We start from the raw sequence: 70,107 nt of genomic DNA on the forward strand, positions 1-70,107 counted from the left end.
GGCAGGTGACAGCGTAGGGTTGCAGGTGACATCGTGGGGCTGCAGGGGACTGCGGGGATGGAGGGGCAGTGTGGGGCTGCAGGGCCAGTGTGGGGCTGCAGGTGACAGCGTGGGGCTGCAGGTCACGGCATGGGGCTGCAGGTGACAGCGTGGAGCTGCAGGGATGGAGGGACAGTGTGGGGCTGCAGGGACAGTGTGGGGCTGCAGGTGACAGCGTGGGGCTGCAGGGGACAGCGTGGAGATGGAGGGGGGCAGTGAGGGGATTACGTAGAGCTGGAGGGGATTTCATCACCCAAAGCGTTACAGATTCTGATCACATTTCGAGTGGCCGAGGCAGCAGTGCACAGCCCCCAGGCACTGACCCAGCGGCATGCAGCGCCTCCCCAGCCGCCAGCGCACAGGAGCAGGGCTGGGACCGCCAGGCAGGGCTCCCCATCACGCATCAACCCTGGGACAGCAGCAGGGACTCCCTGCAGCTCCCTGTGGGGCAGGAATCACCCCAAAGTGGCCTTTTTCCCTTCTGCCAGGCAGGAAGGCTGCTGCCACCTCCTTGGCAAATCACCCTGGTATTGCATGGGGGTCTAGGGGGACCCTCCTGGGGCTTGTCATCTTCCCAACTCATCTAGCCTCCCTGGAGCAGCCCCACATCCTGCTACAGGGGCAGCTCCTGCTCTGCCATCCCTCCTCTGGCAGGGCTCACCACGGGCAGTGTGTGCACCCCAGGGAAATCCTCCTTTAAGTCCAAATGATTTTGTTGAGAACACAAGTCTTTTGTAAGGTTCCTACATACAGGAGGTCCTCCTCAAATGAGGTGGTTTGGATTTTTCCTGGAATCCAAAATGCCTGTTTGCATTCATTAAATTGTTTTATAAACTGCATGGACAGCAACAAGCTGTGAAGGATCAAAACCAGCAATTGGCCGCTGGAAGATGCTGCATGGCAGCGTCTGGAGACAGATGCAAGGGTGCAGGTACACTGCCACAAACCGCTACTGAGAGCAAGGGCCACGTGTTTTAGCATGTTCATCAGTGCCCAGCGAGGACCAGCTATGTCTCGCTTACCTGTTTCATTTCCTCCAGCGCTCCACAGAAGTTGTGTTGAGGACTTGAATACTTGCAGCCTTCCCACTCCTCTGGGCAGCTGGACTGGCTGAAGCAATAGTAGCTCCGCAGCCATGTTTCAGCGGTCGGGTTTAGCCATCGTTTGAAACACAGCCTTGGAGCAACATGGTGGGTTGATACTGGAAAGGTGTGGCGCAAACATCGTGTCCTCCCCAAAGCGCCATGATGGCGGCAGCTCTCAGACCCACACTCTCTGGTGACGTCACTCTCAGGTGACCCCAGCCCACACGCTTTGGTTTAGACTTGGCCAACAAAATGGGTGGAAGAAATGGCCTGGACAGGGCCCATCATGCTCCTCTGTGCCTCCTCCACAGGCAGCTGCCTCCTTGGGAGCCGCTTTCCCCCGCGGGGCCATACGGCCGGCCGTGGCTTGGAGGCACCGAGGCTTCACAGCACAGCCCAGGCCCAGGCTGCCCACCCGGGCCCCTGCCCTCGCCCCGGCCCTCGCTCAGCCACCAGCAGCTCTCCGAGGCCGCTGGGTTGCAAGGCCGAGCCGTGACCAGTGGGCCCCACGGCCTCTATCCCGCCCCTCGAGCGCTCGACGCCCGCAGGCCGCCCCGACACGACGCCCGCCTCAGGGCCACAAAATGGCGGCCGGCGGCCCCGTCAGCCGGCCCCGGCCCGCCCCGGCGGCCGTAGGAACCTTCGCGCGGCGGAACGCGCGGGCGCGGGGGGCGGTTTCCGGGCCGGGCCGGCGGGAGGTTGGGCCGGGCCCGGCCCCGCCGCCATGGCCGAGGGCTCGGCGGAGCTGGAGCTGTTCCGCCGCCGCTGGCGGGAGGAGCTGGCGGGGGGCGCGAAGCGGCGGCGGCAGGAGGCGGCGGCGGCGGCACCCGAGAGGCACCGCAGCGCGGAGCCGGGCGAGCCGAGCTACCTGGCGCTGGCCCGAGGCCTGCTGGATGGCGGCGCCCCGGCCTGCCGCAGCCCGTCGCCCGCCCGCCCCGCCGAGGAGCCCGCGGAGGACGGAGGCGGCGACGGCGACGACCTGCTGGGGCAGCTCATCCGGGACCTGGTAGGGCTGCGCGGCGCCGGGGCCGCTCCCGGCCGGCACCCCCCGCCTGGGGCGGCCCCGGGGCTGGGCCCCGGTGCGGAGCGGGCCCTCGGCGGGGCGGGGAGGGGGGGCGCGTCTGGCCTTCCCGGGGCTTGTTTCTTAGCTGCTGAGTTTTTTGGGGCGGCCTAATCGTCGCCCCCACCTCCCAATTTACTTTTCTTATGAGACGGTGCCTTGTCCCTTACAAAAGGTCCTGTCGCTGGCTGAGGCAGCAGCCCTAACAGCGGCTGTCCTGCCTTGCCGCACAGCAGCTTAACACAACAGCGATTAAGTCTTTAATTGAAGGAGTTAATTCGGAAATAGCCTTAAATACAGTTCTGAACCAGATAAAAGTTATTTTGGTAAACTCTCTAAATGCAATAGAGGTTTTATTTACAGTGTAAGAAAACTAGGGGGGAAACCTGTTTTCTTGCTTCTCGCTACCCTAACTGTGACTAATTACTCTTTGCTTAAAAAAAAATTAAAAGGAACAGATTAAATTTCTGTCTGCAAGGCACAAATTAATCCATTTACAGAATTAGTGCTCCATTAGCACATGGGAGCCCGGATCTGTCTCGGAGGGAATGGTAGTGTTTGAGTTTTGGATTTGTTCCAGTCGACTTTTAGACAGGCTGGTGCTGACTTAACGTTACCGCTCCGTCCGCAGCGGTGAGCGCAGTGCTAGAGACCAGCTGCCCGAATCTTCGGGATGTAGGAAGGGAAGACCTTGATCTGCCTCTTAACGTTATGATAGCATTAAAATGGAATTGGTCTGAGCTGTTGCACTTGCAGTTTGAATATACTCTTGTGTGTTAGTTTAAAAAAAAAATAATCTGCATAGCTGTGTTTTCTTTTTTTTTCTCCCTCATTTTCCTGAGAGAGCTGTCAGTCTGGAGCATTGTGCTTGTGCTGGGCTGTAGGCAGTCTGTCCTTCTGATGGTACCTTTGGGTCCATGCAGCCAGACTAGGTTCTGCTGGTTGGATGTGAGTCAACTCCAATTTGGAAGCAGTATATTCATAGTGGTGCTGTGCCTGAGCTCATAAGCCTAGAGCTAATAAGCCTTGCCGAATGGCTCATCTTATTTGTTTGGGCAACGCGTTGCTTGAAAATGGTTATATGGCTCCTGGATCAGAGCTGGTTCACATCTGGCCAGCTTGGGGTCTGTCTGCGTGTGGCTGTGGAGATGTGCTCTCAGAGTTCCTTTTATATTTTTCTTTGGTGCCCCTTTTGGAAACAGATGCAATCTAAATCGTATGAAAGCAAACAGTCTTGCAAATCCATAGCAGGGAGTGGAGCCAGAGATCCTCATGCAAAGAGAAAGGAAAAGGAGCTGTTGGTGCAGGAAAATTGTGGACAGGGAGAGAGGGGAGGGGGAATGTTACGTGCAGGTCCTAGTTTAAGTAACTTTAGATTGAGTGTGAGGTCCTGCTGTTTATAAAAAACCATTGCATTTTATCAAAAAAGACCTAATGGGAACATTGCCCATATTTGTGCTGACTAAACACTTAGCTAGCGTAGAACACCTTTTGCATTAAAAATTTCCATGCAACCGTATTATGCAATGGTTTTCCTGTGTAAGTGGACTTCAAACCCAGCGTTGCCTATTTTTACTACTTTGTCGGTACTGCAAAAGGTCCAGGTTTAAATGAGCAAGGAGTAATTTTAGAGAGACCTACAAAGAAACAAAGGTCTTGGGGCTAGAGAAGTGCTAAGAGGCAGGGGATGATCCTGATTTGGGAGCTGCCTGACTTTCTGGTGGCAAGCGGTGGGGATAGGTTTTAACTGGGCACCTGATTTTGTGTGTGGAGATTGATGGAGGGTGATCAGGTGTTCAGGAGCAATGTGGGATGGTACCAGAAACGAGGAGAAAACACTAAAGAGTGAAACTTTAAAACGGGTGACATAGAAATGGTCAGAATGGGCTGATTTTGCGCTCTCTCTGTTATATAGTATAGACATTTGGAACGTGCAGACAGAAATGAGGGAGAGGACAAATCTCAATGCAGTAACTTAATGCAGGAAGAAGATTTAATAATTATGTAGTTAAAGCAAACAAACAGAATCTAGGAAAAATGTATGTGCTGCATTTAGCTGTTAGATTAAAATGATGGATTCTTTGGTTTTAATTTTTTTACTGAGATAACTTAATCAGCTAAAGCAGCAACTCTTTCAGCACATTTCATATTAAAAAGACGTTTGTATCTTACTAGTGAAAGACAGAAAACAACTGTAATGTCATCTCCATTCAGTTTTATATCAAAATGTTTGTTCATTTTCCATCATCTGTGTTTGAATCTTGTAAGTGAAATTAATAATGGGCATATGTCGTCTAAGTGCTTGTTTGGTCTATTTGATGCTGAAACCTTAGATAACCTTTTTTACTAGAACTCCTGTCTTGCCTTTCTCTGCTGTCTGACTGTAGATAAGCCTTACAGTTCTCCTCAATTTGCTTTTTAGCTCCATTTAGCCTTCTAATATTCTTTACCTGATATGACTTGGAGAGAGCAAAGAGTAGCTTGGGTACCTTCATGCCAGCATGGTCTGCCTGATGTTACGGGAAGGAGAGACAGAATTACTTCTGCCTTTCCTATGGAACTGCGATGGCACTGAAGATACAATGTCCTTTCTTTGTGGTACAGTAACTTTTGCTACTAACTAGCTATGCATCAAAGAAGCCTAACAAATTATTTTCTCTTTTTTCTTCCTTTCAGAATGAAATAAATGAGGTTCCTTTCTTTGATATCCAGCTGCCTTACGAACTGGCACTGAAGATATTTCAGTACCTAGGCAAGACTGAATTGGGAAGGTGTGCTCAGGTAAGCACTGCTGACAGTTTGCTTCTCTGATACCACACAAAATTGGCAGAAATATTCAATAAATAGTCGGGCACCTTGATGCAGGGAAAATGTGTGGCAGCCCTAGTAACTCAGCTGATTGTGCTTTTACTTTTGGAAATAACTTCCAGAGCTGAATATTGAAAAAATAGTAGTGAGCTGGATTTATAGCTTGCTGTTGAGTAGAGTTAAATAAAACTTCTGTGGCTTGGACAAAAGCAAAGCCTTAAAATTTAAAATAAATACTGCAAAGATCTTTTGAGTCAAGTGAATATATTTAGAAACAAGCGAGTGTCTTGCTACAATATTTAGAACTCAGAGTTCTGTGATGCTAAGGACTTGGAAACAAAGCTGCTCCTCCCACTTGTCAGTGTCAGACTTGAACCATAGAAGTTGGAGTAGTAACTTCTTGTCTGTAGTAATTTCATGTAAGGCTAAATTCTTAAATGACACTGATTTCCTTCCTCCCTCCACACTGCCTTGCAGGGGGTTTATATTTTTCTTCGGTGATACTTCAAGATAATGCTTTCGCCAGGCTGTACTCAAAGATGGTCCATAATTTATGTGTAGTTGTAAACTGCCTGTTTCTTCAAGTAGCTTTACTAACTTAAACACTTGCACCCCCCTGGCTATACTTAGGATTGTTCAGCTCACACTATTGAGCCTATCTCCTTTCTTCACACATGAAATGATGAGCCTTCTCTCTGAATGAGTCTTCAAAGCAAACTTAATTGGCGAGTGCTGATTACCATGTGAAATGTTTGTAAAAGAAAGAAATGTTAACATGTAAAAATTGAAAAGTGACAGGAAGGGTATAGCTTCGTGGTGGATGGCAAACCAGTCACAAGTATTATCCAAATGGCCCTGAATGCATTGAAATGAAATTAGGCTTTTAATGTTCAGTATGAGCAAGTCATAGTGTTATAGTGTTAAAGAGTTACAGGTGGCTATTGCTTAAATCTTTTACTTGCTAATGCCTTTTAGGAATAAGGACTATTAGAAGAAAAATAATTCCTCTTGCAGGGCTTCTGTTGCAGAAGAAAAAATTCTCTAGGTGTATTTTTTGGTGCTATCCAGCAGACTCTGAAGCTTTCAGATATGCTCAAGTTTCTGTCATTTGAGGTAGAGATACGCGATCAGTAAAGGCCACATTCCATGAAATGGAACAGGGTTGCGTTTTTTTAAGTGGAGTACTTTAAGGTTATTCTTTCTGTTTCTCTTCCTCCCCTTCCCTAGCATGATCAGTTTACCTCATGACATAGTAAAAAGATTGGCTGATGGAGGGCTGCTCCTTTTCTCTGTGCTTGGACTGCACTTGAATACTCTCTCTCTCTCTCTCATTTTGGTTTTTAACTTGAACCTGTTCTTGTGAGATGTGTTTTAACACTGAGAAAATTTTCCACATTTCTCATTTGCCTTTTCAGACAGAGTTGGTCGGTCCTATGTGCAGCTGACAAGTAGCTGAGCAAATGCCCAGTGTTTTACAAGGCTTTCTGAATTAGATTAATATCCAATGCTTTTAGTGCAGAGCTGGCTTCTTTTTAAGTGTTCAAATAAAAAGCAAAGCAATAAAAATAAATACCATTTTCATTTTTCTCCTGGTGATTTTGTTTTTGAAGGAGGGGGGGAGCCCTCTTCTGTTAAATGGAAAGCCCTGCTGCTTTACGGTGTTATTGTAGAAAGGTGGTGGGTTTTTTTATTAAGGCATCTTGGGATTTCAGTGAAATTGGGCCAGTTAGTGGAATTGGCATCATGAACTATGTGAGTGCCTTTGGAGAAAACCTGTTTTCTTAGTTCTTTATGCCAAATTGGTAACCAACTAACAGTAAAGTAGCCTGACTGCAGAGCCTCTTTGAGATTTAATCACGCCACAGACTGCTCTGGAAAACTTTAATTTCACCCTGATATTTCCCCCTCCCCCTCTTCCCCACTGCTTTTCTTTGATTTTTGGAATTAGTACTATAAAACACAAACTATCTGTTTGGCACTTGAAATACAAAAGCCATGTGCAGCATGTGAATTAACGGTGTCATTAGTTCCTGAGCTGTGGTGGGTTCGCAGTAGCTGTGTGATAGTCAGTAGCATCCAGCAGACCAGTCCCTGCTGATAACCCATGTTACTCTATCAACAGAACAGTCCAGGGTAATGGTAAAATTTTCCCTCTGCTTTATGCCAGCCCTGTGGGCATCTTGTGGTTCTGTTCTGACCATTGGAACAAAAAAAAAAAAAAAAAAAAAAAAAAAAGCTATGTTATGAGCGACTCTCTTGTGACTTCTGTGATGAGCAGCTTTGAGAACAGTCAGTCCTTCCTCCTGGTTGTGATATAGGGGGAAAAGAAAAACAATCACTCAGGACACCACGAGTATGACAAATTGAAATGCATCAGAAGTTCTTGTGTTATTTGGGGTTGATACTGCCGATACTGGCAATTAACTTCACTCGTGGCCTGAGGACCTGGCCCTTAAACTGTACCTTTGTGATAAGGTGATGTCTCATCTATGAACTTCTCCGTATACTTAGAGTAGTTCCTGCTTTCTAGTAAATACCAGAGACTGCATAAATTGCATTTTGTGGCGTGAAATACTTCTTGACAGTATGTACTGAATTTTGGCAGTGCTAAGGCAGTTTTATTTATGAACAGATCAGTGGGAAATTGCCTTGAACTGTTAGCATTTTCATCTGAGAAAAGGTTTAGAAATGTTTACCAACACAACAATTGTGTATGTATCTAGGACAAGGGAGACTGTTTCTAGGAATTTAAGAATGAATTGTCTTGCATAAGTCAACAATTTCAGATGCTTGCCTCTAGAGCTTCTGGAACTGTCACACTGTTAGGTTTTTAGTGTTTATACATTTAAAATAAGAAAATCTCATGTAGTTTTTGAGCATACTTTTGCATCAAGGTTGTATATGAGTAAGAGCAATCATCCATTCTTCTCATAGTTTAAAGAGAGAGCAGATGAATAGATGAATAAGGATGTCCTGAGCTCAGGATGAGACTTAAATAATGGATGGACCACTCAGTGAATAAGAAACTGACTGGATGGTCACAGTAAAAGAGTTGCAGTCAATGGCTCAATGACCCAAGCGGACACCAGTGATGAGTGGCATTCCTCCGGCGTCGTCATTGGGACCAGCGCTTTTTAACATCTTTGTCAGCAACATGGATGCTAGGACTGAGTGCGCCCTCAGTTTGCCAGTGACACCAAGCTGTGTGGTGCAGTTGACACGCTGGAGGGAAGGGATGCCATCCAGAAGGGTCTTGACAGGCTTGAGAGGTGGGGCCATGTGAACCTCATGAAGTTCAACAAGCCCAAGTGCAAGGTCCCGCACCTGAGTCGGGGCAATGCCAAGCACAAATACAGGCTGGGAGGGGAATGGATTGAGAGCAGCCCTGAGCAGAAGAAGGGCTTAGGGCTGTTGGTTGACGAGAAGGTCACCGTGACTCAGCACTGTGTGCTTGCAGCCCAGAAGGCCAGCTGTATCTTCAGCCACATCACCAACAGGTTGGGGGAGGGGATTCTCCCCCTCTGCTCCGCTCTGATGAGACCCCCTTGCAGCACTGCTTCTAGCTCTGGAAGAGGAGGGACACAAAGATGATCAAGGGCTGGAGCACCTCTCCTGTGAGGGCAGGCTGAGAGCTGGGGTTGTTCAGCCTGGAGAAGAGAAGGCTCCAGGGAGACCTTAGAGCATCTTCCAGTACCTAAAGAGGCCGACAGGAAAGCTGGAGAGGGGCTTTTTGCATGGGATGTAGAGATGGGACAAGGAGAAATGGATTTAAACTGAAAGAGGGCAAATTTAGATAGATATAAGGAAGAAATTCTTCCCTGTGAGGGCGGTGAGGCGCTGGCCCAGGTTGCCCAGGGCGGCTGTGGGTGCCCCATCCCTGGGGGTGCTCAGGGCCAGGCTGGACGGGGCTTGGAGCAACCTGGTCTGGTGGAAGGTGTCCCTGCCCGGGGCAGGGGGGTGGGACTAGGTGATCTTTAAGAAGGTCCCTTCCAACCTGAACTGTTCTATGGTTCTCTGATTATCGCAGATAATTGAAAAGCCTCCATCTCATTGGCTTTGGATTAAATACTGTTTGGCACTGCATGTTGTACTGAACTGAAAAGTCCATATATTTCTAACTGAGGCCCTTGGCTTCAGAGAATGAACCATGACCATGTCTAGGGAAGAAAATAAACCTAATGAAACAAAGACAATTATCAGATGGAGAGGGATGAATAAACCTTCATTGGGATTTCAGCCATCTGATTTAGATAGGATTAGAAGAAATTTAGGATTTGATTCAAGAGGTGGGGGACTTTAGGGTTGGTGGGGTTTTTTTTTTGGGGGGGGGAATTCCCTAAAGGCACAACCAATGTCAGCAAAACCCTTTGAAGTCCTTCAGAACATTGTTACTTCCTGAGCTGTTAGATACAAAACTGTTCCTGTGTGGAGCTCGGGGGAAACCCAAGTTTCTTTGCTGAGAACAGTTGAGAACTGTAGTAAAAAGATAATAGGAAAACTCAAGACAAATTTAAATTGGGAACTCTAAATCTATAAAGAAGTCTGTAAGATGTTGTTGTTGATCATTGTTGGAGTTTCTATGTAGTGTAGATTTGGAAATAATTACATTCGTAGTTTAATAAGAGCTTTGCATGTCTCAGCTACTCTCCAACAAGCAGAATGTATGGGTGCGTATAAATAAAGTCGTAATCCTCTGGCTTTTGGGGCCTCACCTGAAACTCTTAAGTCAAGCAGATCTAATAAAGCTGACTTCAAGCCAATGGCTGGTTTTAATGCGGCAGCTCACAGTGGTGCTGTAAAGTAAAATGCTTGAGACTCTTTTATTAGCGATTTCTTGCAGCTGAGGCTTGCTCAGTGGGGCTTTTACAAGGGATTGTCATGCTAGTTTTGGTGCATTAAGAAAAGGCTGCATTAGGGACCCTTTGGAAATTCATGCTTGTAAAGCAGCAGGATTCGATGTAATTTGATTTAAAAAAATCATAATAGGATAGGATCTTTATTCCCCTTGCATGTTTGTTCCTGAAAGTTGAAAAGGCAGTCTAAATTTTATGTAGTCGTCCCCCCCCCCTTTTTTTTTTTACTGTCTTTATAAAATGCTTTTAAGACCTTGAAACTAGAAAGGTCTGTACAACTTTGTTTTGGCAAACTCCAAAGGTGTGTGGTTTTCTGTGAGGATTTTTTTTTCCAAGCAAGGCAGAAGTTGGCATGGTTTGACTTTGTTTACTTTTTTTTGTATGTTAGCCTGTCCCCTCGGTGTCAGCAGAGATGTGCTGCTGTGCCGGGATGGGGGCAGAGGTGCCGTTATTGTCGGCTGGGCTTGGCCGGGGTGCTCAACTTCTGCAGAACAGCGGGGTTTTTGTGTGTCAGCAAAAAGCTGGTGTTTTTTTTTTTGTTTGTTTGAGCAATAATATATGGGTTTATATTACTTTAAAACCAAATCGAGAGCAAATTCCCCACTAAACTGTAACGGTTTGAAGCTTGAATTGGTTTTTGGTTTTTTTTTATGCTTTTGAACTTCCTGAGTGTATCCCTGTAGGGACAGGAGCATTAAGCACTGCTTTTTTTATTACAGGGTGATGTTTAACACTAGAGAAGACTTGGTGCTGTTCCTGTCATTTGTGAGGCATTGTGATTGCCCCATCCAGGTTGTTTTCTTTGTCAGATGATGGAAGGGGATTATGCATGTCTGCTAGTTTGAATTGGGGTCTCTTGGTGACTTGACTAGAATATTAGTTCTGCTGGACTTGGATATTCCTGTCTGAGAGCTCCTCTTGTATGGAGGTATCAAATCTTAAAAACATGTGCAGCTTACTCTGTCCACCACCCTTTTTTCATCTTAAACTTTTTTTTCTTTTCCCTGGGGGAAAAAGGTCATGAGGTATGTCTTACGACCCAGTTCTTGATTCCTAGTGGGATGTTGGTTTTTGAGAGCAGTAATTGATACATGTGTTCTTTCCAGCAAGGCAACACAACATAAACAAGATGAAAACCTTATGAAGCTTCTAGCCAAGGGGACATCTATGCTGTTCACTGCTCTAGAGCATGCTGTCCCACTGTTTGGCGTCTACATAATATGCAAGGAGGTTTGGGAACATGTGTGTGGGATCTTTTTGCACTTACTGTGACCCAAGGAGATCTGTAAGATGAAGTGTCGAGTTGGTGGGTGCTTTTTGGACCTTAGCTACTATCTCCGTGTGGTGTTGTGGGTGTTTTGGTTGGGCTGACTAGTCGCTCTTGGCGGGATGCTGCATTTAATACAGCGGGCTGAGGCATGCTTTTCCAAGTCATCACATGTAAAAATTTACAGATCGGATTACAAACTCGTGAGATTACTTGATTTATTTAAGGCAGTGGCTGTTGTTTTCTAACCTCCCTGTAAGCTCACTGCACGCTTTGTTGCTTCAATGGCTTGTGTTCTCCTTGGACTTTTTGCAAATCTGCACTAGCCGAAAGGATGTCATACTTTCAGTATTCTTCATGATACATAGTTTTGTGAAGCATCGCTTTGTCTTTGAAAGCTGTGGTTTTAAGAAGTCTGAAGCAAGGTGTGTATGGAAATGATAAAATACAAAGGAGATTAATCTTGTAAAATGGAGAACAAGTAATAGTTCATCCTTCATCTCCCTGTGCTGTGTCCTATCTGTGTGTAAACGTGGAATGAATGGCAAGTAAACACGGAGAGATGGCCCTGTGGGTTTGTATCAATGGGAGACCTAGATTCTTGGTGTAATCTTGGGACTGAAATGGACATCAGATGCTTATTTCTAAGTTGCTAAAAATGATGTCAGGCTGAGAAGGTTTTTTTAATCTTTTGGAAACTGTACAATTGATTGCTGCTTTCACTCGTGGCAGTTTTCATTGGTTACATCTGTTTTTTTAAATTAAGAATTACAGAGAACAAATGCTACTTAAGTTGGCTCTTACCTCTTGAATCTTTAATTCTAAGCCCACAATTGATTGTGATGAAGCTGTTCTCTCTGAAATGGACAGCAACTTGAGTCTACTTGAAAAACTTAATAATTCATTCTGATTTATGCATACTGTAATACAATAGGTTATAAATCACTAATGTCATACACCTAATCAGACATTGTCAGTAGGACTTTAGAGATACGATGGTGTGATCTGAGAGGTTTTCTTAGCTACAAATATGAAAATCATATTGTTGTGCTAAACTTACAATGCTTTCTTAATTGTTTCCTTGCTGCTTTTCCCTTCACAAAATTTTTTAATGCACTGATGTTTCAGGTTGACAGCATGGCCACTAAATGCTGGTGTTCACATTTTATGGAGTCAAAACTCAGTTATTTTCAAAAGAATCCACGAAACCAAGTATTTTGTTAAAGGTTTGGGGGTTTTATACTCTCAGTAGTATAAAGGGTGAACAAATGTATTTGTTAAGATCAGAATTTAGTTTCAGTGCAGGCCTATACTGATTTATATGTGTATATTTCAGATGTTATTGAAAACATTTTATATGAAATCTATTTTTTACTTTTATGATATATATATCTCATATTCTCTCTCATATATATATATATAAAAATTTTATTTCTAGGTCAGCAGGACATGGAAGGTACTTGCAGAAGACGAAGTGTTGTGGTACCGGTTGTGCCAACAGGAAGGATACCTATTAGATACGAGCATCTCTGATCATTCCTGTTGGAAGCTCGCCCTCAAGAACTGCCGTGCCAGAGAGCGCACTTTGAAAACCAACTGGAAGGTAAAAGAGAATTTCTTTAATGGGATCCAGATGCTGTAGAAAAATGGGAACCTGGTTCAAGCAAGTGGTAGTGAAAAGCTGGTCTTTTATACTGTAGCTTCTTTTTGCCGTTTAAAAGGGAAAAGCTGCTGAAGGATTTATGAGACATAGCCCTAGCTGTAATACCTTCCCCCCGCCCCCCAGTCACTGACTTTTGGTAGTGAGTCTTTCTGTTTGCTGTGCTACTCCATTGATTGGTGCAAGAAAGATGTTTATACTTCAACCGTCCCGTGATAATGAGAATCAGCCTTTAAGATGAAGGCTCCTTCCCCTGCTCATTACATATCCTAGCTAAGAGAGAGCTATAATTTTGTTGTTGTTGTTGTGATAGTTGTTTCTCCACCTAAAGATTATGAATGATAATAAAGAGCAATAGCTTCTTTCTCCTTCATTCCCATCTGTAAAAATTCCAGACGGCAAGCATAAAATGGTTGTGTCTTCTCTCTCAGCTGCACTACAACTTGTCAGTAGCAAAAGCAAAGCTTGGGAGTTTTCCATGAAGCACCAAATTAACATAGTATTGCAGTACCAACACTATGTCTCATCTTCCTGTGCAGAACCGCATCGGTGCTGTGAGCCAGCTGCGATATGAGCTGGGAAAAATTCTTTGTGATGTACATACTTGCGATGGAGTTGTTATTGCTGGGTGAGTATGAGGTTGCGTAATGCTCACTGTTTGAAATCTCACGTATGGCTTTGTAACAAATTCAAAAGAAGCACCTGTTTGAGGCAACAAGAACAACTATTTTTCTGACTGCAGTTCTTTTGTGGGTGAGGTAGACTGTCCTTAAAGTGACTGATAATGATGGTTATCTACAAGTCGTTTCAGCAGTGCAGATTTTTATGGTACTATTCCAAAAACGCTCTCATGTATGTGTAGTCCCTGTAAAGACTATAGTGCTTCCTGATGAACTGTACCTATTGTTTTTCTGCAGAAGCACCCAGAATGTATTAAATACAGTACATACCTGCTGAAAAATGTTTTTATTTTCCATAAAAATCTCTTAATCACAAAGATATTTTTGTGTGCTGTGGCAAGGTAACTTTAGAGGACTGTTACTTTTCTCCATTGTTATTTAAAAGTTCAGGGGAAAAAAAACCCACCCAAAAAGTAGAGAAACTCAAACTTCTCTTTTTCTAATACAAAGCTTGGTCAGGACCTTGTTTTAATGTTAGTTTTTCATTTGGTTTACACTCTTAAATACAATTTTAAGAACTGCACAAACTCTTAGAAGAGGTTACTGTGACTGACTTAACGGGTGTAAGGTGTGTTCTGCTTGAATTTTACAGGTTAAGTAATTAGTAGCCCTCCAGAAGAAGTCACACGATTGAAAATGATATCATCCTGGGGGCAGGCAGAGGACATTGTCCTTAGCGTACCAGAGTTCCATATTTTATGGTAGCACTTCAGTTAATGGTATACTTATGCATTGTGGGATTAGAGAAAACTACTTTAAAAATACTTGAAAATTCACACACTAGTTATAAGAAACATGCCTTGAAATACGTTGCATGTAGGTAATTCCCATATACATTGAAATGCTTTTGGATGCTCTCGGGCAGCTGAGAGTGGAAATCTAAACTAGCAGAAGGCAGGAGTGAAAGGAGAATTTTAATCTTTGATTGGTTTGTTTTTGTTTGGTTGGGTTTTTTTAAACTAAACCCTTCCGCTTGTTTTACTTCTGCATTTGGAATTCTCCCTTTCTGTTTTGTCTTCCGTCCTATTCATTGACTATTGCTTCTCTTCCTCTCCTTTTCAATGGGATGTTTTTGCTGCTGTAATTCGTTGTGTTACATGAAATGAAAATGCTTCTGCTGAAGCTTGTGTAGTCTGTGACCTCTAGAGGGGCAGTGCTACGCAGTGGATGACCCAAACAGTGGCCATGGCTTGAAGAACTTGTGTGTGTGGAGTACCACAGGTCTGACATTGACTCATGCCTGATGTTAAGACTTCTTGAGTCACTGGTAAGACACCACAGCTCCCAGCCCGCTCTGGGCTGCAGCTCTGCAGATAGTAACCTGACTGCTTTTGTGCCCTTCAGCTGGGACAGTGTTTCCTGGCCTTGGCTGGGAGCTGCACTACTGTATCTGTTCCACTGTCTCTAATGAAACCTCCTGTACTTTTTTGGGAGCCAGAAACCCCAGTTGTCTCCGTGCTGCTGCCAAAATCTCCAGCTCTTCTTTTTCTTCATTTTCTCCATTGTGTGTTTATATCCAAACATGCAATAGATAGGAGATAGGCAGAATAAATTACATTTCTGAAGAGTTAATAAACAATATTAATAAATAGTCCATATTTTAGCTTGGTGTATTATGGAAGTTGTGTGAAAATGCAGAAACCTGGTCTTTTCATATTGGTTCCCCAGTTCCTCCAGTATCTCTTGATTCTTTTGGTGAGTTTGCATCAGCTGGCATGCTGAAGGGAGTTGGTGCCATTAAATAATTTAGGTTCCTGAAAACAGGTGAGCAGGTAAGAGACCACAGAGGGAAAAGCTACACGTGCGTATCTGTTAGGAAAAACAATATTATGGGTATTACTTGTCAGTTATTTCCCTTCTCTGAGAAGATGAATTTTAGTAATGAAGTCTTCTTATGAAGCTATGAACGTATATTTGATAAAACAACATGGGGAAATCAGAGTTCAGCTGTTTATCTGGTTTGTAAATGAAATGTTTAGAAGATTAGAACACCAAAGTTATATTTCTTTCTTTGCTGTTTACTGCTTGCCCTTCGCTCTGCTTTGGTAGCTCAAGATCTCTGAAAACATCTCTTAAATTGCTGCACGTAGAACACTTCTTGCCCAAAAGAAGATGAGTTTGGTTTTCTGCCAGTGATGATTGAAGTCTGCAAGACAGTGGCACACTTGCACCTTCCAGTAATATCTCATGATAAATATCAAAAAAGACAGACTTAAAGATAAAACTAAAACTTCTATGGACATGAGCAAATTGTGCAGGGAAATACTTGGTTCGTTATGTGCATTTGCTAAGTATTTATGATAAGTAGATTGGGGAATTTTTGGGGTTTTGTTGGTTTGCGTTTTTTTAATCTATACACAATACTCCCCTTTCGTAGCTTATAGTATTGTACTTAATGGCATTGTGCTTTCAAATTTGTCATAAAAGTGTAATGAATCTGGTGATCAATAGCTAGCTGCTGCGTTCTTTCGGTACTGAAGAAGTAATTTAATAGCTGAGGTTAACAAAAGTCAATTTTCTTCTCAGTATAAATATCAATTATCTGTTACATTTAATGATTATATCTCCAGTTTCACAAACACTTACATGCTTGGCTTTACATGTGAATAATCATAGATTACAGCAAGACTTGCCATGTGTGTAAAGCAAAACTGATATGTGACTTTGCAAGACTTGAAGTGGGTGATGATCTTAACGCTCATTTTGTGGGTGGCATTTCTTGGGGTTTTCTAAGCAGTGGCTTGTGATATCTTTGACCTTTCTTCTATAGTCAGGTTGCTACACTGCAGGAAAATAGGGCCATTCAGTTTTTAGCAGTTTTTTTGATGATAGAATCATTTAGGTTGGAAAAGACCCTTCATCAGCTTGGTTGCCCTTTGGACACGCTCCAGCACCTCAATGTCTGTTTTGTAGTGAAGGGCCAAAAACTGAAGACAGTATTTGAGGTGCAGCCTCATCAGTGCCCAGCACAGGGGATGGAGATTCTCCTTAGCCCTCCTTTTGTTGCTAATGTATTTATAGAAGCGTGATTTTTTTTTTTTTAATTGTCTTTTGCGGCAGTAGCCAGATTAAGTTCTGGTTGGGCTTTGGCTCTTCTAATTTTCTCCCTTGATGTCTGACTTTGGGGAGCAGCTGCAGCACTCTGGCTCAGCTCAGTCGGGCCAGCCAGGCATTACGCTCTGTCTTTATAGCTGGAAACTGTGACAGTGTATAGCAGCTGCTCCCTGGTTTCAGGACATTCAACTTGGGATCTTGGAAGATCAGAGAATGGTTATAAAAATTAAAGAAAGATTTGGAGAGAGGGGTTCTCCAGCAGGAATGCTGGGGCTGTTGTGTCTTTGCAATCTTGGAGTAAGCCTGGGAACAACCTTACTTGATTTGGACTTGTGCTGTGATAGACCTGATCTTGCGTTTTTCACTATGCTGCTTCGAGTATAGTGCTGGAAAGTAGATTAATTTTCTTTAGAGTTGCTGTAAAGCTTTTTTTTTTTAATCTTTCTGAAAGGGAATTTGTACAGGTTGTGAGCAGAGTGACTTAAAACAGCAGTTACAAGCGTGATACACAGAAGCATAGTTTGCCTGAAGTGGTTCGGGGGAGGATCTCTTTGTTAACTTTGTGTAAGGAAGCAAAGACAAACTCTACAAGGTTAGCTCTCCCTGAGAGAAATGTACCTATTTCATGCACTCTCCTGTTTTCTCCGTGCTGCTGCCAAAGCTCAAGCCAGAAGATGGCAGAATATCAAGGATTGATTTAAGTGCAACCTGAGCTGCGAGTTGAAGGTGGCTGCTAGCAGCTCCTCTTTCTCAGAGCGCTTTGCATTTACGGGCTGACATCAGATAATTCAATCTGGCCTGCATGCAGAGCATCTTGTGTTTATCATTAAAATTTCATCCCAGCAGTTACGATGCTTGTTTTCTGGGTCAGACCTTGAATCCCTTTTCATTTGAGACAGCGGTGTTTGTGGTTACCTCACTCCCAATCAATGTTGTATTTGCCAGCCTTTCTACAGTTACATGTCTCAAAAGATCTTCTTAAAGGGTTGTTGTCCTCCCCCCTTCCATATTCAATTCAAATGTAGTTTTGTCTTTAAGTCAGTGTTTACTTAAAGCAATTATATAGCTGCTTGCTTGGCTTTTATAGATTACTACTGGTCATTAGGTTGACTGTACCTAATGCTGTCGTATGTTTGGTTTCAGTACAGAATGCCTGGCTTTCTTCATCTTCTGTTCATAAAATCTTATTTTATTTTATTTTTTTTAAGCAAGCACATGTTCAAACTAAAATTGCTACTTTTTTTTTTTTTTTTCCTTGGTGGTGTTGACAGCCACACTGATGGGAATTTGTAGTGAGAGGTTATGTCCTCCTGGAGATACCGATCTCGGAGCACGCATCTGGTCCTTGTTTGAACTGTGTTGTCATTACACAGTGGATCCTGTGGTGTAACATGTCTGTAGCGTGTTGTGAGACTGTTCTGTTGTCTGACTGGCTCTATGTGAATACTTATGCGTGGCTGTCCTTGAACCGTGGGAAGGCTTGCCTTGTGTTGGTGGTGGTGATCTCTTCTCACGACTTGCCCCATAAAACCAGAGTCTGCCGTGACATTTTATTGTGCATTGCGTTAACACGTAGGTTTGCAGAAAGGGCGCTGTGGCTTTACTGCTGCTGTTTGTAGCTCTGAAAGCTTCTCAAATGAAAAGAAACAGAAGAGATCCAGAGTCAGACCACCCTTCCAAAGACCCAGAAATATAAAGGTATCTGCTTTTCCTTTCTTCGGTTTTGCTTGACTGAAGGAGGTGGTAGACTGTGAGCGAAGAGCTTGTGTAAACAGAGATGTAAGGGCATGCCTCTGCTGTGCCACAGGGACGGAGCCAGCAGGTGCTCCATGGAGTCCCTGCCCCTCTTATAGACCAGGCTGGAAATCGGCCCCCGCTTCTTTTCTTTACGTTTTAACTTCAAACGCTTTCTTCCTTCCTCCAGTAAGTACTGGCGTCTTTCCTGGAGATTTTATTTTCTTGAGTTAGGGCTGGTGAGATTCATCTGCTCAGAGTGCCTTGATAAATCAACAACTTAACACTTCCTCCCCTGTCAGGGTGGAGCACACCTGGCACGCATGGTGTTTCTACAAGTGATGCTTGATAAAGGCAATGAGAAGCAAAAGAACTTCTTTCTAAATATCCGCTGTGGTTAGGGGAATTGTCTGTTTTGGAGCTAGTGATATGTTTTGATTCTATCGTACTGAGAAACTAAATGCACCGAAATAATTTTCATACAGTTGCCTTCTTTCTGAAGGAGTCTTGCAGGAGTTACAATTTTCACACTCCAGCACTTTCAAGCAATTGGGGCCTTTCAGTTTAAGTAATTACGAGCAACATACGTACAGACATACAGGTAGCTGCTACTATATGGTAGGTTTCTTTGTTCTCTATCATCACCTCCCACTCTGCTTTCCTCTTGCTCAAAGGTGACCTGCAAATGACTTTTTCAAAAAAATGGGCTTGCCGCTCTTTAGCTTCATAATGATGTGTGAGACTAGCCCGAAAGGCTTGAAAACACTTTTCTGCACTTTTTAAAACTTCATGTCAACTCTCATCTAATTTGTTTTTTTTGCTATAGGGCTTGTGGGCTATTCTCAAGGTATTTATTAGCTCTTGCATCTCAATTCAGTGTGCAGACCTGAGGAAACCAAAATATTAATTAGTAATGAAAATGAATAAAAGTTAACAAACTGAAGTCTTAAACAGCCTGAATAAACCCCTGCCTTATTTAACTGCTTAAATGTCACTTGTATAATGGCACAACTTTGATAGGTTTCTCCCTCCCCTCCCAGTGACTGAGAGCCTGGACGTAAAACAAAGCAGTAAGGCAGAAGGTAGAAATACTTGCCTTTTTCCTTCAATCTTCTCCAAACCTTTTGTGTTCTCTTCACTCATTCGCATCATTGTTAAGAAGCAGTAAGTGTCAGACCTTCTTTTTTTCAAGCGAGTCACCTTTAGTAGGATTGAAAACAGGATGACATCATGAGTTCAGAGGGGTCGGATGACAAACTACGGGAGTTAGGTAAGGTTGTGTTAAGTGACAAACACGTTGGCTTCTCTGTCATCTTTTGAAAAAGAGCCTCAGGTGAAACCAATAGTGGAAGCTTGATACCGACTCTCTGTGAAAGATGCTTTTCCAGCCTGCCTGACCATTAAGCTATTGGTTTACCTATAGGTTTTGCTGGATGCAGAGATGTGCAGTGTGCGTAGCGATGGCCAGTATCCTGAAGTCACAGTCATTATTTTAGAGCTTGTAAAGCCTGGTTTTCTACTGAGGCCAGACAAACCCATCCTTCCTTCTAGTAAACTTCCTGAACGTTTTAAGTTTTACTGTTTTTTCACAACCTACCAGCCTCTGGGCTGTTGCCATCAGTGCTTTAGAGTTCAGGTGATACTTTTCCTCTCTGCTGTTGGCAGTGTGTTCCTTCCAACATGTAAATATATCAATTTACATCCCCTTCCAATGGTGTTTTCTCAACGGTATCTGAAACGGGAGCCATTGCTTAATTTGTTGCATTATATGTTTGTCCTTTGTGAAATAATAGGGCTGATGGAGCAAATCTTTCCCAAATTGCATCATAATTCCTCTTGAAAAGGATAATTTTTTTTTCTGCTGTCATGGCAGTAGCCTGAGGCACTACCCACAGTTAATAAGTTTCCTTGGTCAGAGCAGCTGGTGTAATTAATGGGCCTGAGCTGATGCAAGCCACTGGAACCTTGATCGAAATGATAGGAGATTCTTGGCCTTAAAAAAGAAATTACTAGAGACAGTTTGGCTTTTTTTAACTTCTGCTTTTGTAAGTGTTCATTAAAATGTTTTCCCTGCCCTATACCCCTTTGGCTTGTTTCTGTTCCCTTGGTATGACATTCGCATGCACTTAAAATTAATAAGAAGGTGAAGCTTGCAGAAGTACTTAGGATGGTGAAATATTAGTTTTGCTACAGGTAACAACAATAAGCTGCAGAAGAATTGCATGCTATTTCCAGCAGCTTAACCCGCTTTCTAGAGCTATGGTTTCCTCAACAAGGCCTTAAGAATGATGGGACAAGCTCTCTGCACTCAGTTTCGGTGAGCGGGCCCCAGATGGATGTGGGTTGATGAATTGGAAAGTCGAGTTCCCAGCAGAAGAGATTTGGAACTGATCACAGGGATGTTCAGAATGTCTGTCCTACTTGTTAAATCTTACAGTGTTTCCAGGACTGTTTTGGTACGAGTTAGTCATTTTTCATATAGTTGCAGTCATATATTGAGTAACCCAAAATAATGTTTGGATGAAATCAGGGACATTCCTTTTCTACTTCACGTTCTTCTACCAGTGTTTGGGTGGTTTCAAATGCTGGTTTGGGTTCACTCCCATCTGGTTTCTTTCTTGTATTTTATGGTGTAGCTTTCTGCCACACTCTGTAATAGCAGAAAAATTTATCTTTCCTGTTCCATTTGTATTTAATTTTTTTGTCATTGTCTTCTATTTGTATTCCTTTCTGCCGTACAAAGTAGGTCCTTATTCCGTTGCTGCTAGTCGACTGTTTTTGCTGAATCCTTCCCTTGAGGAATCCCTTAGCCAGGCTACCTGTCAGTTATATATGTAGTGGCAAAATCAGTGGCTCTAAATAACTGTAAATGAGAACACAGGCAGGCTGGGGAACTTTTACCTCTTTCATCCGAGGCATCTCACACTGTGTTGAATGTATTTAAGCAGTCCATCGTTATCCCTCACTTCAGAGAAGTGTTGTGGGTCTTAATGTTTAGCATAAAAGAAGGTAACAGAGTCCATTTGATTTCAGTGTTGCGTGTTGCAATTGAGGTATCTTCCAACTTCCACTGTTTTTGATGAAGAGGTGTTTTGAAACAGACCATTCTGTATTACCACTGTCTTCCTTGAGCCTTATAGAGAAGATGAAGCTTGGGAGCAATTTGAACCAACTTCCAAAGGCGTTTGGATTTGGGTTTGCATGTTTAATTGGACCTTATTCATAAGCCAGCTGAGGGGGTCACTGAGTAGATACCTTAATTAACCACATGAAGGACTGGTTAGTTGCCTTTGGTGGAATAAGGATAAAAGGTACGAGGTGCTTGTTGCAGCAAGACAATGCAAAATACTCATTATTTTACTTGCTTATCAACAGGCATCCGTTTCAACAGAGCTATAGCTGGAGACTGTTACTTGAGCAAAATTCCTGTTGACTTCAATAAAATGCATTGACATTGTAAGGACTTCATAATAAGATCTTTTGAGTATTAACAGATGGTCACTGACTGCCTGAAACAAAGTTGTTGGGTTTTTTTGTTTTGTTTTGTTGATCACCACAGGTATCTGGAAACTGAACAGACTTTGCCTTCTGGAAATCAAACCTGACTGTGAAACAAAGGTTTTTCTTCCTCTTTCGTTTTTGTTTTCTTGCTACAAATCCTTTAGAGAAAAGAGGGAAAATGTAAACTGATTTCTGAAGTGTCTTACGACACTTTGGTGTTCAGACCAACTTGGTGTAGTAAGGTTTGCCCTGGAGTGGTGTGCTTGAGGTAGCTGACAGAACGGACTGACACCAGCATCCTATTTCAACAGCAACCCAGCGACAGCCTAGTTGGCCTGCTTGTTCGAAGTAAAATTCTGCAGTGCCAGCAGTGAGCAAACTACGAAGGAAAGCAGTTTGTCTTTGCTGCTGCCATGGACTGAATGAGTACTCTCGACTGTTTTGAAAATATTCCTGTTAACAGTTTTTCTTTTGTGTATTTGTCAGTTTATATATTAGTTGCAGTTGTACTTTGCACAAACACTAATTAGACAGCCATCAACACTCAGGGCCAAAGGCTTACTAACAATGCAACTGTGATAGCAGTGTCTTAATTGGTTGAGTGTAATTGTCATTAGGCAACGATAAAGACATCTGGGGCTCTGGAGAGAGATCAGCCTCCCCCTCCTCCTCTTCCCCAAATTTGTTCTGCCTATTGCTATCCAACACGGTTGAGCTTTTTCAGATGAGATTCTGTGTTTTGACCAGTTTCCTGATGTTTTTCTCCTTATGAAATCGTCTGCCTCTTCAGCACCACTTCATTAGACCGGTGCCCAGCCTCCATCTCTGCTTCCTTCCACATGTGTTCCGCACTTCACCACCTGCTTCCCAGCTACAGTGGGACATCAGCAGCTTTTAACCCCCAGCTCCTCCTCCTTCAGTCTTCTTCTTTCACTCATGTGAGAGGGCACTGGGAAATTGTTCATCTCATTATGACAGTACTGCCAATAAAAAGTAGTTTAAACGCTCTTGATTAGTGAGTAGGTATTTTTATTATAGTGTGTTTGTAGATGCCATATGAATTTAATTTTTTTCAGCTTCTCTACACCATATGCATTCCACGTATTGTCGCAGCAAGTTTTTTTTAATGCTTATCTGTAAAGCTGAAGCCGAATTTGCAGACTGATTTTTGCAGATGTACACATATCTGTCCAGAATTATAGAACTGGCTTGTCAAGGAGAAGTATAGTTTGAAAAATACAGCTCTTGTCTTTCTCCTGCTGCTATTTGTGAGTATACACTGAAATGTGCAGCAGAACAAGAGCAAAGTAGAACCTAAGTCCATCAGAAAAGTGGAGTTACTTGGGTCGAGAGTCTCTGTTGAGGACTAGGAGGAGGATGACTGTGGCTGGTGAACAAGGAGGGAAGCGTGCAGACCCAGAGCTGGAAGCCAGGCACTGTGTGGATAAAACACCTCGGAAGGTATTGATTGGGGCAAGGGAGTATCTGGAGAGAGGAAAACTAGGGGTTGTAAGCAACAGTCTTTTTCTTGTTGCTCCCTGTTGTGCTCAGGAAAGCAAGACTTTGAACAGCCTTACTAAATGAAGTAAATCAGGTATGGTCTCTAATGAGTTTTTTGGGTTTGGGTTTTTATTCTCTTTGAACTTGAAAACTCCGAATTTGTAGGGCTTGTGGTGGTTTCTTGTGGGTTTTTTGTTGTTTGGTTGGGGTTTTTTTTCTGGGGGGGTGTGTTGGGTTTTTTTTTGCGCAAGTAGGTTATATCAGATGTTGGAGTATTTACCTGCTACTGCAGTAATTGTCTCATTACACTCACTGAGGGGAGGAAAAGCAGCAGTTTAATGCTGTTGGTATTATAGCAAATAGAACATATTCATTGTTGTATTAAATAGAAGGGGGGTTTTTTGTTTGTTTGGGTTGGTTTTTTTTCTTTTCTTTCACTCCAGCAGAAAGTTTTCTGGGCCTTTCATAGCCACCTTGGTACAAAAATCAGTAACTGAATTGAGTCTGGAGGACTGTGCCTGTTCTGGGGCAGAAGATTTAAATCTGGGGTTCTTTCACTCAGTAGCTGGTAATCCAAACTAAGTTGTCATGGTGAAGTGTAAAAGTTGTGTGGTAGGAAATGAATAGAAATACTGATATTATCTAGAAATAGTTCGTGTAAAGTGCAGCGTGTTCTTCTCTTCAGCCATCTATATAGATATGGCAGATTTGCCAATTATCTGCAATAAAGCAGCCTTTTTATTTTTTTACAGCACGGCAATGCTTTAATAGCTTAAAAGCCTTTTGTTGTGGTTACAAATTGAAAGTGTGTTGCTCTTTACAACAGCATTAAAAGCAGGGAGTTGAACCATTAAATTTTTTAGTTCTGAATTGGATTCATCTGTGTTTGAAAGTCTTCCAGTTCAGTTCTGGTACAGGCCCAGTGTGTGCTGGAAATGGGCATGTGGTGGCGATAGCCAACGGAGCATGTTGTCAGCTGAGGAGATGGTTTATATCTCCCATTTCCCCATGCTGGTTCCCTGCCCAAACCTAGACCTCCACTTATGTTTCCAGCATGGTCTTGTAACATTTCTCCAAATCCTTTATGGTGTTGCTGAGTGAGAAACGGGAGTAGGAGGGGGATGGGAGGGATGGGGCAAAGATGCCTTACTGCCTTCCTCCTCCTGCTGAACCTAAAACACTTGTATCTTGCAGTGCCCTGGTGGGATTTCTGGATCAGCCACACATGAAGGTAGGGTTTGGTGGGCGCTTGCAGGGTTCTCCTGGCACATCTAGTGATCCCTGTTCTCTGTCACGACAGAACTGGGATAAGCACTGTGGCCAGGATGCTCTTACGGATTGTTTGGTACTATCTGAGCCCACTGGAGCCTGCCTGAGGTACACATAACAAGCTGTTGTGTTCAACAGGTCCTTGCTAGGGGTGGGAGAGCACCACAGCTTCGTGGTATAGAAGCAAAAGCTCTTCAGCACGTGCCTGTCCATCATGGGAGAGAAAGGGAGTGAGGATGAGGAGGCTGCAGGGTGGCCTGGTGCAGAGCCTGCCAAGCAGAGACAGTTCCTGCATTTAACAGGTCCCAGTACATGCACATCAGAATTTGAGTCAAATTTATGTCAAACTGACAGTCACAAAGGTTTGGTGGTCTGTTCCAGTTTGAGCTTAGCTGTAGAGGTCGTTCATGTTCTTCAAGAACAAAGAATGGTTCAAACTTTCTTTTGATTTGGTTGAATTCTGAGATAAAATTAATTTAAGCACTTACTGTGGTATTGTGATGTTGGGTCTTTAATTCCAAGATTGTGGTCCATGTTATTTTTTAAGGATGGTAGCGTGTCTTGAGCCCTGGATCAGTTGTGTTGCATGCTGTATAGAAAATCCAGAAGCAGTGTGCTCAGGGAATTAGCCAGCCTTGTGTCTCTTCTCTATTTCTGTTGTTCTGTTTTCTCCATCTATTAGTCTTTCTTTTTACATTCCTAGACTGGACTGTGTGAGAGCAAGTATGTATATACACTAGGAGGAGATACTGTTCTTCCTTCCTTGCTTATATGGGGATGAAAATGAGTATCTTGTCACTTGGTTCTGTCAGTTCTACCAGTATTTTATGTTTCCCTCAAAACTCACTATTCAGGGTCACTTAGTGGCAACAGAATTTTTTCTTCCCCTTTGTAACCCACTACTCTTTACAGTTAGAAGCTTGAAAACATGACCCAAACTTACATAAAGGGAAACAAAAAGCAGCTCAAAATTAAAATGTTATCTGTGTGTCTTGTTGAAGAGGACTGCAGCAGATCTGTGCGATCACCTGTCCTATTGTGTTTTATCTCTGAGTTTGAAAATGTATCTGAAATGAGCATTTTTCAGTTTTGTAAACCAAAGATACTTGTGAGCTAATCTGGACTGCTTGTTCAACCCAACATGAAACATTTTGCTTTGGGGAAACCTCTTTGTTCATCTGCTCTTTTTAAATAGCGCTGCTGTAAATTGGAAATGAAAGCAACATTTGTAAGGGGATTTGGGCCTCGTTTGCAGAAGTAGGAAAAGGGAGAAGTGCTATCCCACCCTATTCTCTCATTTTCTCCTGTCTTACCCTGTAAAGCACTGAAGAGGAAGCCAGGTGACAAGGACACAGTTATCCTCTTCCCGATTCAGTGCAGAGAATTAATGTGCATCTCTTTCTGCTTGACAGATTTCACCGCCCCCTCAGGCACTTTAATTAGTTGTATAAAGTGGAACATTTTCACCCAGAGATGTTGGCAGTAATCTGCTCCAGAGTACCTGTAACCCTGTATGTGGTATTTCCCCAAGGAACTGGGTAACCGGAGTTGAAGTCCACCATCTTCTAGATCTTTATTAAGCACTTTCCTTCACCTTCTTGGTAAATTAACTATTTTCTTGCTTTCCTCAAAACGTAGGTCAGCAAGATTTTGAACTGGAGACCTTTGAGGCTTATAGGAATCGTTCTTTTGAAACACTTTTCCCCAAAACGTTGGGATGTAGCAGCAAAGCTGACAGCAGTAAGCACCCATTATTTTCCAACAGAATCCGAGTCTCAACTATGGCAGAGAAAGACATCTGAGAGCGATCGTGTTAATTATCACAGTTCTGTTAAAATTCAAGTAATTATTGAACTGTTCCAAATAGCTGTTGAACTGTGTTCTTTGACCAGTCATAGAGAGGAGCTTTGCCTCTACTTTGCCTGCACTGGTTTTTACCTTTAATGTTGTGTTCCACAGCAGAGATGGCACAGGACATCTGTGTTGCTTGCTGTGTAGCAACCTTCATTCATTTAGATACAGTCAGTATTATCTGGGAAGTTTAGTTCTTTTTTTTTTTTTTTTAATTTTCTTATTGGAAAACCTTTGTTGAACTGTCGTTTTTCTGATGTTTCAGTGAGAGAGCCTTCTGCAAAGAAGGCGGCACTGCCTTAATTCTAAAGGCAACACTTAATTGTATTAATTAGTCTTCAGAGATGTAGGCAAATCTGATCCGTTGATGAGGCATTAAGAAGTTTCTATAAAAAGTAATAGATTCGATGGGTTTATACATATGAGTGCTTGTACTTACGTACATAAATGCTCTGATTAAACAGTCTTTCTTTGGCACAACCACAGTCACAAATTTTTAAAGACTGAAAAGAAACGGTTTGAAGTTTTGCCATGACGTAATTTAGACTCGTTGCTGATTACCTTTTTTTCACTTGAGCCTGACTCTCCTTGCATTCTAGTTGTAAAACTCATATCGATAGTTGGTAACCTATGGTAGCTCAGTCGTGTTGTTCTTGTACCTCCAATTTACACCTGCCTGTCTTAGTAGACTTGATGCTACATTTAGTAAATGGGAATAAAATGAGGGAAACTAATGGGCTTCTACACAGAGTGTGTAAACAGGAGGAGAGTCGGTCTAGGAGCTGTAAATGGTGTTGGGTTTTTAAGACGCTTCTTGTTTGTTCCTCCCTTCTCCTGCAGCTACCTCTTTTCTGATGCTCTGGGATGAATAATAGCTTTCTTTTCCAGATACACATCAGGAGAAGTGAGGTTGTGGGACACTCGCACCTGGGACTACACAGCCCCCATCCTGGAACCAATGCACGGTCCTGGTGATGCTGGACCTCAGCCACATGTCTCCTTTGTGAGGATAAACAGCTCTCTGGCTGTAGCAGCTTATGAGGATGGTAAGTAACCACAACTCTCCTCCCTATTTTAAAAAAAAAAAAAAAAAAAAAAAAAAAAAGAGGCTTTACAAAAATGAAGCAGCTGTGCTCAGCTTTTTGTGTTTCTGTAATCCTGTATATAAACACACACATGCACACACTTGCTTTTATGTGAGAAAGTTGGCCAATAACCGTAAATGCATTGGGAGGCATTGGAACATAGCACCCATTAAAACTGATGTTTAATTCCTACTGGAACTGCTACACAAAGCTTGAGTGCCAGGCTGTAGTCCAGCCAAACTATCTTAAGCAAATAACTTGTTTTGCTATAAAAATATTAAATATTCTTCCACCAGCCTTCTCCTCTGTCCAAAACTCCCTTGGGGTGCTGTGAAGCTTTGTTATGGGAATACTGGTAAACTTGCATGTCTGATTAATCTGCGTCCTGTCTTGCTCTTGGCATAGTGTGTGGATGCACATTTTCTTAACTGAAGTACTGGTTTGCAGTGGTGGGTTGTTATATACTTTGATATAGAGAAATTAAAACTGTGACCTAATATGTAATGAAAACCTAATAAAATACTGGTTATATGCATTGTTTTAAATATACTTAGATGTTTATGTAATGGACAGCAAGAGCCAGAGACCAACTGTATATCTACTGGACATGGGAACAGCAATTAAAAAAGGTCAGGTTTGAACAGTGCTAGCCGATTGGGATCCTAGGCTGAGTTGCTCAGGCAGAACTTAACTCCTGTCATCTTTCTTTAAAATGTATGTTTTTTGACACTTTAAAATCTTTCCTCAGGTATGAATAGAGCGATTTTAAAGTTAGGGAATTCTGTCCACCTACTATCTTTGATCCTGGCAATTCTGCGTGTGAAAACAAAACAGAAAATGGATAATCCAAACAAAATCTCTAATCCATGTATTTTTATTTTAGAAGTAAAATAAATGGGGTTTGGGTGAAAAGAGCTGTTTTAAGATGATCGGCATCCTTAGCAGTTTCTCTAGCATGGATCATGCTAGAATGGTCTTCTGTGGCTAAAAATTGTCGATAGGCAACATTTTCTGACAACAGCAAGTCTGGTATTGCAGAATACTCATTAATATTATTTACTTGAGCCATAGGAAATTATAGCACAATGATAGTTTTAAGTGTTGGCTTTTTGTCCAGTGTGCCAAACAATGACTAGCAGAGGGTCTTTTGTTTGTTTTCTAGTCTCCCACTGACTAATCTAATAATATGTCTAGGTTTTTTTTCCTGTCATATTCCTTGTCGTCAGTCCTGTGTGTGCTGTGACTAAACTGGTTTGCATAAAGCTCAGTGTCTTTTATTCTTTTGGGTAGAAATTTTAATGGGCTCTGTGATATGGCAGTTACTGTGATTTGAGAAGCCTGGTCAGAATAGATTAGTTTCGATGTGAATAGGGAATTACAAAGACTGATTTTTCGAAATGTTTACTAACTGGAATCTGAAAGCATATATTTACGTTTGGTGGAAAGCATTATTTTAAACTTGGGGAGGGAGAAGGAAGACTTTGAAGATAATGTGTTTGATCGTTCTTTGTTGTACTTTTCCAGCTCCCTTTTCTCTTTGTTTGTAAGTTTGACTAACACAGAGAAACCATCTGCTAGTGTTGGAGGTGGTGCTGTCAGGCAAAGAGTCTAGACTTCTCTGTCGAATCCCTGGCTAGCAGACTCGTTCAGATAACATCAGTTTCTCCCAGTTCAACAGAGCTCACGCAGCGATGTCCTTGGCATCCGATCACAGGGAAGAACTAACAGGCAGATTCTGCTCGCACCGCGCCTGCCTTGCAGCACTGTTTTGCTGGTTCGGTAGCAGCAAATGCTTCCCAAGGCATATGAAATAATAGCAAGGAGCAAGATTTGTCTTACTGGGATGCCTGCATCCAAAGTGAAGTGTGACTCCACGATGGCACGAAAGAAAAACTGAATTGTGGCTTCTGCTGAATGTTTCTGATGGTGTCAGCCTCTGAGAAGCAAGCTGCAAGGAGAGGTAAACGAGAGAAAAATGTATGGGGAGAAAATGAAGTTCCCTCTGCCCGTGCCAATACTCAGTGGGGGCACTGTATGTACACCTGGGGCAACGGGACTTGGCAACTTGATCCACAGTTGTGATTTTTGAATTCCAACCCACTGGCCTCATATTTCTTCTGCCTTGTTTCCTATTGTCAGCACTGGCAGTCCTCCAGTTTGATTTTACCACTAATTGTGTTGCACGTTACCGAACTGAAATGAATCAAATCAAAATGCTTTTCCTGGAGCATTAGATAAAGCAGGCGAGGGTTCTGGGTAATGAGCAGATGCTGCTAATGCAGGGACAGTAGAGGCCTTGCCAGGACTCCATCTGCTCCATGCTTGCCTGACTTTGGCTGCGAGCCACAGCTTTTGGGAAACAGCAGTCTACTTTTAGCCATCACTCTCCCCCCTACCCCACCCTCAGGAGTCTCATAGTTTGACTTGAAAACAATGTGCTGCAACAAGAGAACATACTTTTTTTTCTTTTTTTTTGTTGTTTTTTTTTTCTTTTTAAAGGCCATGTTTCGTACTCATGTAGGCATGGCGGGCAGATGCTGCACTGCTGCCCTTCATGGTAATACTTGGAGATCCGTTGGGAGGAGTTAGTGGGACTTCACAAGTTGCAGAGTAGCAACACGGAGCAAAGAAAGGTGGTTTCTGCCGGGACCAGAAGTGCTTTTGCTTGTTGGCAGGCCCCAGGAAGGGAATTTTGGCAGTGTTGCTTTCTGGGAATCTGCTGTCTTGTCCGTTCTGATGCCCTTAAAGCTGCCTGTGGGTATTGTCCCTTCTGTACCCTCTTTGTAAAGGCAGAAGTGGAGTAATGTTTGGTGCCTTCCCCTGAGTGCCGGGACATGCTGTAAGATAGCAAGAGCAGGGAAACAGGCTGGCTCCAATAAGAAGAAAACCACATGTAGCAGGTGGAGGTGTATTTATTCCCATCAGATACGTGCAGGTGGCTGTGGATGCAAAACTCTTGGTTTGGGGAAACGGCGCGTGATTTCACATGATGGGCCCAGAAGTCTGGCTCTTGAGTCTGCAACTTGGGAATGAAATACAGACTTTCTCATCTGTACCTTCTCTGAGGGACTGCATGGGGGGGTGTCATTGGGAAATCTCTGTAGGAAGGGTGGTGGAGATAAAACCTGACAACATTTGGTGGAAACTGGTGTGATAATAATGTAAAGGGACAAATCTTATGGCTGAGGTCAAGTCTCTCGCTGTTTAGTACAGTAAGTAGCTTGCTGGGCCTGCTGAAAGTTGAGACACAGCATAGCAATGAAAGTAAAATACAAAATTTTAGTTGATGAACACCAAGCATCTACTAAGGTTAAATTGGCTGTGTGTTGGTTGTCCTTCCAACTAGAAATATTTTTGGGAGAAACTCAAAATTCAAGATAAGTTTTGAGACTTCAGGCTGATGCTTGTTTCCACCCACATATTTTGTCTACTGTTTGTACTTCATAGAAGTGTGATGTGTGAAAATTATAAGGAAATAAATTAATATTCCCAGCTTGGAAGAAAAAAAAAGAAAAATGTGTAAGAACTGTTTTCAAAAGGTGAAAAAGAATTTTGTGTGAATCAAGAAAGAATTAATAAGCAAGACTGCGACTCACAAACAGGAAAAACATCATGTAGATGATGTGAATTAAGCAGCTTCTGGCCATTGTGCTGGGAGACTGAAGTGAATGAGCACAAAACCCATGAGCACGTCCACATTCCCTGCTCTAGCATATACAAAATTCTGTCTTTGCTTTCCTGCCCACCCACCCCGCCAATACTTCACATGTCGATTGCTGTACATCTTTTCTAAAGCTGACAGCAACCGCTAGCTGTATCGCCTTAGCATGGAAGGGCTGATGTAATGGGTCCGTAGGATCTTCTGCACCAAACCACAGCCCTCCCTCCGCTTAGCCTGAGGGTTTGCTCCTAGCAGGTAGCCCGAGCAGGCAGCTGTTCTCTGCTGTGGCTAGCTCTTAACCTGCCAAACACAGCCAGTGTAATATTTACAAATGTGATTTAACATTTTTTGCCTCTGCTTATGCTTCCTTTCCCTGTAACAGGATTAGAGATGTCAGAGGAAAAGAGAGACCTTTTTTTTTTTGTGTGTGTGTGGCAAAAACATTGCCTTTTATACCAGAGAGAAAGCTAGGTGAAAACAAGATGTACAAAGCAGCTGCTTTTGCAGGACGTCTTTTGTGCTTCCAGCTGCAAAGAAGGGACTATACTAGAGGGGAATTTACTAGGCACTGTTAATGGAGAACAGCTCCCAGCTATTCACCTTTGATAGAGCAAGAGAGGTGGAAGACTGGCTGATGCTTACTAAAACTGGAGTACGGTCAGGATCAGCAGTGCACTGCGTAAGGCACAATAGTCTCATAGTTAAATGTTTTATCCAAATACCTTCCAATCTAGAGTGAATTGCAATAAATGGACCTTTCATCAGACCGCATTTCAACAATATATTGGGTTAGAAGTTACAAACCTGAGTTCTTTGTACAGTCTGGGCCAAAGCGATAAACAAGGTGACTGGTATGGTGATTGTAATGTCAAGTGTCACAATTATACTCGTTTCCTTGAGCCAAGATTAAATATAAGCAAGCTGTAAAGTCTAAATTGGTTTGAGGAGTTATTGTTAGAGTTCAATTGGAATAATCACCATTGTGGTGCAGATTTTAGCATGCTGTGAAAGTATTGCTTATAATTCTGATTTAATGACTCTAACACTTTTAAGATTACAGTATTAAAAAAAAAATATTCTGTAAGCTTGCAACCTCAACTTCACCTTAGCAAAGATATTGCTTTGGAAATGAAGTACTGGTCGCTGCTGGAGGCAGGAAGATAAACTGTGTAAAGTAGTGATCTCATCAGCACTGGTAAATCTTACACCTAATTTTTTTTATGTTGCCATGCTAATAACTTTAACTGTAATGGTGGCTTTTTATTTTTTTGCTCTTATACAAACATGATTGACTGTTGCAAAGGCTTGCATGCTAATAAATACATTTTTCTGTTTCTGCAATGAAATATAGAATACAGAACGTTCTTGAGTAGCACTTTAAGACCTAGTAGTAGCTTTGCCTGTTGATAAATACAGTGGAGTGTTTTCTTTTTCTGTGAAACTTGAAAATGTTTTCCTGCCGCCATGCACGAATGCATACACCTGTTTTGACAATAGTGGATTTCCACAGAAGGTCCTTGCACGCAGTGGTTGAAGCGTCTAACTGGTAGCAAGTAACAGATGGTGGAGGATGTACATACACAATCATACAGTCTTTTGAAGGAAGGGGGAATCAAGGGGGACAAGCAGTATTTTTGCAAGCAAATAGTTGTTCATCCTAATGACAGAAAATGGTATTTCTTTTGCTCATTGCGTTCCTTTTCAGTTCTCCTTTTTACTCCTTATATTGTGCTCCTTCATTAAACAGATGTTAACTTGTGACCTTACAAATCACTTGTTTTTCTGATAAAATTTTTAGATATTTTGGACAGATGGAACAGCTGGTTAAAAAAGGAAAATCCAAACACCTGTCTTGAACTGATTTCGCATGAGCCATTTTTGCTGTCTTCTCTTTTTATAATGTTTGAGATGCAGCAATAATAGTGGCTTTGTTGCCCAAAATCAGAGCAGAACTCTGAATTCTGGGTTTTCCAGTTTGCTTGTGAGGTCAGAAGAGAGGGTACTTTGACTTGAATATTTTTTGATATTTTGCAGAACTCCCGTACATTAATACACTCTATTAAAAACAGTGACGTGCTCATCACAGAGATGTGTAAACAAAAGATTTCACTGAAAGCAAATCGGCTTCCTTGTTCCCCTTCACAAAAGTGATCTTTAATTGGGATAAATGTTCTGCAAAACAAAGTTGAAAATACTCCTGCCGGGAGGAGCTTGGCCGCAGTTTTCATCGTCTGATGAAAAAGTCCGGTGCTAACATCCACGATCTGATATCACTACAGTCTTTTCTCACTGACGTACATTTGTTTGTTTCTTTGCTTGTTTAAATTAGCTGTCCTGGAGATGAGACTTCAGCCATTCCCTTTGTTCCCGTTGGGAGCCAAGGACTGGCTGCGAAGGAACAGAAGTGCCACCGCTGAGCCCTGGTGCGGGGCAGGCCAGGCGGCACAGGGAATTGTAGCTGTGCTGTCCATTTGTATTTGTTAACTTGTTTGAAGCCTAAGTGTGTGTGATGCAAGCTAGCATTCTGTTTTTCAAAACCAGTTCAGCAGTTATTTACCTTTCAAGCAATTAACATAATTACCATTATGCTAAGAAGTAATTTTGGGAAGTTCTGCTCTGAGCCCTTATGACTCCATCGGGACAGTTTTACTCAGGACTTATCTTTTTGATGGAAGCCTAATTGCAGTTTTGGCTTTGTGTAAACAAACAGAGGCGGCTAATTGTTTAGGCAAATAGCAGATTAATTTAAATATTCATCCCTAATAAAACAAAAATGGTCCCCATTATGGTACTCATTCCCATGGCGAGGAATATAAATATTCAGTGGGAGTGCCATTAGACGGGGATCTTAAGGATTATCTGCATTATTTCACATTGGTAGCACTTTCCAGATACCAAATAATCTTTACAAAAGCAAACATAAATCAATTTAAACTCATTTAGATACCATTTCACTATGTGCAGTTTCATTACCACACTCTTGCTTCACCTCCTTTGGGACATTGGAGGAGTGTTTGCAAACTGGCATTGGTGCCCGTCCACAGCTGTCTGTCAGAGCTTTTATGTCTCCTTTTGAAGGAATAGCTACCATTAATCATTTCATCATTAATGGCCATGCTCAAGTAGAAGGCAGGCTTCTCCAGCCCTGTCTATCACATCTGAAGATTGCTTCTCCGTTAATTCAGTGCAAAGGTGGCCCAGAAGTCTCCGATTCCGTCTGGCCCTTCTGTTCTGTAATACACTCCTGATTGCTCCAGGTTGCTTTTATTCAGATTATTGCTTTAATGTACCGGGCTTTTAAACAGCGTATCGGTGATCTATGCTGGGAAAAAACACAATGACAAATATATTGCCTTTAGACTGATACTCCTCTATTCTTCAGGATTTGTGTTCTTTAGCTTTTTGAACTCTTCTACGTTTTCAGTTGTTCTAGAGCATCAGGATTAGAAACTCTGCTGCCGGGTGTAAACTGTTAAGAATGGTGTTAAAATCCCTGACCTATTGCTGCCTGGGCAGAGCTTCACATTCTTCGCTTTAAAACTTGTGTAACTTGTGTGTGCAGCAGAGTGACTGAAATTTGAATGTGGGCTCTTCCTCGCTCTGTTTTGTGGTAATTGAAGGCAAGTATATAGTAGAACAAGAATTTAGGTATCTAAGTCTGATCTTCTCCAAACGTGGAAATGTAAGAGAAGTCAAGCGGCCTTCCTCAAGGTAGACACCAATGTTACCTGAAAGTCAAAAATTAGGAATTACTTAGAGAGAGCAATAGAGCCTGTAATGCCAGAGCGTGTAATTTTGGAAAGTTACCTCTGAAGCAGTTACGTGGTGCTATGCAACGTCCTGAAGTTCTGGTTTCCTGCCTTACCGTCTCTTTCCTGTATATTAACTTTTTCCATTACAATGCTTTTAAGCTTACATCTGTAAATGATCTTGTACAGTTTTGTTAAATTCGAAGATAACGCATAGTGATTACATTTTTTTTTTTTGTGTACAGGAACAGTTAGCGTTTGGAACCTGATGTTCGGCCGGGAGCCAATCCATCATTACCAGCACAATCAGAGGATACAGGCTTTAGCTCTTGGTTCAGAGGGTGCAACGGTAGCGACGGCATCTGGCTTCGAGGTCAAAGTGGAAAGCCCTGATGACAGAGGATTTTGGCAAACTACGGAAACATTTGAAATCCAGAAATTGGTGAGTCTCCAGGCTACTCAGCTTGATTCCAGAAGCTCCCGATCCACTAATTATTTTCGGTACAGTTAAGAGGGATCTTACAAAAATCTTACAAGAGTGTTGCCTGAACTAGATAACAGCATTATCAGCTAGAGGCTGTGATTTTGAAGCAGGTTAACGGATGAGCCTTTAAACACTGAAGAGCAAGGATGCAATGCTGGCTTAAGCTACAAGTGAAAATGAATAGAAGTCCATATGGTGCAGGAGGTTGCCTGTTTTTAATTATTTTTTTGTCAACATTAAACTAAGTTGGCTCATTTTGTAAATCAGTTTTCTCGTGTAGAATTGGAGCTAAAACTCAAGGTCTCATTCCAGATCAACACTATCTGATTAATTCTGAGGCAGGATATTGCAAACGAGCTAATAGCATCACTTGTGAAGCTGTAACTAGTTGTGCAGCTTCTTTAGGTCGCACCTTCTGTCACTGAAGTTTTGAGACTATTCTAATTAAAAGTTAAATCCTGCCCCATTCTCTGAAGTTTTATTACATCTCAGAGTATCAACGTTTTTTTGAAAGGGGAAGGAAGTATGTTGGAATAAATTGAGTTTTTTCAGCTTCTCTCCTATTGCAGGAAGCTGACTCCGCAGCTGATGGGTAAGAAGTTGTGATTTAAACCACTCCTGATTAGTCCCCTATTTCAAAGCTAAGTCAGTCTTACAGTATTTAAATTTAAAAAATCCCCAAACATTTTAAGAGACTTCCCAGTAAAAATACTAGAACACCACCACACGCTCCATTGTGGTTGGATCCATCTTACTCTTGCATCTTGCTTGCGATGAAATGTCAGTTTGCCACATGTGACGGAGGCGCTCAGGACACCACACGCTCTTCTAAGGGTGGGTTAGGAGTTAGCTGTGCTGTTAAGGAGTTAAGCCCTTCCCGGGGTGAGACGTTTCAGCAGCATTTTAACCATTTACTGAAATGGGAAGAGCAATGTCGTTCTGGTCTTGTGACAGAAGATAGGGGGGCTGATACCTGGGCTGTCCTAGAGTCATGCGATGACTTCCCTGTAAATTTAAGGCATATATACGTGATTGCAGGGTAAGCATCAGCTCTTCCGTGTTAGTTGCGTGAACGTGTTGCCTCTTCTCGAGCACCGTATTCACATTCTAACTCTGTGTGCTTTAGCCTTACGGCTTTCTGTCCTTCATTTGAATGAGTCCGTTAAGTCTTGCTCCCTTCTTTGATGTGACATTTTGGTGTGCTCCATTATAATGTGTTCTGATTAGGTTTTTAAGTGGGCTCATTTTAAAGACAGTGAACTAGATTTCATCGTAGGAGCGAAGCTTGCAGAAGTTCAGTAATAAAATGGATACTTGGTCTTTGGCTGAAATTAATCCATAATGGGGATGATTCAAGATAGCCGATGACCACACATTAGCAGTCCGTTCATTTTAACGTGTGGCAGTAGTGCTGTAAAAGAATTTTTGGCTGTAATAAAAATAAAATGTCTGCTTTTTTTAGGTCAACTTCCTTAATCTGGTTCCAGATGTTATGGGGAGTCCAGTGACAGTAGCAGCTGCAGAAGACATTGTCTATCTCCTGAAAGCAGAAGATCCTGGCAAAATTCTCCATTCTGTCTATGGTCAGCCCATCACATGTCTGGATGTGTCCGCTCATGAAGCAGTCTTTGGGCTCAAAACCTTTGGCTGGCTATTGAATGAGCCCAACCAGGTATTTAATATTTTTATTGTGTAAGGTTTTTATATTTACATAATTGAAGGAAAAAAGTTCATGCTGCTGACCATTTCCTTCCCTGCTATTCAGCTTTTGACAGTAGAGGGAAGATACTCTTTTAATGCATCATCTGATGCTTCTATTATTGTTCTGGAGGGCTGAAGGAAGGGTTTATTGTTCAACTAACTGGGTTCACTCTAAAGAAGTTGCATTCCTGCTCCTCAGCGAGTCCCGGCTCATTCAGCTGTATGCTGCATCAGAGGCCCTCTAGGGGGAACTAGTCTCAAAAAAACCAACAAAACCAAAAAAAAAATCCCACCCAAAAACCCCAATAAACCACCCCTGCCCCCAGAAGCCGAAACACCCCTCAGCCTTTCTGGTGAGGGCATCCTGGGTGGTATGTCAAGCCTTGTACATGTAAACGTGGTCTTAGGAGGATGCTGCTTTTTTTTTATGAGCGCTTGAGTATTTGAACTAAGCTACTTACAATTTGGTGAGGATGGTGTGACTGTTGTATTAAAGGAAGCAAAATGATAATCATAGGTTTGAAGCCCCCTGTGACACAGGGTGCTGCTTTTATCAGCACATCGTGGCAGTGGCAGGGTAGATCAAAACCAGACCGTTTTTGTAACCCTGCTGAAGACTCATGGCTGAAGCATGCTTCTAATGCAGCTTTTCTCAAACTTCTCTGTTTGTGGGAGAGGCTCTTTTGGGCTTGCAGATTCAAATAAGTAAGGTAAGTAATTGTACTGGGCAGGGGGGGCTCAGAATCCTACCTGAGATCCCAGTAGCTGGTGGCAGCAGCCTGCTCCTGGACATGGCCCCACTCCAGAGCAGGGACCAAGCTGCAGAAAGCAGTTTGCAGGTGCCTTGAGAAGAGTTTCTGTCCCTTTCCTGCATCTTGCCTAACTCTTCCACTCCCTGATTTCATTCCATTTTTTGTGGTTCTACTTCAGGCATGTGATGGGCTATCAACAGTGAGGGAAGGAGAGTGCTTCAGGCAGGTGGAGAAAGAAGCAGGAGGTGAACACCCAGATGGAAGGAGCTTGGTCTGCAGTGTAAAAATGCAGCGTTTTCTTTGGCAAGCAACTAGAACAGGAAAGCTTTATTTAGGATTACCTCTGTGTTAGGAATAAATGGGTCCAGCTGCATCTAATTTCCCCTTAAAATTCACGTTCACTAGGGAAATGCTGAGGCCACCATAAATACCTCTAGGGTTGAGAGATGCTGCGAGGCCATGCTGTCTTTATTAATTCCTTTGCTGTCCTAATCCAATTCTTTTCCCTACAGAGGTGGGGAGGTTAGAAGGTAAAATTGCCTCATTCAGGGGCATTACATCGGTGATCGCCTTTGTGCCTCATGAAGGAATAGAGAAATCTACTTAGGCCCCCGAGCGTCACTCTGTAAAGCTGGACATATTTCCTAATTTAGTTCTGAACTATTTGGCATTTGATGGCAGATTGCATTAAGCAGTGCATCAGCGTGCATCCTAATCAGGGAGATGGGACTGAAGTCGTCCAGACGGCTGGGGTGTGTTTGACAAGGACGCTTGCTTGGCATTGCCGCACCAGCTGACATCACGCCGGAAATTAATTACTAATGTCTATTATGATAATTATGTGCCTTGCGCAGACGTGAAGGGACGTTGCGTTGGCTGATTACGCTGGTCACAAGTTGACAATCTGTCTTTAGGAGAGCTTTTGGTCTCGGAAATGTAATGATGAAGAATTCCAGCCCTGTTTGCTGCTGGTGGTGTTGCTGTAGTGGGAAAGCTGTGTTTCTTCTCAGTTTGGGGTGGTCTTTGTTTTTCCTGAGGGATATTTTTTTTTTCTTAGTGTAAGCTCACAACCGTAATGATACTGCCTAGTAACCTGATTTCTGATGAAAATATAGTTAGGGAAGCCATCTTTTTCCCCCCTCTCTGTTTTTTTTTTTTAATCTTTGTCTAATTTTAACCAACTTTGACAGCAGAGTAGAGATCTGAGGCATAAATTTTGTAGGGACTTTTATGTTGGAGAGGAGAAAAGCATTAGATTTGTGGCATAGACTTGCCTACTGCCAGATGACAGACATCCATGCAGGAGAGAGTGGAGAATATAAATGCTTAATCTGTGAGAAGTTCAACTTTCACTTTATTAAGCATCAGACAACCCAAGTATGGTGCTGCTTTTTGAAAGTTCGTCTGTTTAGTGCTCCTGGAGCTCTTGGTTTTATATTAAGCTACAAGAAATTTCTTTAGTAAGAGTTATTTCAGCTTATATATGCAAAGGTTATTAACTCAACGTGGAATGTACTATTTTCCTGAAATTCCAGATTCTTGAAATACAGAGATCTGTGTTCCTATCTGGCCTCACACGTGGCTAATATTATCAACCAGATAATGAACCACAGGGAAAATCCTAACCCTGGCTTTGCCTTTCAACCTGAGGTGGTGCTCATGACATCCAGCGGACACACCGTGGAGGATGGTGTCTGGGAAATAACGTATTACCCTGTGTCACGCTGTTTGGAGACCTGTGATCTTGATGCGGCAGCAGCATCACAAGGTCTTGGCATTCGTGTTTGAATTTGGGGTTTGAGCATTGCACGTAAAATTAAATGCACATATTTAAACTAGAGCTGGCTTTGGTCGTCTTCATGACAGGGCATAAACCTTTTAAACAGGTAGCACTATAACTGCCAGGATTGACATCATCTGATTTCTGATGCAATTACCTCGCTGATTGTAGGCTCTGACTGAAGCTTTCCTTATAGTTTCTATATTCATAAGCTTCCCTGAATGGACCATCTGCTGCCAAGTAAGTCTGGTCTCCTGTAGCTCAGGTGAGCTCTCTCCTGCTTGTGGACTGTTTTTATGAAATGTATAGGTGCTTTATTATCTTGAAGGGGAGGGGAAAGGACAACTTTCTCCTATATTTAGTTGAATTTTTTTTTAACATATTCAACAGTTCTTGGTGATAGAAGATAATCAGCATGGAAGGATTTGGAGTTTTTTCCCACCAAAGACGCTTCATATAGGATACAGAATTTTATTTTGAAGTCATGCAGCTGAAGAACTCTCCGTTACATGCGCTAGAAAGCGCAGTTCAGCGTGCGCCTGTGGTTTTGGTTGTTTTGTGCACAAACTTGAACCTTATTTCAGAACAGGTAGAGGGGAAGAGAGGAGTGAAGGGAGAACAGTAATGACTTCAGAGCCTCCAACTTAGAAACAGAAGGCTAGGTATTTTGAGATCAGATGCCTTGGGAGTTGTTTGTTACGCTGTCACTTTTTCATCTGTTTTGAGCTGGTGATTGGCTTTTACTTGATGAACGACATTCAACATCACCTGTCTCTCCTCATCAGCAATTGAAATACTGCCTAGTTTTGCTCCTGAATTTAATATTTTCCATGGAGGTCTTCAACTGCTTGCTAATGTAAGTGTATCCAGTAGAACTAACCACTTGAAATGGATGCTATGAACTAATAGTAAGTGAAAAACAAATTATAAATAATCCTTTAAATCGAATTTCATACTTTACAGTCTCTCTTGGATGATGTATTTAGGTCATAGCTGCTTTATATAAGCTGTTACATCTTTCTTGCGCCTTATTTTAACTAAAATCTTCTTCTTTGTTAACTGGCAAGCTTGCGTTGTCATTTCTGGTGTCATAATGTCTCCAGTTCTCGTGGCGTTCTAAAGACTTCAGATTTTTATCATCTTGCGTGTGCATTAGTTTTGTTAGCCACTGTGGCCCCTGTAAATAGTCCAATTTTCAATAAACTGCTCTTTATGAACTCTTGTTTTCATACCAGTAGAAGGGCAGGTCTTACTGGTGACTTTGAACACGTGGGACTTGCCCAAACGTTTCTCTTTGGGGAGCTGTAGGACTGTAGAGTGTGAGCAGGTCTGTGAAGGTGAAAGGTGTTTTAAATAACCTTTCTTTTTATAAACTCTTTGGTACCATGTAGGAAAGATAGAACTCTTTCTGAGGGTCTGTCTTCTGAACTGCGTAACTTTTTGTAAGTCAGGCGCTGCTTGAAACCACAGTCCAGCAGAGAGACCAGAAGTTCTCCTTGCCTAAATGTTGCATGGTGTGTCGATTAACTTGTCTTGCTGAAAGGTAACAACCATAATTCTTGGGTTTTTTTCTGGTTTTGTTAATGACCTGAAATAGTTTAGCCAATACAAAAGGGATTTTTAGGTTTTTTTTTAACTTGCAAATGTCAATGACATGCTGCTTTTTTCTTCTCCCCCCCCCCCCCCCCAATTTGTACATTAATGTGAATACCTCAAAATCAGCACAGCTGCTTAGGTAGGTGTCTCAGGTTTTGAAAATATAGCTGCTAGGATGTGCCATGAGTATTCAAGGTGATAATCTATGAAAACAAGAGAATACATTCAGTTTTCAAGAATTACCTTGCCTGCCTTTTTCACTGTCCTGCCCTTAGTTAGGTTAGGGAAAATGTGTTTCTGGGCTAGGGCTTGTTTTTTAGTGAGTGGGTAAACATCACGATCCTTTCATCTCTGGGTACCTGAACTCTTTACATCAGTCTTCAGCCACAAGTCAAATGAGTCTGGTGACCTCATGCCAGGTTCTAGCAGACATCTGTCCACATCCCAAGCCCATCCAGGCTGGCAGAGTCCCGGAGGCTGGCAGCCCGGGCTCAGGCAGTGTCCAGAGCTGGAACAGCAAGGGTTGCAGGTGCGTTGGCAGAATCGCATTGCCGAAGCTTGTGCGCTGCCTGCGTGCGTAGTGCTTGGCTCTAGTGCTTGCTACCAGCTTGGAGTCTTACTTTTTAACTCCAGTCAGGTGAAAACTTAAAAGGAAAAACCAACTGCACTTGTCTTTACTATCATTTACTAAACATAATTTTTACAGCAAGTGTAGATATTTGAAGGACCGGGCAGTGTGCATGGCTGGCTTTTTTTGCTGCTGGATTTGCCGCAAGCTATTTAGACTGTTATTTTTGCAGTTGTCTGTGTGGGTCTTTAAGCATCGCTTCAGGCTGCTTGGTGCAGCATGCGAAATAAGAGTTCCCATTTGCCAGCATAAAGTCACCTTTAGGATGGCATGAAAGTCAATTTTCCACATGCTCAGAAAAATGGTTGTGTTACCAGCTTTACACAATGACTTATATCTGGCAAGAACTTGCAAAATAGTCTCTCTGGCTGATTGTCAAAAATTACATCATATTGGAGTAAACTGCTTTTAAATCAAACATCCATTATTCATGTATATTAACTGCTTTTTTTATTTATTTTTTTTTTACTGGCTGTTTCGTGTATGATTTACTCTTTTTCTTTCTCTCTGACTGTCTGTCTGTCTCCCTCAGCTGCTCCTTTTAAATCTTAGCTCATCTTTAAATTTATGGAGCCAGAACACTTATCTCTGTGTACGAGTATCAATATGCTGACCTTGCATTTGTTAATAGTCAAATATTTTTTGTTGTTGTTGTAGCAGTGTTATGTGCCATATTTACAGTAGGCAATTCAATACATTTGCACCGGCAACTGTGCCCCTGAGGCTTGTAAACTTTGAAAATATTCTTTTTTCCACATCCCTTTAGAAATAAAATTCAAACTTGCAGCAGTGTGTACCATATGCTGTACTTAATTTGATGACTTCTGCCGCAAATGCATGTGAAATAGCCTTACTGCTTTTGTAGATACACTTTGAATTGAGTGGTTTTGACCTGAGCAAAAACCAGATCCTTTTTATTTATGATGGACTTGAAATTTCACGAGCCTTTCTTTTGTTGGCAGTATTTGTGTGTATTCAAGCAATGCTGGGTTTTTTTAAGTTGGGAGAGGGATGGGCAGAAGGAAAGGGGGAAGAAACATGATCTGGAAATACATGCAAATTCTGTTTCCAGTCTTGCTGCTTGTTCCTCTGCCTCTTTAAGCAACTCAGTTGTGTTTTTTGTAATTTTGATCCTCTGTCTCTTAAAGTGACAGTTAGAAACCTCAATCCTAGACAGTTCTTTCTGAGAAAGTGGTTCTTTAATGTGTCCTGTGTGTTATTCAGTAAGGAAAAGGATGTAGGTTTTGAGTGTGGTTGTACAGTATACTTTTGGCTAGTATTTATGATACTCTGTTCAATACTTCATCTAAATAAGGATGAAATATACTGTATATACAGAGCGCTTTGCCCAGATCTGAGAGACTCATTTTTTTTAGTAGCCGTAGGATGCGGTAACTTTTGACAAGAAGCAGAAATGTGATTGCAGAGGGAAGCTAGCAATTTCACAAAGCAGTTGTCTGCTGGCTTTCAGCCAGGACAGTGGGTTGAACACCCCTGCTCTTGTTGAAAGTACCACAGGCTCTTTGATAACAAGTGCTTGGGGATTTGTTGTTTTAATGTTCCGTCCAAAAAAGACATCTCCAACAACACAGGATCCCAAAACACCTGCTGGGGTATTGGACGTGCATGGAAGAGTTCCATCAACAGCAGTTCCTTCAATGCCTTGGTTTTTCTTGGAAGTATCTCAGCCAGAGTACATCGACCATGCTTGACCTCACTTAGCTGCAAGATGTAACAAAGCTCACAGCTTAGCTGTTCTGGCTACAGAGACTTTTAATTCTGTTATGAATTAATTTAGTCGTCTTTCTTGAGTTCTTGGACAGCATTTAAAGAGTTCCCCGTACCCGCTGCTCTGCAGTTCCGTGAAATACAGTAACTTTTCCTTTCTTCCTCTGCCTCATCGCGTGAATTTGCCAGCATCTCAGCACATCTATCTGAGCACAGTGACCATGGGTTGAGACTTGCCCAACTCACACAGTAAAGAGGGAAATTAGTCTAATGCACTGCCTTAACAAAAGGGAGAGTATGAGCATGAATAATTAATACCACTAGTCTGTGGCAATCGGATAAAATGAAGTCCCATTTGCTCAGCCTTATTAAAAGAGAGAGAGAGAGAGGGAGAGATGGTAAAGGTCGTTAAGGGACTTGTAACACGGGAAGAATCGCCTCTGAGATGGATAATGTGTTTTCTAATCTCTGTGGTCTTTAACTAAACATAATGGTAAAGGTACTCTGGCTATTTCTGGCTTGCTGAATTATTAAGCATTCTGGGAGATTGCTTGGCTCCTCTCCAATAACTTCGACTTTTCATTTGAACAATGTTAATAGGTAACACTTCTTATTTTGTGTGTTGGATCCCGATACATCTGCACAGAGTATTTAATGCTTTTCCCTCCCTTGTGTCACCAAAGTCCCACTGGGGGAAGGGGTGCTCATTAGTGTGTTATCCCAGGGTACTTCATTTCACACCCAAATGCTCTTGCTTCACTTACCTTCAGTTGGGTACCTATTAGGTCACTGGTCTTGGGTGTCCATTATAGGATTATAAATATCTTTAAAAGGGTAATCCCTTTGCAGTGTGCATTATAGGATTATAAACCTCCTAAAGATCTTATGCTTTATCTGCCCTTTAACATACAGACCCTTATTTCAAGTCCCTATTGGCCAGGTATTTTCATTCTTTCTCCTTGGCCTTTGTAAAGAAAATCCTTCTTGCCTTGGGATATTATAGGAGAGCTCATCAGAAGTGTTCTGGCAACTTCAAAATTGTCACGATGCTTTTAAAAAACCTGTCTTTACAAAATTATTATTCAGTCTTTAAAAAGCATTCTGAGTTCTTTTTGTTTCTTTACCTATCAGTTTGTCAGGATAAGATTTTGAAATTAATTTGCAGACTATAAAATTGTTCAGGACAGGAGCTGAATTTAAAGGTAGGCAAAATCTGAATACCAAGAAATACAAAGAGAATCTTTCTTCCAGTGATGGGCCTAACTGGCTAGAAATACACGTGTGCATTATAAATTAAAAAAAAAAAAACCCAAACAACCTAGCAATCTTTAAAAGAATGGAGACTAATCTGAGAAGAGAAGGAACTGGAGCGGGTAGGAGAAGATAGTAAGACAAAAGCTTTTCTTCCAGTTTTGGTGTTCTGAATTTTTTATTTATTTTACGGCTTCTCTTTCTTAGACGCAGACACTTTAAACTGGTGACCATCTACAAGTTATGTGAAGAGAGAAAAATGTTTTTTCAGCTGGTGCTGCCTACATATGAGGATTGCCCCCGGCCTAAAACTGAGACTAAGAGCAGGAGAATATGTAGTATTTGCTCCGCTGTAAAGCAGGGGAATGTTTAAATGCTATGTGGGCTCAGTTTTTCATTACAGCCTTTCACAGCCATAGTTGAATGTTCAAGTATGTATCATATGTTTATAGGGTAGATGGGAGCTATGGTCATTTAGATAAATTAATAGTTTATGGGTGTTCACTTTAAGTATTAGCCCCAGGGGACTTTTGAAAAAGCAGCATTTGGCCCTCTCCTCTCCAGAGTTTTAACATACAGCTGGGAAGGGCTGGTTCAGAGGCTCAACTGGGAGCTGGAATACGTTGCTGTTGCCCCAATCAGTTATTGTTCTGAAGTTGAATTCAGCAGTTTATTGACTTTGTCTTTTGTTCAAAACTTTCCAAGGAGAAACTTGGTTGCCAGGCACAGATATTAATTTCCTTTGCCTTGAAGACTGTGCAAAATACCTTTGCCAGAATGTCATTATCTCCGGGTTTGGTTAGTGAGCTGTTGGAAGCTGTGCTGCAAGCGAGAACAGGCTGTAAACTGGTCTTTACCTTGAAGACTAACATTTTAATACGGTTTGTAGCAACATTTTTTGTAGATATGGAAGTTTAAATTCGTTTTTTGGCAACTTTTATGTCTGAGGTCTCCATGCAAAGGTAGTCTTACTTGCTTTGCAGAGCTTGGGTAAAATTGCTTTGGTTTGGGAGGTCTAAAGGATGAAGAATTACATGCTTAAGATGGGTATTTGAGGCAGATAGCTTCACAAAGACGAATCTGGGAAAGGGAACTAGCTGGGAGAATATAAATAGTGTAAGCAATTGAGGAAGTTGGGTATGAATGTGCCGATTCTAATAGGGAGCTGGTAATACGTAGAAATAAAACTGTGCCTGCTCTTCATTTGGGAGAAATAGCAGGTGGAGGAAACCTGCAAATTCTCTGCCTTTCTTTGCAGTATTCCTAGAGACTTTGAAAGCTTCACTTTTGTCGCCTAGAGGCATCCATCACAAAATGATCCCCTCCTGCTCTCTTAATTCGACCTTTCAGATGCTTCCTAAAATTGCACAGATAGAAAGTAAAAGGCCAGGCAGGCAGCATCACTGTCGCTGTTCTGGCAAATGCTGAAATAATATGTACAGACAGTGCACTATTTATTAAGCTGTATGTGGGTATAATCAGAAAAGTAGAAGTTAAGAATATTGATGTGATGTTGACATAGCCGTGCTGATGTTGCCATGGAAGCCATGCTTTTTTCCTGACATTTTAACTACCGTTACTGTTCATGGTGATAGGTTTCTTTTAAATTAAAGGAGCATCACCATGAAATGTAATAATGTTTATGAAGTTCTGTAAGACCAGGTACTGTTGCTGAGCTCCACTGGGCTTTGACCAGTACGTTTTTCTGTTTCTAAATATACTTGCTCTCCTAAATGGAAAGGCCCATACAGATAAATCTCATCTGGCCCCACAGGGAGGACGGTGAACATGGTTAAACTGATGGCTGCATGAAGGGTGAATGAGCAGGAGACGCTCGGACCTCTCCTCCAGTCTCTGGTTGAATCATCTTGGATGTTGCTTGAAATCAGCGTTGGTTTTGTTCCTTTCCCATCTGAGCTGCCACTTCAGATGTTATTATTTCTCTTAAACTGCTTCTGCTGCACGATCTGTACAAAAGCTATCGATCGGCAGGGCCAGTCGGGGTTCACTTTGGTTTTTGCTCTATTTGATTGAATCTTTTTGCACAGTCCATCTGTCTAAACCTTCTAAATGTTGATTCTGTTTACTTGCACTGTTGTTTCAAATACTAAAATTGCTGGTGAAACTATTTGGTTTTCCCTGTAAGCCTTAAAAATTTGATCTGGAGCAAATCGGTATGGCTGGCTTTGCCAGCCATACCTGCCTGATGCTGGTTGGCAAAAGCCTTGTATCCCTGCTGCTGGATGGATTCTGTTGTGAAACTTGATTTCCTTATTTCTGAGGATGTTGTTGCCCTTTTTAATAGGGGTAGATTGGTATTTTCATTGTGTTAGCATATTGAGAAAAGAGTCCTGCAAACCGTCTCTGATGGTAATAACTGCTCTGCCTTGTGCTGCAGCAAAATGTAGCTGTTGTGCTCGGGCTACATTTAGCCAGTGTTTTTTCTCTTTCTGCCAGATTCTTCTTTACAATCTGGAAACAAGTCAGTGTCTGAAGAAGATGGGCAACTCGATAGGTGACTTTACGTGTGTCAACCTCCAGAACAGTCCTCCAAACATGCTTGTTACGGGCAATAAAGACAGAAGGTAGGTACTGCCACGAGCTGTAGCCCATCTCAAATTAGCTTCCTTCCTGTCCTGCTGTCCTACATCTGGACCTGTTAGAATTTGTTTCTCCTCTGATGTTTTAAATGCAGCCTGCGTGAACTTCAGGAACAAAATATTAGGTAATAGTTGGATGTGGCTGCCAGTTTGCTTTGTTTCAGAAAGCTCCATGGGAAGACTTTCTTTTTAAGCCATTTGGTGGACGCAGTTGGTGTACAGCCCAGCGAGACCACTTGGAATATCTTCCCCTTCCCCACCACCACCCGCAAAATTAGTTTGGCATTTAAAAGCTCACTTTCTGATATTAAAAAAATAACCTAAGGGATGAATCATGTAGGATGAGATGGGTCCGTCTGCCAAATGATGTCAAGAGTGTATTTCGGAACACTGTGATGTCCCTCAGGTGACAAAAAAAAGAGACTTTCATATGAACAGATTCCAGCTTCTATTTAGCTGATTAGCAGCTTTCTCTTTAACTCCTTGGCTTGGGGAGTAGGATTTTCCCAGCGCAATATCTGGTGCCAGGAATGGACGCACTGGGAACAGTCAGTGCGAAAGGATTAAAGTGCTTAAAAAGACCCTTTGAGTCCAATTTTTAGATTTTCTTTTTTTGGCTAGTTATTTGTGGGGTCCGATCCAGTGCACCAAAGGAGATGTGGGGTGGCGAGGAGCCAGTCTCTAATGGCTCCCTTTTCCTTCCCTCCTCCTTTCCACGCTGGGCATCAGGCTGCAGGTGGTGGTCTGGTGTGGTGGTGGGTATCAGATTGTAAGGCGGATACTTCCCTTTGCCAAATCCCAGACCTCTGTCCCACCAGTGCAGCAGCTTGCAAAAATGATTATTTTGTCAAACAGCTTTTTTTTTCTTTTTCAGTGAATAGGCAGTGCAAGCAAACCTCACACTTTCTCAGCAAAGAGGATAAAGGAAATATCTGAAGTTTGACACATGTAATTGAATCCTTGAGAGTTTCTTTTCCTCTAAAAGCAGATAATTGATTTTCCAGAGCACCCCAGTAAAACTACCTCCAATTTTGATCTCTTGCACAATGATGTGAGAGCAGATAACGTTGATATCCCTTAAGTGAGATTGAAACTTACTCGCTTTATACTAAAGTAAATGTCTGCACCCAGGCACCCTGCATCCAGAAAGCTTTTCAGTTTTTCAGCTCAAGCATTGACTGATTTCAAGAGGCTGGCCATCACTAAAATAGTGAGAAGTTAGGAATCAATAGTTCAGCAAATAAGTTGGGCATCCAGGAGGCAAGACCACGTGTATGGTCTTGAAGGGCATTAAGAGGTGCTGGGCCATCCACAGGTGGAATGTGCCATGAACTTCCATAGGCCTATTTTGGAGCAAGTGATTAAATAGGGATCTTGCCATGGGAGTTCCAGTGGGAAAACTTACTGCTTGAATTAAATATAATAATTTCACAGTTTCACTAGTATATGCTATTTTAATCAAAGCCATGATTTTGAAAAGTAACACTTGTGAAATGTTTCTGGTAGGACTTAGAAAATCTGTCTTTCCATCAAAAAAATACTCCTGAGGTGTTGCTGATTGATTTGATTGCTTAGCTGTGCTCCACACGGGCAAGGGAGCTGATAACAGGGAGCATGTGCTGATGCACTGCACAACAGCACCCTTTTTCTTGGTGGAACCTAAGGCAGTGAATAGGATTGGGAAAGCAAAGATAGCAAGCCCAGTGGATACCATCACTGGAGGGTGTGGATCAAAACATGTATTGCACGCTCTCCTAAAGGCAAGTGAGTTTACTTTTAAGGTAGTCTAACAGGAGAGTCAAAGCCTGCTCACGAGAACACCTTCCTTGCAGCTCCCTTGAACTCAGATGAATCTGATGCGCTCCCACTGAGCCCAGCTGTTGAGGCAGGAGATGGCAGCCCATGCCAGGTCTACATTAGAGCATCACATTAGGTTTGCAAAATGCTTTTCCATTATTCCCCCCCCCCCCCAAGCACATCTAAACAACTCAAATATGCCTCTGATTCCTCCAAAGGTGTGCCAGAATAGACACCTGCCTGAAACCTGGGCCTTTGTTAGTGAAATAACCAGGACACAATCAGATCTTCGTTTCCAACTGTGCTTACCAAACAGAAGAAGCTTTGATTGCCATGCAGAACATATGCAGTAAGACAGGGAAAGCACTGGATGTGAACACTTCCAAAATACTCCATCCTTACCCAAAGCACGGCTCTAATATGTAGCCAAAGCTTCTCTCTGCTGGAGTTGGAGAAAGCAAGAAGTCCTTTTCACCACCAGCAACTGTTGTGATGGGGTTTTCCTAAGGGTGACTGCAGAGCTACACAAAGCGTGCTTCTAGCTCTGTTCCAGCATGTTTTTCTACATGTCAGATAGATGTTGCTCTGTTGGAGTTTTGGACTGTCCTGTTGCCTTTTATTTCGGTTGTTATTTGTAAAATCATATGATGCAATCTCCATTTGAGAAAGGAAAAGGAAAGACTTGCAATACCATTAGGATCATAGCAGGGGTAGGGAATAAAGTACAGTTAATGTGTTGGAACGAGTGTGTTTTGGCTTTTTCTGGAATTAATGTGTACCTGATGGTTTCATTCTTGATAGTCATCAGCTGGGAGGAACTTTCTCTGGCTTCTTTTCAAATCTGAGATCAGTATTTTCGCTTCGCTTCTGTTTTCACTCATTGCATATTTTTTGGAAGTCACTTATGTGCTTTGCTTTATCTCTTAATCTTGGTATATAAGGATCAAAAAACCATACTCTGTTGTGATAATGTGCTGGGTTCAAAACTTAACACCATCAGCTTTAACTGGCTTTGTGGACTTGTTGCAGTGGTTGAAATCCTGCGCTCTTTTTCTACAGTTCTTCTAGCCAAGTCTTCGATATGTTTCTTTTCAAAATGCCTTGTCTGAGTGATCAATAATTTCTGAAAACCAGATGTACCTAAAAGCTGCCCACAGTCAGTAGTTACATTTTTACAATCGGAAGACATCTTGATTGCTGGTGGACAGCTTTGCTGCAATATTGGTGATCAACTCTAAGCATATAAACCTATAATTCCCTTGACTTGTCTTTTGAATTGCCACACATTGAGTCTGTTCCGAAATATTTGTAATAATAATCCTTTCCTTGACCCTCATAGTAATACTACCCCTTGGCCACAGCAGACATGGGTTTTTAGCAGTATGCCCAAAACACGGTATTTTATGCCTCATGGCATTGGTAACATCTTGAGAGGCACAGATAGGGGAGCTTTCTCCAAATTTCACTTAAATTTTGTATCACCAAGCACTTGTAAAGAGACAGAAGGGTCCTCTGTGGTGGAAGAAGTCTGCCTTAAAATATCTTTGGTAATAGAATTCAAGAGTAAAAATGCAGTGGTGAAAAGTGTCAGCTGTATTGGATTTCTGACCCTGTAGTGGCCATGGGACTACTGTCTTTGTAGATGTATTTTCATAACCCCAAAAGTAGTTGTGTTCTTGGAACCCACAGACTGCAGATCCACAGCTGGTTTGATCTCTGTTCCTTATTTGCTTTTGTTTAGGGTCAGGGTATTTGATCTCCGCAAAGGTGAATCTTTGTGCTCCCTCTATGCCCACCAGTTAGGAGTGTCAGCGGTCCAGATGGATGACTGGAAGATCGTCAGTGGGGGAGAAGAGGGCTTGGTCTGTGTGTGGGACCAACGGATGGGCACGAAGCTCTGGGAAATGCACGCAAGGTGATTTTTTTTTTTTGTCTGCTTGGGTTCCTGTTGCAAGGGTGTTTATCAGATCTGCCTGACGGGAAGAATGTGGGCATGGGATGATCCAGGACCAAAATGATAACATACCCATCTCTAAAGCTTCTGAGAGTTCTGTTTAGTTTTCATGTGATTTAGGAACAGATTGCCTCCCCACCTGGAGTCTTGTGCTGGTTTTGGGGTTTTTTGCGTGTGCCCTTTAGCTGTTCTAGGCTTTTTACTCATTAGTTAAAAAGAGTGCTTCGGTAGATGTAAGGGAGCATGGAAATGTTGTGCCTGGATTTTCTATGAAGTTCAGTAAGTGTCTTCTCCCTGCCCCATCCCCAACCAGTACTGACATTATTAAATCTTGGATTTAAAATCCTGGACTCCTGACTTGTTTTCAGAATGATGGGTTCTGACACTCTGTCTGCTATATCCTTACACAATACGTGTGCTTCTGTTCACCTCATTCACACATTCCTTTAGCTGTAAAGGTGAAAGCCAAGCTGGTATTTAAACTCATGTAAATGTTAAAATACCAGTTTGTACTGAAAGCGCAAGTACAGTACTGAAAGTACAAGCAGAGATCAAGTATCTTGGAGTTGATGGAAAGCTGTTAGTTGCTACAGCCAAATTACAATTCCCTGATCAAGGCACAATTCCCAGGGAGTTAGCTTTGTCTGAATGAAGACCTCAAGGATTTAGCCCCTTGTAAGTCTGAGTGATACCCTTAATAAAATGAACAGATAAATCCTGATTTTTTTTTTTTAATACATCTTCCCCAAAGAGGAGCTAGATGAGGTATTTACAGTCAGAGAAGTTAAAGTCGGAGTTGTCATTGATTAATAGCAGGTATCTCCTTCTCTTTTGACCCTGTGAATTATAAAGCCCATCGTGATGTGGCTGATGCATTAAGGACAATATTGCATTGATTGTCTCCTGGAGCGGCACTAATGAGCGTGTCAAGAAGGAGAGCAGGCAGTGCAGATCTGAGCTTTGGGGGTATGCTAAAAGTGAAACCATTAGATTAAACATTTTAAAGACTGTTTGATCTACATAGGAATCAGAAGGGCTCACTTCAATCAGAAAGGCCTTTGTAGATAAGAAGGTGTGTGTGGTGTTATCCGCGCCTGCAGCCCGGCGTCATGAATGGAAAGCAAGGGCAGAAGCTAAGGGAGATGACAGGAGACACATTAAGATGGCTCATCTCCACAACCTTAATCTGAGAAGATAAGTTACTCCTACCTGAGCAGTAAATGCTGTTACAGTGGTTCAGGGTTAGTTTATTCGCCAGCGGGAGGAAGACGAATGAAGACCAGACCTCTTAGCTTGTGCCATATAGTGGATTTCTAAATCAGCCATAGCTCAGTGTTCAGGGGTGTGGGGGATTCCCATTTGGGGAAGCATCCTGCTTTTCCTAGGAGTGTGCCGCTGCAGTCCTTAAAGCAGCAAAGCCAGCAGGCAGCCCGGCTCACTTGCAGCTTGTGTGCTGCCGAGCATCTGTACCGTTTTCTGGGCTCCACGTGTGTTCTGGTAGCAGCCCACTAGATGGGGATAAAAGCTGCGCTCAGCTGCTCCAGACGGGGGGGGGGGGGAAGAGCCAAAGGTGCAGGCTCCCCATCTCTGGCCACAGGGAGGGCGCTGATTTAAATGAATTATTATTTAATCTAGTGAGATTCCTTTACTGCAGTTGGATTTTAGAAGCCCAGTGCAGGTGACATCTCACCCAGTGTTGTGGGGTTTATTTTTCAGACATCCAGTCCGCCACGTATGGTTTAATTCTCATAGTCTCATCACTGCAAACATCCCTGATGAGAAAACTCCCCGAGGCGCCAGCATCACGGACGACGACCTTACCGTGCACCGCAAGTGAGTAAGCCAGCTCTGAAGGGTAGGATTTTGTGAAAATCTGCTATATATATTTTTAAATGGCGCACTGGGCACCTGAGCAATGATCCTAAGCAGTAATAGAGAATAGCATCTAAAAAATAAAACTTAAAAAAAAAAAAAAAGGCTTTCAAAACCATTGATGAATTGGCTCTTTATTTACTTCTGAGCACAAAAAATATGCTTTTGTTTTTCAGCAGGGGAATATAAAGGCCACTGCAGCCAGACAGGGAATGCAGCTCTTCCCTTGCTCTAAATATTAGTAATGATGTCTCCTCCTAAAGGAAAACTACTGGTATTTAAACTCCAGGTTTTGGTATTTGCATCTCGGGTGGCTGTTAGCATGTCTCATTGAACTATCAAACCACCGTGTATTTATCTTCCCCCTTCCTGAACAGATCAGAAATGTTTCAGCAGATGACAGTCATGTCTCTGCAGGACTGAAGTGAATGATTCACCATTCGTTCCCAGGGCTTGCTGGGGTCCCTGGAAGGAGGCAGGAGGGCGTTTTGTCTGTTAAAACTGCACAGACAGCCCTGGTGCAGAAGGGATGGGGTTTTGTATTCAGCTTCTGAAGCACCGAATTTTGATCCTTTAGGCAATCTCTAACTTCGTTCGTTTTCCCCCATTTAAATGTATAATTAAGGTAAAACGGTGCGTCCTGGTTGTGTTTTGTACAGGCATCGAGGAATCATTTATGCCTATGAGTTCTCAGTGGACCAGCTGGCTGTAGAAAGCATCCTTCCTATCTGCCGCTCTTCCTACGACGAACTGAGTGGTTACAACTACAACATTGGCCTTGCAGTTCCCTACGATAACATTTAGGTAACTCGCTTTCCTTGGCTTCTGTGGTCCAGCCCTCTGCCAGGTACATGGCCAAAGGCAAAAAGGAGATCCACATGGGACAAGTGTCAAAAAGATGGCTGCAGGCACGTCAAATGGACAGAGCATTTGCCGAAAACTTGGAGATATAAAGCAGAACAGAGAGTACAGCTGCCCTTGAGCGTGTTGCTAAAATATGTTGCTGCACGGATGTTCAAAGGTCCACTGTGGTGGAACGGAGAGTCTGAAGAGTGAAAGGGAACGCCAGTGTAAACAAAAATGTTCCTTCTTGCTGCTTGTGGGAACAACGCTGCTGATCCCAGCTTGACAGAGGACGCGGTCAGGAAGCGAGAGCCCCAAGTGGCAACCGCTGAAGTGGTGGGAGGCTGGGAGCACACTGAGGAGTTCATGTGTATCCTGAGGGGGGCGGGGGGGGGAAACAACTCACCAAGAATTTGGAAAAAGCATCTTGCTGAGCCTTGTTTGAAATTTTTTTTCCTTGTAATGAGCTGCTTGTTCTGCTTTTCCTTGGAGTGCATCAGAATGTGTCTAGGAACAAAACCACGCACAAAAAGTTGTGGTGGTTGGGAGAGGGGGACTGTGATGGAGAGAGAGAGAGAGGGAGAGGGGATGGTTGGCCTTGGCTGGATGCTTGGAATCTCAGCAGGACACATGCATCAAAAAATTATTTTAAAATAAATTATTTTTTTAAGTCTCTAAAATTCTGGATTAAATGTTTTCTAATTGTATATGTTCATATGTGGGGTTTTTGTTCATAAGTCTCTTAGGGTGAACTAACCCCTGTGCGCTGGAACAAAAGGCTGTCATGTCTTGGGTTAGCTGTCAGGTATGTTCTTTGCTGGATCCTTCCCCTCCACAGACCTGGAGGATTTCCCCGAGATAGATGGCACTTGAGTTTCCAGCCCTGCCCTCGCTTCCGAGCTGGGAATCGATCATGTTGGTGTAGTGAAACAGAAAGGATGACCTGGCCGCAGTCCTTCTGCACGGGTAATTAGTACTAATGCTGTGCCGAAGGGTAAGATGTGGTACCTCAGGTGTAAATGAGGAGTAAGTCTTTGTCTTAAACCCAGGTTGCACTGACATAGGTACAACAGTTTGGTGAACAAGCTCAAGTCCTGCATGGGTATGTTTTACTATTTTACGGTTGTGATTTGCCCTTACAAACTTACAAAGCTATGTAAATTAAGTTTAAATGGAGGTTAAGTTTTAACTTAACACCTTTCTGTTAGCGTAATGGAATCAATTTAAAAGTACAGTGCTGGGGAGGGGTGCAGAAAGTGTGCCCAAACCGGGGGGGGAGAGGGATGGGCTGGACTGTCACTTCAACCCTTAAGCAGTCACCGAGGCAGCCCCTGGAGAGCTTTGTGCTGCCCACCTCCTGCCTGGAGAGATGGATTTCACAGCTCTTTGTTGTCTTTGGCTGGGGGTGGTCTTCCATCACCCCTAGGCCAACTTCCACATGTGTTTTGATTTTTAACAGCTTTTTCCTTGTGATGGACTGGTACAAGAAGTGCAAGGAGAAGTCATTCTGTCTGACCAATAAAATTTTATCTTTCATAAAGCTTTGATCTTTCATAAAGTTGGGGCTTTTTTTTTTTTGTTTTGGGTTTTTTTTCCTTCTTCTGCCCTTCTGGGAAGCCAGGTCCCTCCCTTCATTCCTGGAAGAGCAAGAAGTGTCACACATACACTTTGGATAAAAGCTCGGCTCAAACCTGTCAAATAAATAATCGTTTCTGTAGCGCAAATGATTTTGTGGGTTGATCCAGGCCTGTGACTTCTGCTGTGGCTGAGCAGAGGGAGCTTCCGCAGTCATTGTTCTCTTCCCCTCCGTGCCATGACCTGCTGCCCCGGCTCACTTAACACACCCTTGGCTAGTTCCTACCCAGTCTCTCCTTATCTTGCCTCGTTATCTCAGGGCAGCTTTGTTCTTTCTTCATCTCCCTGCTGCAAGCAGCAGATAAGTTTGTCTTGTGCCCGCCTGTGTTGAGCCCTTCTCCTGGGGTCCACCTCCACACTCCGCCTCTCCTTCTGCACTGCCTGTGGCGCGGCTGCTTCCGTATTGCTCCTTGACCATGGCACTCACAGAGCTGCTAGAAAACAAATGCTTTGTGGCACCTGCATTTGACTTAATAGGTTCACTGGGGACCAAACATCAACCCATCCAGATACTGGAAGGCTGGCATCACCTGGGAAAAAGAAATTCTCTGTCCCCACAGTCACCGTTTTGTTGGCTCACAGTCTGCAGGCAGCTCCTTTGGGTGGATTGGAGGGTGGTCCTTTTGGTTTGTTTTTCCAATCACTGGAATTCATTTAGGAAGGTTGCACAACAGCAGAAGAGTGTGTATGTGTTTAACTAGCATTCATAATGCAAATGAGGGCACTTAGGCTGTTGGAGAGTATCCATGTTGGGAGTTTAATTTTTGTTCTGAAAAGGGATGTTGTCCTACTTCACTGGTAGTCATTAATGCTGTGCTGAAGTGGGTGCTGGAGCACAGCAAGTGCAGTCGTGGCTGTTTACGTCTTTGCCAGGGCTAGGTGACATTTAAATGGAGCCTCTTCCCTGATAACTTCAAGAATGGAGTCACCATCCAAGCTTCACCAGAGAGAGATGCCACCTTTGGATTTCCCATCTGGGAGCTTCCTAGGACTTAGTGCTACCAGTTTGTGATAGGCAGGGGCAAAGGTGGATTCTTGGCAGACCCCCGTGGCATCCCAGAGGCAAAGGGTATTGCTCAAGGAGGGGACATCTTTTCTGAGGTGGGTGGTGCCCAGTGGTGGGGTCCGGGTTGAGGAGCTGCAGTCAGGACATGTTGGACCGGTGGTGTGGGTCGAGCAGGCAGACCCCAACAGAAGGTCTGAAGGTGAGGGCTCACGCTGCGTGAGAGCGTGGTGCAGCGTGCCAGGCTGGTGCCCATCGGGTGGGCTGGGTAGCTGCAGATTGCTGAAGGATCCGAAAGCATCCGGGGAGGAGGTAGTTCGGGGTGAAGAACCTCGAGAATGACCCCTGGTTTCTGTTGAGGACAGTGTTCTTTAGCAAAAGAAAGAGGATTGTCTCTTCACATTGTCTTCGTGTGAAGGATCCCTGGGCGTAAGTTCCATCCCTGCTCTTCTCCAGAGAGAAGACATGATCAAAGGAGGAGGCTGTCTCTGTATCGCCGCCTCCAGCTGCTGCCAGGCTCCGGAGCTCTGCCTTCAGGGGCAATGACGGGTGCTGCACAGCAAAATGGGCCTGATGCAAAGGACGTGGTAGGACACACTTGGCTGTAGTACCGTACTGGAAAAACCCCAGCTGTCCCTCCTTGCATCTGGGGTCCAAGCCACTGGTGAAGACTCCAAGAAGGTGCTCTGTTTCATGTCCCTGGCCACCTTGGCAGTGGGAGAAGGGCCATTCCAGCGTTTTATGCACTGCCATCCCTCTCTCCATGCTGTGGGGCTGTGGGAGGAGGAACAGTGGGCGCTCTGTGCAGCGAGGGGCTGAGGGGTCTCCAGCTGCTCTCTCCTTCCTGCAGCTCAGCTCCGCAGAGCAGCACCCCCCGCTCCTGCCCAGGGGCCTTTCCTGCTCTCGGGTCCCTATCCAGAGACGTAGGTGCCTCTGCCGTTCCCCATCCCGGTTGCATGTGCTATTGGTGAGCTGTGGTGGTGCAAAAATCACTTCTTTACGCCCCTCTGCCCCCTCTTTTTCTTCCCGCAACATTTGGACACTCTCTTCCCCCTTCCATGGATGGTTCTAACCCCTTTAGCTATATATTGGCCAGTGCTGGTGTCCTCCCAGCGCCTACCAGTCACTCATACCTCCAAGACCAGCCCCTGCTGCTGAAGGGAAGATGGGGCCGCAGTGCTGGAGACCCCATAAGCAGATGACGTACTGATGGATTAAGCAGTAGAAACTAGTGGTGCAAGTGCCTGTTCCAGATCAGGATCTGTGCCATTGGCAGATTTCTGGCCAGAAATCTGGACCTTCAGCCTCTGGGCCAAATGCATCTCCGTGGAAGGCAGCTGCTGGCTTCCCTGGTGGGGCAGTTCCTGTGTCAGCTCCTGTGTCACCTCTGCATCGGGGGGTGCCACTCGAAGGAAGGGTGAGCGCCTCAGAATTTAGCTTACAAATACCCACCGCAACCAGCTGCCCCAGCTCCATCACTGGGTGCTCCTGTGCTGCCCTCCTGCACCTCCCACCCTTCCCGGGCAGGTTTCCCTCTCTCCTGCCTTTCCTTAACTCCGCTGTGGCTGAGAGATGGGTGGGGGCGGTGAGATGGGACAAACTACCCCTTCCCTCTGTGCCAGACCAAGACCTGCTGGGGGCACCTGCCCTGCAGTGACAGGGGCTACTTGGTCCTGCTCCCGCAGAGCCACAGCTCGCTTCTCTCTCCCAGACACTGCTCAGCCTGTATCAGCCTTCCCCGAGTTTTCTGACACGCAGCAAACAGCTTCAATTTTCCAATTACTCTCTGCTGACCACCGCTGCGGTCTGCAGCAGAGCTTGGTGCCACATCACAGGCCTCAGCATCTTGGCAGCTCTTGCTGTGCCCCGTAACAGAACTATTATCCTTATCAAACGCTCTGGGCTTTGCAGGATTTTGCCGTGGTCTGCAGCAGAAGCATTGCCCTTGCCAGATTTCCTAACTCTCTGCCAGTTTTTCCTGTGCTTTACAGAATTATTATCCTACATCTCACTGGGTTTTGCTGTGCATAAAATCAACACAGCATTACGATGCCCTGGCTCTCTGCTGGCCATCAGGGGGATGCTCCTGCCCACCTGGAGGAAGTGTTACTGTGGGCAGGGCTGCATGCAGCCTTGGGGCTCCTGGCCTTTATCACCAGCCCTTTGCTGGGACGAGGAGTGAGCTTATTTTCCCCAGTCCCTCCCGTTCCACTCACCCTTTCATCCACTCCGTGCAGCCCTCCCTCCTACTCTCATCTTCATCCCTTTTCCCACAGAGAAGACAAACACAAGCAAAGGCCAAAAAACCCTGCTGCAGCCAATTTGTTTTGGGTCCTGCCTCCACATCCCTGCCATTCCTATGCTCTCCTTGCCACCTAGCAAAATATGTAGGGGGATGGCTAATTAGCTCAGGTGATAATAATTTCCCTCTAATTGATACTCTTCGGTCCTCCTGCCCTCTATTTCCCTGCATTGCATGGGGTACCCAGCCCTTGCCGGCTGCAAGAAGCACTGATGTCTCCTCCATGATAAACCACAGTGTGGAGAGGGAGTGGGAACACGGTCTCATGTCAGCCCCAGCAGCAGCAGCAGCAGCAGCAGCAAGGGCTTTGCAAGGGCAGTCCCACCAGGGTGGCAAAGGGCCTTTCCGATGCAGACGGCTGCTGCTAGGATCAGGGTGAAGCGCAGGATGGAGCCCACAGCTGGTCTGTGGAGCGGGATGTATCTGTAGCATCTGTACGGTAATTCCTGTGAGAAGAGGGAGGAAGGAGCCTGGATCTTCCCGAAAGCTGTGGCTTTCAGGAGAAGCTGGATGTTGTGCTCTTGTGTGGGTGGGGAGGGCAGGGAGCACCGAGGGCTTGGCAGAGGGAGGAGGAGGAGGAGGCTCAGTCTCAGCTGGGAGGTCAGGCACTGACCCTCCGCTCCGACGGCGCTGATGCCGTGCGGCTGGGCCTGAGCCCGGGAGATGGAGGTGTCCAGGGGAGCGGGAGGAGAGCAGGGCTGAAGCCCCAGAGCCCTGCACGCACAGATGAGGCTGTGGCTGCCGCTGGGCAGCACCGGGAGACCCTCGGGGCCTAAAAGGCTGCACTGGGAAGAGCTGGGGGCTCCATCGCCGCCAGCCTGGCACTCAGCCTTGCCCCCAGCACCGGCACTGGCCCTGGCTGTTGCCACCCAACCCAGGTCGAGCACCACGTGCCAGCACCACAACAGCTCAGCCAACACCACAGGCTTTGTGGCACACCCAGCCTGGACATGCTGGCACCCCCAAGCCCGTAGCTGCGAGGCACGGTTGTCTCCATCCCTGTGGCTCCCTGCAAAGCCGGGTCAGCTCCAGCCTGTCCTCTCCTCGGTGCTGCCGAGCAGCACAGGTCTCTCCAGGACAGGACTGCATTGCAGGGAAGGGCTGTCCTTCACTGGGTTGCTGCTCTCCTGCTGCGGGCTCTGAAGAGCTGCTCCGGTGCCGGGGCTGTGCTCCAGCAGCTGTGAATGGAGTGCGGGGGGGTTTAGAGGGGCAAAGCTGCAAAACCTTGCAAGGGCAAGTCCATAGCTGTGCCCTCAGTGGGGGAATGCCTGGGCAGTGCAGAAGCCCTCACTAATGCGGAGCAGAAGGAGAAACTGTTCATTCACTGAGCCAGGGGGATGCTAGGCACTCGCTGCCCATGGGGACAGAGGGGGCTGGTGCCGGGGCTGTGTGTGGCTGCACATCCGTTGCTCCCTGCACCTTTACTCATGCACTGCTGTCTGCTTGCTGCAGCGGGGGCTTTTTTTCCATCGAGCATACATGTCACCAGGGGAAGCTATTTTTGAAAAAACAAACAAATCTTTCCAGCTTTTCTAAAAATAACCATTGCCCTTTTTTCTCCCCCTCCCTTCCCAGCTCAGGCTGCCTTAGAGACAGAAATCCGCCTCGAGCCATCCAGTTATTAATACCAGTAAACAAACCCTTATCTCCGGTGCCGTGTTCTAGCGGGAACATGTGGGGGCAGGAGCTGCCCGGCTGCCAGGAGCCCACGTCTCCATGTCCCTGCATCCCTGCTGCCTGCGGCCCAGCCTCGATGGGGGATGCCGATTGCAAAGCCTGGGTCCCAGCATGGTCCCACACGGCCCCTCCTGCCTGGCTCCGGCCAGCAGGTGCGGCCAAGGAGGCTGGTTTTGGTATAAACTGGGGTTATTCCTTGTGCTGCTGCCACTTTCTCTGGCTTCAGCATCTTGTGGGATGCAGAGCAGGATGTGATTTTTCTTCCAGGTGCTGAGGATGCTGCCTTCATCTCCTGCCCCCCAGCATCCCCATTCCTGCCTGCACACACTCCCCATGGCATGGGGATCGGGGTCTCACAGCATGAGCTGGGCAGCTCCTTCCTCAGAGCAGCGCATGGCAGAGGCTAAAAATTCAGATTTACAGGGACACCAGAATTTGTGGAGGCTTTCTGCACAGGAGGACACCCCACCAGGCCCCGGGCGATGGATGGACAGAGTATTTCTCAGCAAGGAGTAAAAAGAGAAATATTTTATTACAGATAAAAGCCTCTTATGTTTCTAGAGAGTAGAAGGCAGCCCCACTGCGGGACAGGCACGCAGGCGGGTACAAAGCGCTTGGTGCCAGGAACATGGAGCTGCTGCAGAGTCCTCCCTCTTCCTCCTCCTCTTCCTCCTCGGCATGTCAGGAGGGAGCTGAGGTCAGTAGCAGTGCGCGATGGTCTCCATGTTGAGGAAGCGGACATGCATCTTAGTTTCGATGTCAATCCCCTGCCACATCTGCAAGGCGAAGGGGGTGAGCGGGGCCGGGGGCCAAACACCCAGGTCCCTGTGACAGCCTGGCACCCTCCCCCTGGAGAGACAAGCGCAGATGCCACCAACCTTAAGGAAGTCTTCGAAGGTGATGCCCTCGTACACCTGGTCCGGCCCCTGTGTGCAGTGAGAAAGAAAACATTACAGCTGGCCTGTGCTGATGGGGTGGGGGCCTCGGGGCACTGGGTGCATCCCCAGTGGCTGTGGGACATGTCTCCCACAGGCACAGCACTGGCCCCATGCTGTGACCCATGGCCAGCCCAAAATTGGTTCCCAGAACCACCACGGCTGCAAGGAGCTGCCCTTTTTATAAACACTAAAGCCCTAAGCACTGAGGATGGTGCTTTATGGGGTGCTGTTTGCTTATCCTCCCTGGGCTCTTTTAATGGAAAACAAAACCCCTGAAAGCTGCTGCCTGCAAAAAAAAAAATAATCTTGTTCAGCCAAAGCAGCCCAGGGACAGCGGAGATGCCCCAGACAGGACGGACACCTTCCGGCCCCATTTTTGATACCATCACGGTGCCTCTGTGCCACGGCAGAGCAAGGAACCGGCTCCCACCATTTGTCCCACACAGATGCTGGCTGCCTCCATCATGGCCCCGTCGGCGATGGACCGTGCCGACTCCTTCTCCAGGTGGGGGTTTCCTGACAGCAGCTCCTCCACCACCTACAAGGCAGCGGGTCAAAGCCCAGGCCAGGAATTCAGTGTTGTTGGGGCGGGAGGGACCATACGTTACATTTCTGTACTCCTGCAGCGTGATCTTCCCGTCATGGTCCGAGTCGTACATATGGAAGAGGACTGGGAGGGATGAGAGGAGTATGGCAGGGTGAGGGGAGCCCCTTCCACCCAACCCCCAGCCCTGGGCTTTGGGAAAGCCTCACATTTGAGTTTCTCTTTCCGGAATCGATCGAGCTGCTCCTCATCCATGTTCATCTCGATGGGTCTGAAGTAGGACATGATGGTCAGGAAGTCTTCGAAGTTTATCTCGTCCGCCAGCCCATCCGACTCCTGCCGCAAGTTCCTGCCAAGAGTGGAGCCACCAGTGACAGGCAGCCAGGACCCCCACCCCCCCCACCCTGGCCGCCTGCCAGAGCGAAGCTTTAGGACTGGGTTTTCCCTGAGACTCAGCTTAAATACCTAGTTTTCACCCTGGCTCCATCCCAGCCTTTAGGGAGAAGCTCTTTGTCCAGCCACGTTCTGCTTTCAGAGGATAAACCCATCACCCTGACCCTCCCCACGATGCTGGGGATGTTCTTACCGCTTGTCGAAAAAGGCATGGACAATTTTCCCCCTAATGGGATTGAACTCCAGATCGGGGATGCTGTCAAAATTCTCCTTGCTGCAAAGGAAACAGAGACAGCCCAAAGCGTGAGGGAGCCGCAGAGGAGGGAGATGCTGTGACAGTCACTGAAGGGCTGGAGCAGAAGCTCCAACCTCATTCTTCCAAAGCGATCATGAGAAGAAAGACAAGGTTTTGCATGAAAACCCCTCTTTGCCTCAATTCAGACTGAAAGGCAGCTGTGCTGCCACATTGGCCTCTGCTTGGTGCAGCTAGGGGGGATTTCTGTCCCCACTAAAATGGGTCTTTGGGAAGCACTGGGACACAACAGCTCGAGGCCGATGCTGGAGCTCTTTCGTGGCTCAGCCTGCAATCAGCTACCTGGTTTTCAGAGAGTTTTCCCAGGAATCAGGTCCCAAATGGGACTTGACAAGGTGACAGAAGTAGCTTCTGCTGTCCCCCCCGCCATCGGCTTCCTCTGCCCTGCACCGTCCCTCTGCATCCTGCTGCCACCCCGTGTTGTGTGCACAGACACCAGGTTGAGCCTGTGCTCATCGTTCGCTATCAACTTTTTATAAAGCAAATGAGCCAAGAAATAATCTCTGGCGGGGGGGGAAGCCGAGGGCAGCTGGGCTCCCTGGCCCGTGCTGGCTCCTCGCATGGCTGGTGAAGCTGGTGGGACGTGCCAGAGCTTTCCCGAGGAAGCAGAGTCACAGCTTTGGTGCCTGCACAGGTGCCGAGGAGGGGGAAAAGGACAACTGCAAATCCCACCATAGCTGCTGCAATAGGGACTTTTCACTGCCCTCCCCAGAACTGATTTTAAAGCTGGGGAAAGTGGGATGTTCGGTGGGAGCAACCTTGCTCTCATGCCACTGCGTCACCGCTTGTTTTTCCCCATATTATTTGCAATGCCACATGGCAGAAAGTCAGTGCGGCATGGCTGTGGGATGGCTGGGAAGGACACGCTTGTCCTCGCAGCCCAGGGAGCTGGGTGTCCTGGCGGGGCACCCCCCAGCAGCCCAGGGAAGGCAGGTGCTGCAGGTGATGCTGTGGGCAGCTCCCAGCAGGGCAGGTATCGCCTCGGCGGTGGAGATGGAAGCGCCGTACCGGATTGTTAGCTGGTCCTGGCTCAGCTGCTTGAATCGCCGGTGCAGGTGCTCGATCTGTTCAGAGGTGACTGTTGGGGGAAAAGAGAAAGGTGACGGGGGCAGGTGAGCTCCCTGGACACTGGGCAGCCCTTGGGACACCCCTGGGACACCCATCTGCAGACCTCAGGTCCTGCCCAGTAACATGAGGAGACTGGTGGGCACCCAAACCTGCTGCAGAGCTTGTTCCCTGGGGACACCACCAAAGCCCACCCCATCTGGCAACAGCCAAAAGGCTGCCGGCTCCCACCTCACCCCAGGCAGTGGAGCAGTGTCTTGGGCACGCCTTGGCACAGTTGTACCCGTCCCCTTTTCCCTTTGCTGGCTTTATGCAGCTCTGCAAGGACCACCTTGCTGCGCTGGTCCCCACGTGCTCTGCCCCTTGCTCACTGCTGGAGGGTGACAGGGCGATGCCAAAGGCTGGTTTATCACTAGTCCTGGTCTGCAGAAACTCCCCTGGCCCAGACTGCATGGCAGGGCATGGCACCGCAGGATCCCACCCTCCCCAGTTCAGGATCCTTGGCAGCAGAACCTTCAAACAGGCCTGACCATTTAATTCGGGGTTTGTTGCCACCACAGGCAGGAGCCATGCCCAGGGAGCACATCTCAGCCTGGGACATGGGGAGGTTCGTGTGCTCCGGGTGACCGGAAACATGAAAAAACCAGAAAACTCAAAGCTGACAGCAGCTACCTGTGCTTTGGCAGGGTGGAGGAAAGGCTGAACACGGAGATGCCAGTGGCACCCAAGAAGCAAAGCCTGGCTGCTGCTTCCTGGGGGGAGCTGGGGCACCGGGGAGCCACGAGCTACCAAGGTGGGTGCTGCTGGAGCATCGGCCTGGGGCAGGGGCTGGAAGCAGGCAGGCCGGCAGCCTTGCTTTGAAACCCACAAGCGCTGAGGTTACAACATGAGGCTCAGCAGCATCTTTTCACCTCCTTAATCCCCTGACACAGGTTATTTTTTTTTCCCAGCTATTCTCTACAGGCTGTAACCATGCTCTACAACCCTCCGAAGACATGCAGAGCAGGACTCTCTCGTACAAATATTGACAGTAGCCATTCCCAGGAGCCAGGGAAGTGCCTTGCAGCTCTGTTTGCATGAGCTGGTGGAGTCTGTCTGGGCGCCAGCTTGACCCACGCGCTCGCTGCGGCCCTGGCCAGAGCTGGGCATGAGGCAGGGCTGCACCAGCAGTTGGTCATGAGCCTTTCCCAGCGGTGTGGAGAAAGATAAAAGCATGTTAAACTATAATTGAAGGGTTGCAAATGGTTAATTGTGGCAGCTGAAAGACAACAGGTCAATGCTGAGCTGGTGTGCTCGCTGCCTGGCTCCCTCTCTCTCTTTTATTATGTTTAAATAATGTCCTTTGCTCTGCTTCTGACTGTTGTTTCGCAGCCTTGAAATAGAAACTGTATTGATCAGTAAGGCTGAGCATTTACAGACCTCTATTAATGGACTGGAAAACCCATCTGTGCTTGTTGCTGGGGCTCTGTGCCTGCCCCGGCTCTCTGCCTGCGCTGGCAGCTGCCAGCCCCTTTGCAGGATGAGGCCATTTAAGCCCCTGGATGGGCTTCGGGGGGGTCCCCCTCTGAACCCGCTGGCGTGCAGGCGGTGATGCCTGGCTGCATGGGCACCACTGATTCACCCAAATGATGTTTATTTTCCCTAATCCCTCTCTGGCTGGTGCTCTGCCGCTGTCCACACACACAAGGAAATTTTCTCTGGATGCGAAGTCCAGATTTTCCAGTTTTGGCCATGAAGAAGTGACCTTTCACTTTCTCCCTTGACAACATCACCATCACCATGGGAGCAGCTGGGCCACTAAGCCTTCAGCATCTGGGACTTGAATGCACACCAAAGTCTTTGATCTTTCAGAAAAATGTCCAGGACACTGACATGATGAAACACAGGGGTCACTGGCTGGATGCTCATGATCAGTCCAGCCCAGCTCCACATCCAGCCCAGCTCCACATCCAGCCCAGCTCCACATCCAGCCCACAGCCACAAGGCAAAAAAAAGAGGGCTCTTCCTCCCTCTTTCCCCAAACCCAGGTCTTCCTCCCCCAGCTCTGAGCTGCAGCACGGGGCTGCAGTGCTGGCAGGTCTCCGAGGACCGCACTGCCCTGCGAAGAGCGGCAGCGCTCAACTGCTTTCCAGAGAAAAAGCTGCACCTGCACAAAGGGCAAAGGCTTTCCTGCAAGGAGGACTAGCACAAGCTCGTGGCGCTGAGAAACATCCTCAGCGCTCTGATGCTGCAGGCCCATGTCCAAGCACAGCAACCTACGCTACAGGGGAAAAAAATGGTGTTTAAACCGAAGGGCACTGGGTTTGCCGTTTTCCAGCCTATGGCAGAGGGCGTCCCTTGGGGAAGAGATGCGCCGGAGGGACTCAGCCCCACGCTGCCCTCCCTGTGTGGTGTTTTGCCTTGCAGGACCAGCCTTGGTGCAGGAAAAGGTCTCATCGTCCTGGGAAGAGCCCCTTTGGCACCAGACAGACGCCTCTGCTGCAGCTTTGTGACCAAGCACGCGGCAGCAGGGACGGGGACCAGCCCCGACGGCCCTGAGCAGGCAGCTGCCGGTGCTCCTGCAGCTTCTGGGCTGCAGTCGGCAAGAAGGCAAGGGAATACACCATGGGCACATCCTGGGGACCTGCAGGGAGGCCTGCCCTGTCCCTGCTCCTCCCACAGGACTAAGGGTGACCAAGATGCCCTCGTGGGGTTGTACTGCAGCAGCAAGCCTGTAAAAACCCCCTTGCATTGCCTAGGTTTTTCTAGCAGCAGCCGCAGCGCGGCGGGAGCCCAGTGAAGCCCGCCAGCAGCACGCTACATGTGCCTTGGTGGTGGCACGGGGTCACCGCACTCCTCCCTCCTGCTGACCTCTGGTTTCGATGAAACTTTTTTAGGTGTTGCCTTTGTAAACCCTTCTCAGGGACTGATTCATGGGGGCACTCAGGCGTCAGGCAGGTGCCTCCCACGGGCAGGTGCTCGGGAAAGGCCGACAGGCAGCGCTGCCTGCGTGGGAGCTGCCTGCTGCAGCCAGCCTGGCTGCACTTGCCTGACAGCATCCCCAGGCCAAGGTGGTGCCCAAAACCTCCTCACCACCCTCACATCCCAGGGACTCCCCAGGCACCTGCCCATGGGGAGGGCTGAGATCGTGGGGTGCCCAGTGGGGTGCTCAGCCCTTACTGGGGGAGGAGGAGTGAGAGGAGGAAGGGAGAGGTGACCATGGGGTCAGTGGCAGGGCTGGGAAGAACTGCTGGACCCTCTCAGCCCCAGCGCATCCTTTGGCCGCGGGCAGAGCTGCTGCCCTCCAGCCTGCCCCCATCCCAGCCTGCTCCCAGTATGGCAGGGGCTGGAGGAACCAGGCAGGAGCATCCCGACCTCTGTGCCCAGAGCTGGCCATATCCCGGGGCATCCTGGAGTGATGACACTTCCCAGGGGGTCACAAAACATGCACCGAGCCCTGCGTGGAGCCCTAGGCCACAGCCCCGCTGCAGACCCCAGCCCACTGGTCCCTTCCCCCTGCACCACCGGCTGCTGTGCACCATCCCAGCCCCAAGAGCATCACTGGATGGCAGCGCTGGCTCCTGGGCAAAACAGCCCTGTGGGGACAATTCCTTGCACGAGCAGCGTGGGTGGGCAAAGTGCTGCTGGGGCTCACACGTGTGCACGCTCGACGCCCTGGCGTGCAGTGCAGCACGGGGGTGCGTGGGTGCATCCCTGTGGGTGACACAGCTGCATCCCCCCTGCCCCTGGCGCCACGCCTGCACCCCGCTCCTTTCCCCACACCATCCCCCAGTGCCATGCCCCCACAGCCCCCTCCATCCCCCGAGTGACACGCCTGCACCCCCTCCCCGCGGTGACGTCCCCTGCAGACCAGGCCAGCCGGTCCCCCCCCCCCGGGGCGGGGGGGTGCGCAGCGGGCAGGGCCCGGCCAAGGTGCCCCCCAGGCCGCTCAGAGCGGGGGAGGGGCAGGCGATACTCACAGCCGGTCCTGTCCGCCAGCTCCCGCATCTCGGCGGGCACGGAGTGCGCGGAGCCCATGCCGGGCCGGGCCGGGCCGTGCCGGGAGGCAGCGCCGCGGGCCGCCGCACCGCGCTCCGCCGCCGCCGCCGCTTATAAGGGCGGGCGCCACCGGGAGGGAGGCGGCGGCGGCGGCGCGGCTCCCCCGGGTCCCTGAGCTCCCCGCCGCCGCGCCGTCGTTAGGTTCCAGAGTTAACAGCCCCACCCCCGGGGGCGGGAGGGGAGCGGGGGGGCGGGGAGGGGGTGGCGGTGTGGATGGGACCCTCTGGGAGCCGGGGCTGCTCCTTCATGCGCTGGTGGCACTTGAAGCAGCTGGTCGTGCCCGCTCGCGGTGGTGGGCGGTGTGTGGCCCCGCTGGGCTCCTTCCCAAGGAGAGGGGCACAGAGCAGCCCCCGTGCCCCCCACCCGCTGCCCGGCGGGGGTCTCCCCCTGGGATGGGCTGCAGCAGCCAGAACCCCAGCTCCCGCAGGAGCCCTTTGGCTTCTCCATCCCCGGTGCTGGGGAGACCCAGAGAGCAGGGTGACGCAGGAGCCCCTCAAAAGGGGGTGACACAGGAGCCCCCAGAGAAAGGCAGCCCTGCTGAGGGGCAGATGCGCTGGCTGTGCCCCCCAGGCAGTGCAGGGCCGGCGGGCAGCAAGAGGCAGCGGCAGCACTGGGCAGGTTTGGTGGGGCCCGGTGCAGAGGGGGGTGTTTCTGTCACCATCTTGCTCGCCGGCAGCGACATGCCAGCCTCCCACGGGCGCAGAGGAAGAGCGAACCGCTTTCAAGAGACAGCGCCGTGGTTTTGAGAGGCAGGAGGCTCAGGCAGCACAGCACACTGAGGCCGCAGGTATAGCAAGTCAGTGTGGTTTATTTTTTTTTAAGCCAAACACAAACAGGAAAGGTACCAACTCATTTCCAGCCTCCGGCTGTCCTGGATACAATGTAATAACCTGTTTTAAAAACAAAACGAACACAAACAAAAAGAGAATGAGAGATGTCCCCACCCTGCAACCTCAGCTGTGTCAGGGGGTCTCACCCTTCAGGCCTTCTTCATCTAACGTGGCTTTTTGCCCAGCCCAGGCATCTCCAGCAGAACGGATGGGAGAGAGGGGTAACACATGCACCACTCCATCGTCACCTACACAGACAGGCCCTGTGTCCTCACGTGGGGCAAGAGCCACCAGCCAGGTAGGTCCTACGGAGCTGGGACAGCCCTTAGAGGTACTCAAAACTAGTCAGAATACCCTGAGCAACCTGGCATGAACGTGAGGGTGGCCTGGAAGGGACCACAAGTCCCCCAGAGGTCTTCCTCCAGCCCAAAGCAGTCCTCTCCTCCCCTTGCCCTCCGGCACACAGCAGCAGAGCCTGGGTGGCTGGAGACAGGGCTGGCTGGTGCACAGGGTCTTGTGGCCTCTGTTCTTCCTGCAAAGGCTGATGACAAACTGCCACAGTTCGTCACAGGGGCCACACTGTGCACCTTTGGCTCTGACAGCTGCCAGGGCGTGTTGCGGTGTGTTCCTGCCGGCCCTGTGTGTCAGGGTGGGTCCAGCGGGGCTGGAAGGCTTGCCAAGCAGGTGCTGCACCATTAGCTGTCCCTCCCCAGCCCCAGGGAACACCCTTGGCTGGTGGAGGGCTCCGAGCCCTCTCTCACAAGCAGCGGTGCACCACAACATGGCCCTGTAAGAGAGGACAAACCTTGCCTGGGAGGCTGTTGCCCGCCCTCTCTGCCAGGTGCTGCCCAGGTAACATCCCCGAGTCCCAAGACCCAGTGGCACAGCTCAAAACCAGCCCACGACTGCTGCTCAGCGTGCTGTGCCGTCTTCCCGACGATGCAGACAGCAATTACTACTTGCTTCTTGCCCCCTCCCAGCCTCCTCTTCCCACCCACCCATATTTTTTTCCTTCACCCTCCAGAAAGCCATTTTAACACACTAGCACCCTGGCTGTTCTGTGCGCAGGACAGATGGCTGATGGCACCTTAAGAAAAGGGAGGAGATGGCATTAGCTGCAGGAAAGTCACCCCTCTGCCCCCAGGGGACACGGGACCAGGACTTTGGTACTCCACCAGAGCAACCTGGGCAGGCCTTCTGCTTGGGGAGGTGACAGGTGAGTGGTCAGACAGGGGAAGGGCTGCAATTCTGCCCTCTCCAGAAAGCAAAACATCCCTTCTCGAGAGTGAGCTCTGCACAGACACGACAGGACAAACTGCGATGTGTATGCACATGTACTGTCCTTAACGTATGTACATTCACAGGGATCCAGACATCACAGCCACAAGGAACTTTTGGGATCCGCTGCTGTCATCTTGGGAAAATGGTGACTGCAAAGATGCCTGTGCTGCCAGGTGGGGAGGGGGGACAGAAGAGCCACCTGAGGCATGAGCAAACACCCTATGTGACCTCCATCAACCCAAAGAG

At 45.9% G+C, this 70,107-nt stretch overlaps 3 protein-coding genes across 4 annotated transcripts in view; 1 reads left to right on the forward strand and 2 right to left on the reverse strand.

Annotated features, from left to right (window-relative positions):
- The first annotated feature begins 1,785 nt into the window (after positions 1–1,785).
- FBXW8 (F-box and WD repeat domain containing 8) lies at positions 1,786–55,382 on the forward strand. Its single transcript, XM_080366123.1, has 11 exons — positions 1,786–2,130; positions 4,861–4,965; positions 12,551–12,715; positions 13,312–13,400; positions 27,250–27,407; positions 35,102–35,298; positions 36,803–37,012; positions 47,234–47,361; positions 50,915–51,088; positions 52,844–52,960; positions 53,659–55,382. The coding sequence occupies exons 1-11, from the start codon at positions 1,849–1,851 to the stop codon at positions 53,801–53,803; spliced, it is 1,770 nt and encodes a 589-aa protein (XP_080222249.1). The 5' UTR covers positions 1,786–1,848; the 3' UTR covers positions 53,804–55,382.
- A 5,590-nt stretch (positions 55,383–60,972) lies between these two features.
- TESC (tescalcin) lies at positions 60,973–68,192 on the reverse strand. Of its 2 annotated transcripts, none has more exons than XM_080366595.1 (8): positions 67,672–68,183; positions 63,656–63,725; positions 62,528–62,608; positions 62,151–62,290; positions 62,006–62,067; positions 61,828–61,935; positions 61,338–61,385; positions 60,973–61,235 (listed from the first exon to the last, which is right to left on the reverse strand). In XM_080366595.1, exons 1-8 carry the CDS (start codon positions 67,727–67,729, stop codon positions 61,158–61,160), a joined length of 645 nt encoding a protein of 214 aa, XP_080222721.1. In that variant the 5' UTR covers positions 67,730–68,183; the 3' UTR covers positions 60,973–61,157. The 2 variants fall into 2 exon arrangements, 1 of the variants encoding a protein (XP_080222721.1); XR_013924022.1 differs by having other exon boundaries at positions 61,145–61,235; positions 61,781–61,935; positions 67,672–68,192.
- A 346-nt stretch (positions 68,193–68,538) lies between these two features.
- The window catches only part of FBXO21 (F-box protein 21), a 24,257-nt gene continuing 22,688 nt past the window's right edge, over positions 68,539–70,107 (reverse strand). The window contains exon 12 of the mRNA XM_080366030.1: positions 68,539–70,107. This exon is cut by the window's right edge and continues 3,185 nt beyond it. The gene's annotated coding sequence lies outside the window, so the exon portion shown is untranslated.

The sequence above is a fragment of the Falco punctatus genome (genome assembly GCF_963210335.1).
Source record: "Falco punctatus genome assembly, chromosome: 1".
Lineage (NCBI taxonomy): Eukaryota > Metazoa > Chordata > Aves > Falconiformes > Falconidae > Falco > Falco punctatus.

Coding starts and splice junctions, on each gene's coding strand:
- TESC (XM_080366595.1), bottom strand. CDS start 67,729: ATGGGCTCCGCGCACTCCGTGCCCGCCGAGATGCGGGAGCTGGCGGAC. Junction 62,291..62,527: donor CATGCCTTTTTCGACAAGCG/GTAAGAACATCC, acceptor CACTCTTGGCAG/GAACTTGCGGCAGGAGTCGG. Junction 62,068..62,150: donor CCGGAAAGAGAAACTCAAAT/GTGAGGCTTTCC, acceptor CATCCCTCCCAG/TCCTCTTCCATATGTACGAC.
- FBXW8 (XM_080366123.1), top strand. CDS start 1,849: ATGGCCGAGGGCTCGGCGGAGCTGGAGCTGTTCCGCCGCCGCTGGCGG. Junction 2,131..4,860: donor GGCAGCTCATCCGGGACCTG/GTAGGGCTGCGC, acceptor TCTTCCTTTCAG/AATGAAATAAATGAGGTTCC. Junction 52,961..53,658: donor GACCTTACCGTGCACCGCAA/GTGAGTAAGCCA, acceptor TGTTTTGTACAG/GCATCGAGGAATCATTTATG.